This window comes from Coturnix japonica, chromosome 2, assembly GCF_001577835.2.
Source record: "Coturnix japonica isolate 7356 chromosome 2, Coturnix japonica 2.1, whole genome shotgun sequence".
Classification (NCBI taxonomy): Eukaryota; Metazoa; Chordata; class Aves; order Galliformes; family Phasianidae; genus Coturnix; species Coturnix japonica.
Window position 1 is genome coordinate 119,454,458 of NC_029517.1, and position 59,713 is coordinate 119,514,170.

Sequence of the window (59,713 nt, forward strand, 5' to 3'; positions counted from 1 at the left end):
AAATAAAGGAGAGAGAGAGAATAAATCAGCTTTCCAAGATCCATGTTTTTGAAGCAACCTTCCCCGAGTCACAAAAGCAGGGCTAATGTGTTTAATCCCTACAGTTGTAATAATTCTAAGACATAAAAATCTTCTGTTCTGTGCATCTCCTCAGGCTTGGACTATCTTCTTTCTCCTTTCAGGTCTCTTTAGTAGCCCAGTGGGTTCCAGTGACTGGTTTGTGCCATTAAAGACACATGCAAATTTATGGCCTAGCTTTGACTGCTTTTAACATTATTTTTTGCCCTGACAGTAGAAAAAGGAAAGACTCTCCCACACGAGAATTTCTCTCTGAATGGATCCACCTCTGGTCCCAAAGGTGAGTGCATTGTACAGAGCAGGCAGGGACACCAATGGCTTCCCAGCAAACAGCAACAGGCCAGATCCATGTGGAGCCCTACATGCTGAGAGGCCTTTCCAGAAAAGCTGCATTTTCTGCTCCAGGTCTTTATCCTAGAACATCACCATCTCTTTCTGCCACTTAACCAGAGAAGCCACCAGAAAGAAACACCTAACTTTAAAAACAAAGAGGAGAACCAGAGGAAACAGTGTCTACAGTCCCCATTTATGGCCTAAATTTAGTAAATCTTCCACAATGCTAGAATTAGGTATTCTCCACAGTAACGACCACTTCACTAAGGAATGTTTCATACTGTTGATCAAATGCCTTTTCAAATGTAATTTACTGTGAAAGCAAAGTACTAATTTACTTTCCATGGCATTTGTCAAACAGTCCTTTCTCTTTCTCTCTTAGGTGCCTGCAGTGATGAGCTCCAGAGCTCATCTGTTAATAATGCTGGCTTATATCTAGTTCCTCAGCACTCCTTTTGCTTCATACTAGAAAAATTAAATCTCACTGTAAATGAGCAACCTTGAATCCTTTCCAAAAGGGAGAAATCTTAGTTACAAAGTGCCATAATCTGGCATAAAACCTGTGTTGTCTGAGCCAGCCTGTCAGGGAAAAGGCAGCTCCTACCTCTGTTCCACCAGCTGACTTGCCAACACCTCAGCACTGCTCATTTAAGTAAGTCAACAGCAGAGCAGCCTGAAAGAGAACAAGCTTTAAAATTCCCTTTTTAACCCTGTGTCAATAGTATTTGACCCCATGAGAAAATCCAGCCCAGCACAACTTAGCATGAGAGATACTGTCAAACAGGTTCACGGCTCCTTTTTGCCCTTCTTTCCACGTACGCCACCAGAGAAAACAGTGTCACAATTCCACAAACTTGTGTTAAAAACCTTGAAAAAAATTAAATTAAAAGAAAAATGAAAAACAAACAAACAAAGAAACAAACAAAAACCTTTGTCATGTAACACACCTATTTCTTATTTATCAGCAAGAACAATAGCAGGTGTGTGGATGTAGAAACCAATATATCCTGTATTTCAAACACCCCATTGGCAAAAACTTTTGACCTGTACTGGACCTTCACAGCGCTAACCTGACAGATTTCTGATGGATTTTGAGCAGTTACAGTTTGCAAGAGAGAGAACTAAGTTATGAAGACCCCGAGCTTCAGGGCTAATGAAGCATTTCCAAAAGATGAAGATGGACACTAATGTCATAGGCAGAAAAACTAACCTCCTTTTTAACATCCTTACTTCTATTTAAATTTTTATTAACTGGTCAGAGCTCCTTAGATTCTAAAGGCATCACATTTTAATGGTGTCTGCATTACTTGTTTGATGGTTTACAAGTGGCTGCTGCCTTTGAGATGGATCTAGATACATCCTTTGCTCTCAATTAAAATAAAACTCAAAACTCAGTACAGCCCAGTGCTGAGACACGGTCTGACTAGTAACCCCTCAGCTGACAATATGCAGTACAAAGCAGCTGGAATAACAATAAAACAAAACAGCAGTTGTCTGCTGGGCAACCATAAACCAGGAGATTACATCTGTACAGAGTGAGTATTGAATATGTTGATTGTAGACAAGACAGCTAAGTTGGTACAAAAGAATACAAGTGGAGTCACGATGAATACGCATAGCTATTTTATCCGCAGATAAATGCATTGCATATACCCTCCCCAAGAGGGAAACAGAAAAAAATAAAGTGCCAGATGATTTGCACGTGTAAAAAAGCACTGGTGAACACAAGTTATTCTAATGTAAACCTAGCCCCAGTGTTGACTTAGTGAGCAAGCTTCAACAGTCACATATCTTGCTTGCTACACAAAGACTGAGGGAGTGGAGTGAGGGTCATGAAGCCCAGAATTGTGCTTCAGAGGGCACAGTGGTTATAGGGAAAAGCAGGAGTGCATCACACAGAAATAAGCTGGTTTGCAGTCACAAGCAGGCAGCTGAGCTGAGCCAACTGGCCAGCTGATGGTGAAGGGTTGTGGGATGTTGTATTAGGCGGCTCGAAGCTTCCCCTGCTCGGTAATGTATATGTATGAGACTGAAATAGGAGCCCTATATAAGGGGCTCACGCAGTTGAATAAACAACATTCTACAGCTCACCATATTGGTGTAATCAGCGTGTACCTTGGTCAGGGGGCCGTCAGAAGCACATTCTCAATGAGGGACGTAGTTCTTAAGGTTACCTTGCACAAGGCAACAGTGGGATGAGCAGCATGTACAGAATAACAGATTTTTTGGCAGACAAAGGAGGAGCACGTGAGATGAGCAAGTGACAATCACATTGTCTATTTCTTGGAGTGCTGGGTTTGTAGTAGAATAAATGTTTTTTGTTCTGCCCAAGGACTCACATGGGTATCTTCTCATTTCTCAGGTTTGTGATGTACAAGAAGGAACCTGAGACCAATACCACTTGCCTCAGTGAACACAGACCTATTCTTGAAACAAGTGCTCATTTTGCGTACCTAGAGAAACTCAGTGAGAATGCGCACAATGAATGTGACCAAATGGTGTTTTGTAATTATATGAAGTAGTAGACAATTAGGAACTTGAAGGGAAACCGTACATTGATTTCATTCACTAAAGTAACCTAGTCCTTCCCAGCCTGGAACGGAGGGGGAAGAAAATAATAGGTATTAGTGGATTTATGGAAGCCAGGGTTATTTCTTTGACAGAGGAGAAACACGTGGGTGCAAATATAGTACACTGACTTCATTGGCCTTACTTCCATTTACTTTGTTGATGAAGGATGTCGAAAGGCAGAGACAAGGGTTTATAAAACGCAGGTTTTTGCTTTCAGAGGTTACAACAGAAGCAGACTGGAGCACTTCTGGGCTGCCCTTATGACTGCAAGGGGCCAAGAGGGGCCTCCCATGTGTCAGACCTTACCTTTGGCTAATGCTACATGGGGAAAGTAATTTCTCTGATAACTCAGTGATGCACTTACTGAAGCTGCTTGTTTGGGTTACTGGAGACACTGAACACTGCTGGTAGTCAGTTAATTTTGTTTATCTAGAATCTGATTGTGTTTCCATATAAATCAAGTAATACTGCTCTGACATTAATATGATGGGATTTTTAATATTCCTTCAGAATGAATCTAAATAAACAACGTGACATATAGTTACTGCTTGCTATTTATGTTTCTTTTGCTTTTCTTAGAGAAAAACAATATTCAAAAAGTCCAAGTTGTGCAGTGATGGCTCTTTAGAATCTTCAACTCTGCTTCAGTAATTACAGAAGTTATATTGATTGATATTAATGGAATGTTTTTAGAGTGTGAAAAAAAATCTGTAAACAGCAGAAGACCGAGGCATTTGAAGCAGCTAAAGGCAACATATTTCAGAGTCTTAGTAGAAGTTCAGCCTTTTAAAAGTCATTTTTAAAGGTTTATTCTCTGAATTTTTTCAGCTGGATGCTGGCTTGTTTTCTGTCTTTCAAATGGTTATTTATTTCTCTGCCTGGTTTCTTGAAGCACCAGCATATGAACATCTGAATTCCAGTAGGCTCATGTATATCAATGGCTCCAGTTACTAATTTCCCTAAGCAGCGCAGCCACTTGTAACCCACTGCCATATGGCTCGTTTCTCTCCTCAGCTTCTGTGCACACTTTCATACATATAAACACACATGATACTTGGTTTATTTAAAATAAACCCTCCTCTTTCTGTGAATGTTTTTCTCAGTTGGCAGCATTCACACATCCTGTTTTCTCTCTGGTATTTTAATAGGGGTGGGGGGAAGAAAAAAAAAACAAAACAGTGGGACCCAACAACAACGTGGAGGCAGAGGAAGGGTCTGGAGGGTGAGATGGATGAGGAGCACTGAGGCCACTGGGGTTGGCCAACCCAGAGCAGAGGAGCTGAGGGGAGGCCTGATGGCGGCTGCAGCTCCTCGAAGGGAGTGGAGGGCAGCGTTGAGCTCTGCTCTGTGTGACAGCGACAGGGAATGGATGGAGCTGTGTGAAGGGAGGGGGGTGGGGATGAGGGACAGGGTCTGCACCAGAGGGTGGTAGGCATTCAGAAGTGGTAGGATGTAAGCAGTTCTGCTCCCCTTGCATTAACAGGATGCTTCTAAAGCATCATAAAGTACTTATCTCTAGTTTCCATAGGTTTCAAGAAATTTAGTTCACTTAATGAAGATTAAATAACTGATTGAAAAACAAATACTAATGAGAGGTGCTCATTGCCACCAGTTCTGAATTAATGTTCTCATATTTAAAGGTCTGTGAGTAATTCCAAATTATGGGAGTTATTAACTCATAGTTGAAAACACATCAATTTGTTATGGTGTAAACCACATTTGATATAGAAACGTATGTCAGAGAATCTTCTTAGATCTTGCTCCAATGCAAGTCCATCCCACAGGGCCCATCCTTCAGGAGCAGTGTGCTCTAGCACAGGTCCTCATAGGTAGCAGCTCCCCCAGCCCTCCTGCCTCACCATGGGTTCCTCCATGGAAGGAAATTCAGGAGTTATAGTGGTAATAACAGCCATTAATGAAACAAAGCACAGCAAATTGAAAAAAATATATATATAAGCTTCAGTTTTATCTGCTACTCTCTCAGCATCTACTGTTTCATTAATGAAGAGCCACTTTGTCACATAAGAGAAGTACAGACCAAACCCTTCCTACTCTTCGCTCTCCGCCCTTGGGTTGAGGACAGATGTGCAAAGCAGTTCAGTTTAGAAACATCTATCTAGATATTTGGGTCTTATATGCGCCAAAGGATTAGAGAATGCAATGTGCACTTTAAGACAATGATACAAATCAACACTCTCCAGAAACTACCCCCATAAATTTGTACGTTGGCAGATATAAGACATGGAAGAAGAAAAACAACAACATAATAACAATACCTTTAAAAAACAATACAGGAGTTTGCAAAGAACAAGGAGTGCAGCAGTGCATGTATTGGCAACATACATGACCCTGCAGTGCTGACAATCCCCAGAAATCTGTCTCAACAGAAAACTCCTTAACATAATCAGCATTATTTTAAGGAACCGCTTATTTCTATTTCTCTACTTTGTTTCAATAACACAGGAAATAAACAAATCCTTTAAAACAACTTAAAAACTTTTATTATTAAATTTGATATTTTTTTTTTCATTTAAATTTGTAGAAGTATACATGATACATTCCAAATACGCAGCCAACCAAGTGAAATACTTGTGAAAGTACACTGAAATAAAGAATGCAAGTTTTTAATAGTCCAATACATTCTAAACAGATTGTGATTGGGACATCTCAGAAAGCACTGTCCTCAAATGTAGGATTTTATTTCTTGAAATTTTACAAAAACAATGAAGAATGGTTCTCAGAAAACTGTGTCTTAAATATCCCCATTCTCTACTTTGTATATGCCTACAATAATATGCTAAACAAATAAGCCTTAAAATTAATTGAACACAGAAATGGAAATGCTGATAGAAAACGTCTCCCTGTGGCTTGCAGCCATTTAATTATAGCAGCTTGCTGTGCAACAGCATGCAAGGTTCCTCAAGGCAATGAATCTTTTAAATAATACTATGTCCTTAACTCTCAGAGAAAGTGAAATAAAAGAGACTGACATATCCTGTCTGAGAACACCAAAATCATGAACACACAAGCAACATGGAACATGAGATGAACTTCTCCCCATGTTCAGTTGTTCCCATAAGAACAATGACTCCCCTGAAACTGACATGTTAGGGAAGCATGTTTTTAGTCATTACATATTATAACAGTCTGCAAAGAGCTGATTATTCTACTTGGCTTTGTTTCAGCTATTTCAGAAGACAACAGAAGTTTGTTTCCAGATATATATGTTACAGCAAGGAGGAATTTCATAAAGACCAGAAATTCTCATCCATAGTCAGGTTACTATTTAATGTTCATATAAATCTCAATGTACTTTATGCTGGAAAGTAATCAGCTGCATGGACTGCTACATATTTCTACCATGTCTGTTCAGCATTGTTACTCAACATGAAATTTAGCTGCAAAAGTTATGTAAAAGTCATACATTCACTGAGGCTTTTTAACAAGTATTTCCAAGACAGTTTAAACAAAAATGCATGAGAAGTGAAGGTTTGCAGATGGAATCTGTTTTAACACACCCAGGTAACAAAAAATCTTTTCACAAATGGATATACAAAATAACAGTGACATAAAGTGGAGAAAAATCAGGCTCCTTGGAAAGCTGAACTTGGAGCTTCTTAATATCCCTCTTGAACTTCACACCATATCATTTAATCATTTGATACAAAACTACAGAGTTTATGCGCAAGCGAAAACAATCAAAATCAATCTGGTAGTCTGTAATAACAAAGGACATTTTCTTCTCAATATATTCTTGCAGAGGTCAAAAATAGTATTAACAAAGATGCAAAGTACTAGGATGTGTTTGACTCAGTACTCTGGTACCACAGAACATTGCAGCTTTTGTGACAGCACAAAATCTACTCATCAGGCATCCTTTGCTATAGAGTTTTATGTAAACTATGAGAATAAAAATGAAGAGGAAGTTGTCAAAACTGACCTTTTTTGGTTTAATTCTATTGACACTATCACTTTAAAATAAGAAAGAAATATTCAAGAACAGTTTTTCAACAAAATGATCCACTCCTGCTTGGTAACAAGCAACTTCAAAGCATCCTCATCATCTGTGCACTCTTATATTGGACACATACCACATCTGGACTTGTGCACTGGGTACAGAGTAGTCAAGAAATTCTGTTATTTATGGTGATATCTAAGGCAGCAGCAGAACCTTTGAATTTCCCATCTCAGGTTACAACACAGGTGCATTTTCTGTTAGCTAATAGCAAATTAGTCACTTAAGCACATCTTGAAATGAAAATGAGACATTGGTACGAATCAAAGTCTTACTGCATTCTTAATCATATCAACATCAGCTACGCATTCACTCCTATTCAGTTTTAAGAAAATTTCACTGGCATTTATTCCAGCATCTCTTAAAATGTGAATAGATTCCATTACAAGCACGAGTCAGTCACAGAATTTTACACTATCAATTTGGATATACAATAAAATATTTCCACTTGAGTTAAACTGTTTTTTGGCCAACAGTCTGTGCATTTGGATATTTTTTTTTAAGCACACGCAGTTCCTTACACTGCACGCTATATGCTTGTAGCATGAGTCTGTATTTTCTTTATCTGATGACTTTTTTTCAGAGGTAAAACTATCAGTTAAAATCAGAAGTGAACTCTCAAATTTCAGAAGTCTGGCAAGCAGTCACTGGAAAAAGAAATGCATAAATCTATTCACTTCTGCAAACTGCAGTCTCTAGAAAGCTGCTCGCACACAAGGCATTTTTATTCGCCTCCAAAAAAGCTCATTTCAGCAACAGTGAAGCTGAAATCCTCTCACTGACTTACAGGTAAGTTCTAATGAAAAAACCTGATTCCCCTGTAAAATATCTCCTTGTTAAACTTCAGCAAAATGTACCAAACTCCTCAGATCACTTACCTGGCCATTTCTTTAACATATAAACATAAACTACAGCAAAATATACTAATTAATTTCCAGCATTCACCTTTATCAAAAACAAGGTTTTTGTTGTGAGAACAAATAATCTTTCATTTGTAGCTTGAAAGCCTAAGATTGGATTGCTGGCTTCCAGAGTTGCTACCAGCTGCTTTGCAACCTGTCCTACTTGTCTTCCTTCCTTCCTGTTGTAGAGAACTGTGGTCAGAGGAGTTGGCTGGCGATAGATGAAAATTCGCCGCAAGCACTCGCAAAGAGCAGCATAGGAATAGTCTGGGGCACAAGCCATGAACTTCTTGTCTTGTTTTGATGCTTGAACATAACCTGCATAGCCCAGAAAGACAGAGAGAAATAGAAATGTAATATACTGACCTCAATAACAGTTTAAATAGCTGTCAAAATCAAGCTTAGCTTCAAAAATAATAGGCGATTACCAGGGAATTTTTGAATTCGCAACTAAAACAGGATTAGTAACACACAAGTGGTTTCTCTGCAGCCGAGCAGTGCTTGCACAGTAACCTTCTTCCAAATCTTTGCCCTGCACATCCAGTCAGTTTAGGGTCTCAAAATGATCCATGCAACAGAGACCCTCCTTCAACAAACTGCAGTAAGAAGAAGCAGGACCAAGCGCTGCTCCTTCAAAGTGTAGTAGATGCTTAGAATTTATCTGTAATCAGCTAAAGGTCTTTTCAAACATTACTCCCTTTCCAAGAGAAAGCTGACACAACAGACATCTGGAGCAAAACATACTTGGTCTTTTAGGTTTCCCTTTGGTTCCTTCCTTAAGTTTCAGTCCAAAACTTGGATTGAAAAAATAAAGTTAAAAAATATATATATATAACTTATTTTCTTTGTATTATTAATTAAAAATGAATTCCAAAAGTTGAAACAAATAAAGCAGAAAAGAGCACTAATATTATTATTTTGGCCAATACAATCAATACAGTAATATTGGAAATTTAACATAGAAAATATTCATTTCTAGAATTAGCTCTTGCAAAGCAGTTCAAAACTTGGTTGTAGAAAAACAAGCTGATAGTTTACATCATCTTCAGCATATAAAAGGCAAACTAGGTTAGCACAAAGTCTAGTTGGAAAATTCAATATAATAATGAGAAATGACTGTAAGTAGGGCTAAAGAATAATTTTTTTTTAATCACCACAGGTAAAAAAGCTCAAATATATAATTATTTTCAAAACAATAGAAAAACATCATTAGAACATTACTTAAAAGTCAGCATAGAAACTTGAAACAAGCAATAATATGAAAAAAAAAACCCTAAACCTTAGTCCTTATCATCTGTTTTCCAGTACAATGAAATTTGAAACAAGTAAACAAAGAATAAACTGTGAAATTAATCTCTTCTGTTAAAAAACAAAACCATTTAGAGCTTAATATGGCCTTAAGTGAAAATAACAAGCTACTTTAAAAAGTCATTCATATACAAAACGTAATAGATTGCAAAAACCCAGAACAAATCCAATTATCCAATTAAACTGCTTATCTTCCCTTTAGTTTTAGATGCAGGCTAACAGTGATGTGGTCAAAAAATGCATTTAGAGGATGGAGGGAATTAACTGACACACTCATGACATTATTAAAAGAACAGGTTGAGACCACACCTGGAGAAGATGAAGACAGAAATTGTTACAGCAGACAAATTCTACACTGATTAATTTAAAAGAAATTTGATTGTCTCCATTACTTAATAGGTACAGCACAGGGCCAGGATGAATATTTTGCTTACTCTGATACAGCAATTATTATTCTTGTATGCATATATTTTAAGTATTTTCTGCTTTTGAGCTAATTCCAACAATTGCTTCCAACAATGGCTATAACAAAATTCCTAGGCCTGAGTGCAAGGATACAGCAGTAACTGAGCGTGCTTCATAGTCATGTTGTTCTGTATTTATGGCACACTGTAATCTCAAAGTTCAGGGGCTTCTTGAACCCGAGCTGGCACAGCATTGCTCTCAATTGATTTTTCCTTTAATAATTGTGGTTTTTTTTTTTAATTTATGATTTTCCCATCCACAAAGTTTCATGGCAGAAGGTTTCTTAGCATAAAGATCCTTTACGTGAAATAGTTCTTTTAGTTTCTTTTGAACCTGCTGTGCGCCAACATAATTTGACATTCCTAACTCTTATAACAGAACAAACACTGAACAATCATTTCCAATTGTTCCAACTTATCACCAAAGACAATGACAAGGGAAAATTCTGATGACCACTTACCATAAGCACATACAATACTAGACCTGTCATCAAGGAACAGCTACTGTTTCCCTGATTATTTCTGTGTCCAAGGTGCCAACTGTGCTTTTACAAATCCTTAAATCTCAATCATTTATCCAAGGAAAAGGAACTCTCCTTTATTACTGTGCAGGACAGCGCTTGCATCCTGTACATGGTCTGAATAGTCTCATTTTCCCCAAACACCTCTGATGTTCTACTCTTTCTAAAATTAAGCTAGCATTTTGTTATGTGACAGAATTACAGTAACTTTCAATTCAAATTTAATTGAGTGAAATATCAACACAAGCCATACAGAGTATTCAAACAGGATGTCTCAGAGGAGTATGACCCATATGGCAACTTCCTACCTAAAGCATTAAATGTTGCAATGTGTTCCCACATGTTCTGCGGCTGATCAGAGTGAGGCTGCCAGAGAAGAGCATCAACATCATGCCTCAGGCAGAAGCAAGGCATTTCTTTGGGATCCACGACGACTGAGAAAAGATACTGATTGCTTCCAAGATTAATCTGAAAACAAAGAAAAACAAAATATTTATTCAAAGCACGAATAGCAGATTCTGTCACACCTGCTGCCAGAGTTACTTGTTCAACAGCTTCATGTTTGCCAGTTGATAAAATGTTTCAACACATTACGCTGATCAACAGTTCAATACACCACGGGTGGCTAACAAGATTTCAAATACATGTAGTTGTTGCTTGGGATAACAATTAAGGTAACACATCCATAACACAAGCAAATAGGGTAAGCGATTTTGTGTAGAAATGCCCTTCTAGGATGGAGGACCCTAATCCACAACTTTTGATTCTCTCTGTTTAATAACAACTGTTTTTCTGCATTGCAAAGAAAGAAGGAAATACTGGCTCTATGCAAAAAAAGAAAAAAGGATTAGTTGGAATACTAAAATTATGAAAAGTCAACACTTTTCTATTTGCTCACAACCAAATAATGACTACATTTCAAATCAGCACCCCATTTGTCAAACATATCTGGATTGCCAAAAAGCAATGTTCACAAGGAATGATCACAAGAAAGGCAAGACAAGCATAGCAACCCATCCATTACCTTCAAACTCAATACTACAATTAGTGAATAAAGGACGAAACAACAATTCCTTCTCTGTGAAACAAATAACCCTTAAGGACAACTGCTTATCAAAAGTAGGTTTGGAAAACTGATATACAGGATGAATACCACAGCAATCCAACTTCCCAGCCTAGATTCCAAAATATTCTCTTACATGTACAGAAACAGACTATCAATAAGGACACACTTTGCATTCAACATCGCTAATTTTATTAATTAACAAAAGAAACGTATCGAGGTTTTAGAATTTGTCATCATGAAAGAGTAATGCTAGTTTTTAAGGATACTGAGCTTGCTGCAATAACTGATTTTGCATGTGAAAACAAAAGGTCTGCACAGCACTGGTGTGTTGAACTTTCTACAGTCTCATAATGTAGCGAGCACACATCTTTTCAGATATAGAAATTGAGGAAGGTTACCTAAAACCTCTGTCTGTATGATGCATCCTCAACACTTTTTCTACAGTTTTATGAAGGGAAATTAGGATTCAGAATGTTATTCTGTACCCATGACATTTTACGTACAACAGAGGATGTTGTTCTAAATGTACTTTAAATGAAGCAAGGTAGCGATGAGTTGCAACACCAGTGCTTATGGAGACATCCTGAATAAAACCTTAGCAGAGATATCTTGAAAAAATAAATGAACGGAAAAAAAATCAACTTAATCTGCAGTTTTCTCAGATGATTATTTTGTTTCTTCCTTTCAGCAACAGACCAGATCAAGTCCTAACTGAACTGCAGTGACGTAGTAACTTAGCAAAAAAACAAACAAACAAAAAAAAACCCGCAACTTTCTAGTATGAAAAGTTACTGAGAAAAATACAAGCTATGGAATGAGTAAGAATTCTATGCTCCTGAAAATGAATCCTTTTTATCATTATTCTGGCATAGCATTGCTTTTTCAAACATCTTGTTTGTGAAAACATATCTATATCTGTATCTATCTATATCTGTATATCTAAAGTCATGATAAAAGCAGCCTCTTTTTTATATCAAAATGATACTGAAAGTAATGCTTCCTATTTTACAGTGACAGCCTATGATGTCAGAGGTGGATGTTGATGGTACAGCAGTAAAGGCTGAACCTTCCCATCAATATCCCCTTACATGTTGTTGCTGTGTGACAGATGGCAGCAGAGGGGCATTCTGACACAATGGTATCGGCTGCAGAAGTGTGTATAAAGCAAAGATGTATCTCTGAATTCCTCCAGGCAGAAAAAATTGAACCCAGTGGCATTCATCAAAGCTCACTGAACATTTATGGAGACCAAACAGTGAATGTGAGCACACTGAGACAGTGTATGGCGTGTTTCACTCATCATATATTTAGTTCTAAGGATTTGCACAGATTTGTTCTGATAAAAGTATTCCCTTTTCACATCAGAAAATAAATATTTTAAAGTATTTCAGTAATAAATTGCAGCACTTACTACATGAGTAACCTTCAAGGTATTGCCATCAAATCTGCACAAACTTGCGCCATCTTCAAGAAAAGCATCACATTCTTCTAATTCTTGTGCATTACAAGGTGGGTTTTCTTTTTCAGGATCCGGATTCTGAAGCAAAAGGACAATTAAGTACACATAAAATCCAAGTGTCTCTCTTTCTCTCTCCCCATATGTATGTATTTATATATGTATTTAACAAAGGGCACAAATATACACTTTCTTATTAATTATGAATTACTGTTGCTCCTTGAACAACAAAAAAATGACACCATTTTGGCAGTTAGTATAGTCTGGAAGTTGAGGCCAAACAACATATAAAGAAAGATTAGACAGGGCACTAATGTTCATCTGACATGGAGCTCTTGAATTCATGTGGTCATTTCTGCATCCATTCAGTTGATCAGTAAGAACTTTTATTTTGAATCAGTCTACAAAGTAAAAGGAGCTCAGCACAGGGGTTATTTCTGTGCATTTGTTTCCTTGCATGTAGATACTGTGACGACCTAAGTTTAAAGAAAACTGACAGAAAGAAATGACAAAGATCCTTAAATGACTGAAAACATGAATGGCATCATATATTGCAGGCTAACGTGCAAGACTTAAAATAGGGCAATATGTCACATTGGAGGATAAACGCTGGGGTTCAACTCTCCTCTGCCAAACATTATGATTTACTGTGTTGATCAAGAAGCTTCAGAAAGAAAAGCTTCCAGGTAAACATCATTATCACAAACACTTGAGATGACTGAAAATAATCCATGCTTTTAAATAGCACAAATCAAGATCCAGAGGGAGTCACAGTTCAGAAGTTTTAGATGAGATGCCAATTCTTAATTAAACCAAAATGTAAAGTATCAAACAAACAGCAGTTCAAAATTATATTTTAAGTAAAGACTTTCTCTATAACCACATGCCAGAAGGTTCATGAGTCATGCCTTTACAACAAGAAAAAGCTTAGCGACGCGTGTCATTGACACTCAGTGTAAGACAAGACAAGCACAGCATCTCTAGAAAGACAGCATAAAATTGTTGCTAATCTACTGATAAACAAGAAACAGACATCTTTAAAAATTACTTCAATTAACTGTTTTTAAATTGGCTCATAACAATTGGTGGGTTTAAAATCTGTTTTAATCAGACTTCTTTATTTTGGTGCAGAGACACTATTATGCATGCTAAATTCAGCCCCCTATGATCATATTACAGTTCAAAATACAGTCATAACACTTGTGCCATTAGATTGTTAACAATCTCAGACAAAAATGAATGTAGTCTAGGATTCTGAAGAGTAAATGAACAGAATGTAATTTGGGTTTTATTTTCAACTTCTTACCATTACTTCAGAAGTCAGATGCATCAAAGATTCACTTATTTCAGCGCACTGGGAAGAATCCATAATGAATTCCCCTCTTGTGTCACCAACTATTAGCTCTGGCCACCGTGGTCCCTCATTTTTCTTAATTAGAAAAATTTCCAAGCTAAAATGCAAACAAAAGGCAACAAGTGATACATGAATCTTTTTTCAGATGACAGTCAAAAAAAGCTCTGAATGTAAATTTGAGAACTGAATTGTTACTGAGATCCATACAGAATCACAGAATGACCCGGGTTGGAAGTGGCCTCAAGGATCATGAAGCTCCAACCCCCTGCCTAGCAGGGCCACCAAACATACACATTTACTAGATCACGTTGCCCAGGGCCCCATCCAACCTGGCCTTAAACACCTCCAAGGACGGGGCATCCACAACCTCCCTGGGCAGCCTGTTCCAGGGCCTAACCACTCTCCTGTTAAAGAACTTCCCTCCAAAATCCAACCTAAATCTTCTCTCTTTCAACTTAAAACTATTCCCCCTTGTCCTACTATTATCGACCCTTTCAAAAGAGTTTACTTCCCTCCTGGTTTTAGGTTCCCCTCAGGTACTGGAAGGCTGCAATGAGGTCACCCTGCAGCCTTCTTTTCTCCAGGCTGAACAAGCCCAGCTCCCTCAGCCTGTCCTCATAGGGGAGGTGCTCCAGCCCCCTGATCATCTTCATGGCCCTCCCTCTGGACCCTTTCAGTCGTTCTTGTACTGAGGGCTCCACACCTGGACACAGTCCTCCAGATGGGGCCTCACAAGAGCCGAGTAGAGAGGGACAATCACCTCCCTATTCCTTCTGGCCACCCCTCTCCTAATGGAGCCCAGAGACAATTCAAATTCAGCTTATAAAAACTAAACCATACTAACTGAATCTATTCATTAAAAAAAAAAAAAAAAAGAAAGAAAAAATACAGACAAACCCAGAGGAAGGACAAGCAATATTTCAAAGCCAAATAAAACACATAAAACATACATGTGCTTGTGGAAAGCCTTGAATTTCCCACTTTGATACCAGGACATTACAAAAGACAGTTATACATAACACATTTTTTTGCTAAGATTTTTTTAGTTTGAAAAGCCGGTTCTTTGTCATTGTATGAAACAGCTTGTCATGTAACTTCACAAGTAACTAACTATAAGAAGGAATTACTTTTATAATGAACTACAGAAACAGAACTGAGACAGAACTGCAGAGGCCAGAGAGCAATTTTCAGCACAGGAGGTAAATGCTTGAAAGGACAAGCTCAGTGTCTAGCAATAGATAATTCAATTCCTAGGAGCCCTAGAAGCCAGCTATGATATACACTTTGAAATCAATTCCTAGCAATAGTACATCTTAAAATCATGTACAACACCTTTTGTTCTCTTTAATTATCCAGGTGCAGCTTTCATGGTCCACAGATGAATATAATTTTCCTTCCATCAAAGCAGGCTGGTCTTTCAGTGCAACACGTATGTTGTCAGGGGAAAAGTGTACTTTTATGTCATCCTTAGTGATGTCCGTAGGAATGTGAACTGTTATTGTCAGATCATCTCCAGTCTGTTGCCAGTAATAGAGAGGGTCTACAATTGAAAACACACAACAAAATAGCACCTACATTAAAAATGTCCTAGATTCTACAGCACGTAATGCTGGGTGAGACAGAACTGAGACCTGGGAAAGAATGGCGATTAATTTCTACTGCAAACAATTTTCTTAAAATACATCCTGATTATTAGACAGAAACTTTTTTAAACAATCAAATTAATTTGTGTCACTCATCTGGAAAACAACTTCTGTTAATGTCTGTACTCAAATATGCTGATGGAGTTATCCAGTGGATGTTAGATACTAACCTACAGTTATTACAGCCTTATGAAATTGATATCCAAAATGTATTTCAGTACATTGAGGTATTAATGATCAATGACTCAGTTAAACAGACACCAGTAGCACGACAGTTATGACAAGCTACTCCATACTCAGGGGTGTAAGCTATTCAGAAATATGAACATATTTCCCTCATCTATTTTGCCAGAAGTTACACTGACAATTACAGAAATGGTTTTAGAAGACCAAATAGTCTTCATTTGCTTCACTTGACGTAGATGAAATAGAACTGCCTTCCAAGAAGTAACAACTGAATTTTGCTTCTGGGTCTACAATCTGCCTGATGCCTATCTTGATTATTAAGCTGCCTTTCTATGAGAAATACTTAAACAGAGGACAGCAAAAAAGCTGTTTAAAGGCTAGAGGACGTGTTCAGTCAGAAGTGGATGAGGACGCTGAATTTGTTAAGCCTGAAGAAAGAAGGTTGAGGGGTCACCTCACTGCCCTCTGCAACTTCCAGAGATTGGCAGGTGGAGAGGAGCTCATCCAGCATCAGGACTGACGGGAATGCCTTAAAGCTGCACTAAAAATTAGAAAGAGGTTTTTAGACATGGGAACAGGCTTCCTAGAGAGGTGGCTGCTGCCCCATGGCTGCCCATACTTAAGAAACACTTCAGTAACACTCTTAGTGTGTTTTAACTTTGGATTGGCCCCAAAGTATCCCTGACAGTTGGACTTGGAGATTTTAGTAGGTGTTTTCCAACCGAAACTATTCTGTTCCATAAAGGCTATGACAGCATGACTGAGCGGTGAAAACATGGTCATAGAAAACACAGCTACAGGTGTATTCATTTTCTTTTAAATTCAGAGGAGAATTGAAGTTTGGATGGACTCATTTTCTGAAATGCTTTAGAAGCTCTCCATATTGTCACAGTACAATATTTGGCTGACCATGTCAGCAGCTGAAGCTGCTTACCTTTGACACAGACTTTATCTGGTCTTTTTTTATGCTGAATTGGAATTTGATCGAATTAAACTTTCTTTTTATTTTTTTTTTTTTTTTTTTTTTTTTTCTTCTTTCTTTTCCTTTGCATTACCTTCTAGACTACTTTATTAGCAATAAAGCATGAATAGGGCAGAACAGGAAGGAGCAAAGGAAAAAGCCAAAATAACAGTGAGTAATATAACCAGCTTAATCATAGTATCATAGTCTCGTGTGGGTTGGAAGGGACGTTAGAGTTTAGCCTTTTCTTGAAGTCATTTTTTTTTTCTAAGACTTCTTTCTTAATGAAGATCTTTACAAGATTCTCATTCATAAAAAAACCAAACAAATGATTTTTTATTGCTGTTTGAAAAGTAAGTGTATTTTACACCCCAGGGAGATCTCCCTGCTGAACAGCACCTTGGGGGAGCTTCACTCCCAACTGTTTGGGTGCCATATCCCTTATTTTATCTAGGAAGACTAACTTCTCCATCTGAGTACTTCAGCTAAATGCTTGAATTTAGGCAGCCTAAACTTTGAGTAAACAACTCAACCGTTAGCAAATAATCAGTATGGTTCTCTTGGCAAAATGCCATTATCCTTGTGTCAAAGAAATTCTTTATGTTCCTTCTATGCCAAAATGTTTCCCCTATAGGCTTATGCACAATACAACTTTCCAGGAAGAAAACAAACACAATGAAGTCCACCTGCCCATGAAAAAAATAAATAAATAGATCAGGAAAAAAACAAACAAACAAACAAAAAAAAAAACCCAGACATTTAAGGCAGATATTAAGACTAACATTTACTAGGATTTCCAAACAAGCTCTTTTCTTATCCAAAACAGTGAGTAATCTATCATAACCTGTCAAATAGGTTTTACCTTTCTTTTCATTTGTTGTTTTATCATCATTTTCTTCTAAAATTTCTTCCTCTTCTGGTACAAATTTGAATGGTTTGTAGGAAATAATCATTAGACCATCTCCACTTGGTTCTACTGCTGCATAGTGAGGGACTGATTTTCCTTGTAAAACTCTCCTTTTGCTGATTTCATACCTATGTTCATCTATAAAATGAAGAAAAAAATAAGAACCTCATTACACTTAAAAATGCTAAGCAATCCTACAAATTAAATAACAGTAGCTTAGAAGGAAATCTCTTTTTCAGTGACTTTATTATACATGTAGGTCCCAAATTAATTTAACACTGTCCTTTTTTCTTACGATGTCTTCTTTAATTACAGCTAGCTCAGCAATTCACAAAACTTCTCCGTAGAAACAGGCCTTCCAAATATTTTTAGAGCTGATATGAGAGCTTGAGAAACAACAACATAGCTTCTGATAACACTTCACCCATAGTGGAAAATGCCTGCTTTCACTTTTGAAGATCTGTGTTTTACAAAAGCTGAAAGGTCCTAGTTGTCAGCTATTGACATCAAGGACTGTGCCTTATCCTACTGTGCTCCCAAACATATGAGTACCGATGACTTAAAACATGGTGAAGTGAGAGGTTCTGGAGTTTGCTGTCCTTTAATTAAAACCTAACTGGACTTGAAGCCCTCAGTATTTGATCAACTTTTTATAACAACAGATTGTACAAAAAGATTTTTAGCAGTTAACTATCAACATGATAAAATTCTGACAGGCGATAATATTATCTCTAATAATTGTTTGACTTTTCACACATATCTTTAATCTCTTTACTAAAAGAATTTGCTCTACTTGTGAGTACAACTTTACTTGTAACAGAAAAAACAACAACTCAATACCAGGAATTTATTAGCAGAGACACTAAACAAGACAAGATCATGATGGTAAAATTCTTCTATACCACTCTAGTACTCCAAAGTGTCGTGGTTCACCTCAGTGTTTATGTCACAGTGCAATACAGACAACAATGGATAAACCATTGTTTAAAATTTGGGTGCCCTTAACAAGTTATCTTACATGCTAAAAATTAGTTTAGAAATAGAGAAAGGAGCAAGAACCAGTCTACAGTGTAATTCTGGTCCTTGTTCAGTTCTGCTTCTGGTTCAGTTAAAGTCCTGTCCACTTTTCTAAGTATAAGCACTTCTATTAGTAGAATAAGTATAGCCATTCTAATCCAAGACAGAGCAAGATTTCATCTATACAATTATTAGACTCCAGATGGGGAACCTGCATCAACAGATGACCTCAGATTAGATGGATGACCAAATCAAGTATGACTACATTGTACTGGGAAATTAAATTCTTATACAATGTTTTGAAAAGTACGAGAGATATTAATTAGAAATAGTTTTCAACTTAGATTTTAATAGACAGAGCTAAATGGGAATTTATTATTCATCCCATAATGTCGTATTATTCCTAGCTTGTTTTCTAATCGCCTTAACTATACACATGCAGAAATTGACTCCTTCCTGTCCTCCAAATGTTTGTCATACTGCAGGTCTACAAGTGAGAACTTGAATTTAAAGTGTGATGAGGGTTTTGTTGGGATGCAAACATCAGAAATTGAGGAACAATCAACATCCAAAACAATTAATGAAAGCATAATAGCTGTTTTTCTTTTGCAGTTTTTGTTTTTTTTTGTTTGTTTGTTTTGTTTTTTTTGTTTGTTTGGTTTTAGTTTTTTTCCCCTTACCTACTAATAACATAAATATAAAACACTTACCCGCTTTGTTCATCTCTACAAATGTAACCCATTCCAAAGTAATATGAAATCCACTTCCTTTTGTGTCCAATTCATCTTTTTCTACCCTGAGCAGTAGCACAGCTATTGAATGTTTATCAGATTTTACAAATGAAACACTGTGTACTATAACGAATGGACTGCCTAGTTCTTCACTAAACACAGTCTGGAAGGCAAAATGGTAGAAAAAGGTTAGTCAGTTAAAACTCAAAAATTAGTGAAAGCTTCAGAGAACATTAAATCAATTAATTAAATATGCTCGCCACAAATCACATTAACTTTTGGTTAGCCCTGAAGTGGTCACACAGTTGGTGTGTGACCTGAAGTTCTCTTCTAGCAGAACTATTCTATGTATTTCTAGCAGTTCCTTCCTTAGCTATCAAGAAAGTGTCCTTTTTATTACTGTTTATATGATAGAATCATTAAAATGGTCCACTAGATCAAGCACAAAACTCTACAAAAATATCTGCACTACAGAACAGGGTAACTGGCTTCCTTTTGACTGAACTTTCAAATTGTACAGGGGAAGGAGTTATTCCACCATGTAGAAATCCTCCACTTCCAGGTATATGTTTGACTTCCTGCCAATATTAAAAGCTCCTTGGCTGTGTATAAAACTATCCTCTAATTAAAAAGTTGCATGAAAAATGTGGTACTTTAATATCAAATTCATCCTTCAGAAATAAAGAGAAACAACAGACCAAAACTTATAGCAGCTGAAGCAGAAATGTACCATAACTACATTTGTTTTGTAGAACTAATAGCATTATTGCTATGGAAACACCACTGCTCCGTGGATATCAGAAACGCTCCTTCTCAAGATGGTTTAAAGTAAGTGATTTTGTAACCTATTTAATGAGAAACGTGCTTCAGTTACAACCACAAAGTTAAATAAAAAATACTAAGCACCAATAATTCTCCAGAGCTAAGTGTACAGCATGAAAAATTTCTCTCCCAGAGAGGTGGAAATATTACAATTTAGATTATACCTACTCTGCATAAAGCCCTCGGGGCTACTTATAAAAGGTTTTTAATCATCAGTTTTCTTTAATTTTTATTTTATTCACCATGGACACACTTTTAAGACAGGTCAAATTAAAATGATGAACATTTCAAATGCAATTACATCAGCACAAGTGATCTAGAAACCCTCTAACAAAATGAAAAGTAGCATTTAGCTTGACAATAATTTCAGGCATTTTAAAACGTACTTATTATTCCATGGGTCAGAAGAAATAATGTGATAGTGGAAGGAAAACTTAGGCTGACCCATAAGAATAGAGAAGGGAAAGGGAAAATGGTTCTTATTATAAGTTCAGCTTGACAGGTGTGCAGTCACCTATTTAGAAACACTCGCTCTCTTCAGACAGATTCTTTTCCCGTAAAAAGGCTGTTTGCTGTTTCCATTCAACCATTTGAATTTTACAGATTTTTTTCTTTCACTTCAAGAAATAATTCACATGATCTTTATGTTTGGACACAGCCCAATATCAACCACAGAGTTAAGATTGAAAGCTTCGTTTTTCATAACATTATATGCATGCAATTCTCCTATTAAGTGCAGGAGTAAGAATTATTTGGTAAATATACAATTCTTAATGTGCTATTTTAAGACTTACCTCCCATTTTTCCGATGCACTGTTTCCACGCTTGCCTGACTTAATTAAATATAGTCTTCCTGTTCCATCAGAAATGGTAACCCATGTGGAAGATGAGAAGTACATTGAGGCACAAAGGCGATCATCATAAGCTGTCAAATCTGTAGGTAGCCTGAAAACTTCTCTTGGTTTTTGGAGAGCAGTGTCCTGTAAGCAGAGTCACTTTATGAAGTACTAATCAATTTCAGCATTGCAGAAAAATGAACAACAAACTTCAACAGCAATTCACCAGTCAGCTCATGTAATTGAGCCTATTAGGAAAAATGTAGGTAGCCAAGCATCACTTCCACATATGAGGAAGAGGTGGTAGAATTTCAGTATTCAGTCTGTTTACTGAAAACTTAAGTGTTTTATAATTGGTATTTCAACACCATTTTTTTCCCTTCAAATTCACAGCACTAATTTACATTTTGCATTTAAAAGTTTTTTACTTCTTTTTTCCTAACATTCCCATAGAATTTATCACTCACCTCACAGTTTTAATCCCACTAAGAACCTGGAGACCTTAAATGAAATAAAAGCCATAGAAATGTACAAAAAAAAGTTAATTTACACTGACTTCTAAACTAAAACAAACTTTAACCCTCTTTCTTACTCAACTTGTGCACACATATACAACACAGAAAGACCACATTCGTGCATACAAGCATGACATAGACTTGAGACTATCGTATTAGAGACGATTTCAAATCTATCGTATTTTCCAAATGGTATTAAAATCAGATATGCATCTAGAACATGTTCAAAGTAAGGCAAGCTAAACTGGATTTGGGTAAGTACCATTTTAATAAGCATCACTGAAAAAGACCAGATGACAAACAGATAGCCTGACTGTCTTCTGGATCTACTTGAATTTGTATTAGAGATTACTTTTCTCTACGACTCTGAAATCTGCAATAGAAAAGATGCAAATTAGATTTATAATTTCTAGTAGCATTCAGGATCACTCTGTAGATTCAGTTGCATCACTACAACCCTTCAGTTATTCACCTAATTTAGAACACATTCAGAAAGATTGAATGAAAGAATTATAAACAAAGGAAGAAAAAAAACCACACTCTACACCCAAGCATTTCCGACATCCTCATTTTCTGCTTGAATTTCTTAAGGTTTTACTGAAAGGCAGTATTTTCTGATATTTCTTACCATTCCATGGTAAGAAGTGACTGATGCGAATGGGAAAAAAGAACGAAAATTGCGGAAAGAAAAAGCTTCAGCCCCAGAACTACAAATTACAGGCATATTCTATGCAACACCATAGAAGACCACACTTCTGACAGCCTTCAAGTGAATCATAACAGTAAGCTTCAAATAGTTATTGATGTAATTGTGTTTTAAAGAACTATCAACTGTCGATCATTTAATCTTCTAAAGCCCTCATTACACTTATCAACACTGAAGTGGAGTGACAGGAGTCAACAATTCTGAAAACTTTAATTAAAAAAGTCTTCACATCACAAAGCCTCCCAGCTCAAAGGAAAGAAAGAAAATGCTCTTCTAATCTTCCTTTTGCTGCTCACTAGTATTAAGTAAGTCTGCAGATAACACAAAAATGGGAGGAACTGTCAACACTTGAAAGTAAAGAGAACTTGTAGAGAGCTGCTGACAAATTAGAAGGCTGGGCAATCATCACCTATATGAAGCTGAACAAGAGGAAGTGCCAAATTCTGTGCCTGGAACAGGGCAAACCTGACTTTGTACAGGCTGGGGAATGAGAAGCAGGAGAGCAGCCCCACAGCAAGGGATATGAGAGTTCTGGTTGATTGAAGCTGAATACAAGTCAGCAGTGTGCCCTGGCAGCCAAAAGGACCAACCATGCCCTGGGGTACATCAGGCCCAGCACTGCCAGCCAGGCAAGGGAAGGGATTGTTCCACTCTGCTATGTGCTGGTGTAACAGGCTATAGAGTATTCAAATTAGCTGATAACTATACAATTCTGGACTTCTTTTCATTACTGATAGATGAAAGTATATTTGATTCAGAAGGATTGAGTCAAATTATCATGAAAACAAAAAACACTCCATACCTATTGGCAAAAAACTGTAAGTACACCTTTATTACTCAATAGGGTACACGTCAAAATGATCAATGAATTAATTTCATTCTAAATTACACATTCAGAGCTAAGAAGACATTGTGATAGCTGTAAAATTGCCATGGGTAAGCCTTCTGTTCCTTTATGAGTAAGGACTACAACAGTATATACCAGAAACACAGTACTCATGCAGCCATGTTTGCTCTGCTCTCCAGAAGAAACAAATGGGTCTGCAGTGGAATCAGTGCACCCAGGCATTCAAATGCCTCAAAAAACACAACTGTGTAAGACAGTCAATTTTATCAGTATAAAAGCAGAGAACTGCCATGTTTTTCTGACTTGGTCTAGCTTATTCTCTATTACAAATTTGCCCAGGGCTGCAAGTGCTTTTTGCCTCCAACCTGCCATATACAGATTAAACTATTAGTCTACGCATGTTTTCATTTATAATTCTAAATCACACAGCTTTTCTCTCCTATCTGCAATGGTTGGATTTTCAAATCAGCAAACATCAAACAAAATAGCTAAGAAACTTCTGGCAACTGGAAAAGAAGTATCTGCTCTTTTCTTCAGCTTGTCACCATATGTTTATCCTCCCCATGAAGGAATAACACGTAGTATTAATACAATGCAATACTAGTGAAATTAAAAATGTCAGAAGGTTTCACTTAAAATCCTTTCATCCCCACTAGTAAACCCCATTTTTGTCAATCTACCTTTCTTCCTGGCAGTAGTTTCCCCTCCAGTTTTGCATCTGGATTCTCCTTGACATGTTTTCTACCTTATCTGTCCTCACCTATTCAAATTCAATTCTTTTAAAAATAAGTTTATGCTTACCAGAGTCACTGACAAGTTCATAACCCTTCCAAATTGGTCAATGTAGTAGACACTGTCCTGGTACCAGGAGTCAAGGTGGAGATAATTATACATGCCAAAAGCACGCATGTGGTCAAGGGTATATTGATCATCACGAAGTTTCACTTCTGCGACAGCTAGAAGATGAAAAGAGAGAGAAATTATTTGAACAATATTTCTAAATATAGTTGAATAAGTTAGTGCTTACACTGATGATTTTAAAACAATTCATCTATCTGTAGCCCATAGGCCTAGTTTATCTGAAGCAAAATATGTGTATGTAGTTAAACAACAAACAATATCACTATGAACATGGAAAGCAGGTCCTGCATGCTGAAAGTCACCACAGTCACTCACCACAGTAACATAACAACCATTACCATTTATAGTGCCATACGCTGACTTCCCAACAACTGTTGATGTCTCTTTACTTTGTCAATTAGCCTCACAAAAATGGAAGCACACAAGCAAGAACTTTGTAAAATCTACTTTTAAGTCTACCTAGGAAGACCACAAATCATTCCTGATACATACGCTGTATTAAAGAAAACAAACTAATTCTGCTTAACCATAAATCTAAGCAAACTGTGGACAAAAGAAATATCCTTCTAACTATGTGAATTTCATAATCTGAAACTCTGAATCATGCTATCAACAACTGCAAAGCAAACAATAAAGACACTATTAGTACATGGTCATTACTGAAAAAGTATGTTCCTAGGTTGCCCAGAGGGTTGGTGGATGCCCTGACCTTGGAGACATTGGTTGGATGTGGTTCTGAGCTCCAGGTGCCCCTGCTCATTGCAAGGGAGTTGGACTAGATGACCTTTACGCATCCCTTCCAACTCAGACAATTCTATGATTTTAAGGTCACATTAGTTTTTCTAATCACCATTTTACAACTTCCACGTTTTTCTTTTTCTGTTCAAAACACAACAAAGGAATCTTCACACCACGTTCACTGGAACCATTCACAACTCTATCTAGAAGTCCTCATCTTGGACTCTTTACACCCTTCTTTAGCTTATATTTAAAACCTACTGAAAAAGCAGTATTTTATTCTACTTATTGCAATGATCGCTTCAAGCCATAGTATGTTTTCCAAAACAATCAGTGTCACTGAACAGTTATCATGACATATATCCCCTATCAGATAATCTGACCCCATTAGAGATACTGGCTATTAACAGGAGCTGTAGAAAACTATGCAAGACATACTGTCTGATTAATTAAGAAAAAATATTCCAGTCATACTGTATAAAATGTTTGTAAAATGATAGCATAATTAGCAATTAGTCTCCTAATCATTGTTGATATTTGCAAACCAAGAGCATTAATTCCACTCAAATCAACTCATTATTCATATTCACCATAGTGGAGAGATTGCAGCATCTCTGCAATTAATAATTACTCTTTCCTAAGCTGTGGCTCAAAGAAAGAAGCTAGCTAATAAAAAAAAGGGTGAAGAAAACATACCTGCCATAATGGTGAAAGATGCCTCCTGTTCCCATTTCTACTTTAACTAATTAGAATATTTCACAGTAAATTACATCGTAAAAGAAATTAAAAAGTTGTGTTACGAAAATGGGTTTAAAAGCTGTTTGGACAAACAGTCTTTACCACAGACACGAACCAAATCCCTGTCCTTGAGTTTTCCAGCTGGTAGTTCTGACAAGCTCTGCATAATAAGGAGTTGGTAAAAAGAGATCCAAATTTCTTAAGATGAATTATGCAATTAACTCTTCGTAAATAGAAGTCAGAAATGATACCATATGTGATTTTAAACCTGGAAAGCAAACAAATGTGCACTGTACTTCCATGCAACACTTCAAATACGGTTATCAGCAGCTTACAGAATACATCCTGTATACACATCTCTCTGCCAATAAATTATTAGATTAATTGAGGATCACTCTGTGATCAACTGAAATCTGCGCACAAATGCCAACTGCTATCACATACCATGTGCTCACATAGTTTATAGGACATTTTATACTATGATGGAGGTACATTCCCTCCTTTCTGCAACCTTCCCAGTTCAAGTTTTCTTGTCAGTCCATGGAAAAAATGCAAAAAATCAATAGAGGGTAGATTTGGCAAAACAGAAGCTAATATAATGAGGAAAAAAAAAAAAAGAAATAGTAAATCAGAAAATCACCTTATTCACATAAGGGTTTTTTTTTTTTTCCTTTTTTTTAAAAAAAGTAACTGAATCTAGGACAGACTAATTCAGTAGCTCCAACTTTTTGGGTCCAACTAACAAGCAGCAATTTACAACAGCTTCTCCTACAGAGTAATACACGGTCTTATTCCAGTTTCTGATAAGCAAATCTGCACTACAGAAAGCCAAGAACATTAATTCATACTCTGTCATACCAGTAAAGGGAAGGAATGTATATATAACTTAAATGTCAGCTTTCAGTATTATTAACCGACAACTGCAGTGAGGTGTGGTATTTCAGACTGGCAATAGAAAATTGTCACTTGTCTCTACTTGTATGTCTTCAGCTCTGTGATTGAAAAAAATCATTTGACTCAAAATATTTCCCAGCTAATTAGGCCAAGATTCTCACTAATACCAAGTCTACTTAAAAGCTAAAGGCACATGCTCAAAGCAATTCGTAAGAATCAATGAAAGGAACAGTCTGTGATTCTATGATCAGTAGAATTTGGAAAAAAAAAAAAAAGAGAGGAAAATGTATGAAATAAAAACTTTGCATTTTCATATGGTTTACTGAACACATCACAATGAGTTCAAAATACTGTAAGATATGTAAACTAATTTTATCAACACATTATTTTGGGGTACCCCACGTTATGTACCTCTATATCATAGTTTGTTTTGCAATGCCACCCAGTGGAAGGAATTTAGTATTTCATGTACACTTTTTCCTAGTGAAAGACAGGCCATTGTTTCACTCCCAAGTATCAGTGGTCAGCACACATAGATCCTTCTGTCTTGGAATCAGTTTTCTCTTTAGAAGCATGTTTTCACTGTTAATGGCAGCATCATTTTGTTGCTACCCAAAAGCACAAGAGTTTCTTAGTCTACTGCAGCAGATGTTAATAGACCGAATGGAAAAGTTTACTTCTAACAAGTGCAGAGCTTGCTGAAAACAAGCATGTTTTGCCTACAGATACCATTACACAAAGTATTTCTGCTGGATCAAATTACTAACACAGATATGAACATAAATGGCATATATTGAACTCAAGCGTACCTAAAAATCAATCAAGACCCAAAAACTGGTGAGGGATTTGTGAGAATATCACTGTCAAAAAAGCTTGTAGGGTGACTTGTGCCTGCTGTAGGAACCATCTTCATTAACAACAGGTAATACCTACACACCATCTTTTTCCTTCTCGAGAAATTAAAGTACAACACAAGAACAGTTACATAAGGCCTAAGACCTAAACCTAAATTATTTAAGAAGTTCACTATGAACTTGTTCTCCAACACCAAATCCAATAAATAAATAGAAAGCCATTTGAAATTTCTTTCTGCTTCAGTTGGACATTTGACCAGCAAATTCATGGCAACTGCATTTTGACAGCTGCAGGCAAATTAGCACTGAATACTAAGCTTTGCACGGTAGTCAGAAAACAAAGACACTGTAGTCCACATCACATTGTTATAGTAAGAAGACCAAGAAAAGAGCACAGATACTCACTGAATTTCTATCACAAGGGTTACTGTAAATACTACAACAAATTCCCAAATGGACTAGAGGTGTTAGAAGCCCCATAATTCAAACACTTTAATGAACATAGTGAGTCCTCATCAATTTAAAACAGGTATGTAATACATACACCTGAGAACCACAAAGCATCCTTGATCGTCTCATACACAACACACCACATTAAGAACAACACCATGACAAAGAGCAGTGTTACACTACATAACAAAAAGTTGCTCACTGCACTTCCCAGTGGTATCACCTCATTTTCATTCACACATCCTTCAATACACAACTCACACACAGCATCCCTTTCTGCTCTGCTATTAAAATAATGGACTGAGCACAGATCTGTAGCAACACACAGCAGGTATCCCGACATCAGGTATATGGTTCGGTGCATATACAGAGACCAGCCTGCCCTTTGGTTCTTCACAGAATCACAGAATTGTAGGGGTTGGAAGGGACCTCTAGAGATCATCGAGTCCAACCCCCCTGCCAAAGCAGGCTCCCTACACCATGTCACACAGGTAGGCATCCAGGCGGGTCTTGAATATCTCCAGAGAAGGAGACTCCACCACCTCCCTGAGCAGCCTGTTCCAGTGCTCCGTCACCCTCACCGTAAAGAAGTTCTTCCGCACATTTGTGCAGAACTTCCTATGCTGTACTTTCATCCCATTACCCCTAGTCCTATCCCCACGCACTGCTGAAAAGAGACCAGACTCACCACTATGGCTCCCACACCTCAAGTATTTATAAACCTGGATCAAGTCCCCTCTCAGTCTTCTTTTTTCAAGGCTAAACAGACCCAGTTCCCTAAGTCTCTCCTCATAGGGGAGATGCTCCAGGCCCTTCACCATCTTAGTGGCCCTCCGCTGGACTCTTTCCAAAAATCCCTGTCTTTTTTTGTACTGGGGAGCCCAGAACTGGACACAATATTCCAGATGAGGCCTCACCAGGGCAGAGTAGAGGGGGAGGATCACCTCCTTCGACCTGCTGGACACGCTCTTTTTAATACACCCCAGTATGCCATTGGCTTTTTTGGCTACAAGGGCACACTGCTGGCTCATGGTCAATCTGTCGTCCACCAGGACGCCGAGGTCCCTCTCAGCAGAGCTCCTCTCCAGCAGGTCTTCCCCCAGCCTGTACTGGTGCATGCAATTATTTCTACCCAGGTGCAAAGACTCCACACTTGCTTATACAAAGGCTACTTCATGCACATTGCAACTGACCTGTCACACACCAACAAAGCCAGAACGCTGACAGCAGATGTGGCACAGAGACAGACATACACCCCATGCAACTCTGCAACTCTGTAGCACAGCGCTCCGAGCACAGCAGGGCCGAGCCGCGGAATAGCCCCAAATCCCACCCCCGCTGCTCACCCGCGTCCAGCTGCAGCTGGTAGCAGGCCAGCGGCTCCAGGGACAGCTTGTAGCCCTCGAACTTGGGGTCCAGGAGCAGCCGCTTGGCCTCCAGCGAGCAGTGCGCGGCGCCCTCCATGCCGGACGCGGGCAGAGCGCGACACCGCCGCGCAGCAGCACGGGAAGAGCCGGCCGCACGCTGGGAGCGGTAGTTCGGGGCCGAGCGCTGCCACCAGCCGGCAGCCACCAGCCGTGCCGGGCCGAGACTGCATTTCCCGGCGGCGCCCGCGCTCGATAAGACGGAGCGGGGTGAGGTGTGAGCCGCGGGTCGGCGCCGCCTCCTGCTGCCGGGACTGGCGGCGTTGTGCGGCTGAGAGCGGCGCTCGGCACGGCTGGGCTCGTCTTTCCGACAGCGCTGCATGTGTGCGTAGCTCCGCGCCCGGTTCTTTTATCACAGCGCTCCCGGTGCTGCTCGTCTCGGTCAGCCTGTGTTCTGCTCCGTGCGGGTCGGTGGAAAACTGAGATTTGCAAAATGAACAAAGATGCCCAGATGAGAGCCACCATTAACCAAAAGCTGATAGAAACAGGAGAGCGAGAGCGGTAAGTCTGTGTTGGAACAGGCCCTCGGCATCCTCAAACGTGAAGGATGCCTGGGTCAGTTTAACTCTGTGTTCCTCGAATGTCTGAATGTGAAGATACCCTGTTGTTCTGTATTACATAAAACTTTATGGAAACGTTACCTTCTGAAGAATTTAATTATAATGTTACCCTTTAAGGGAGAAGGTCTGATTAAAATAATGGATAGGGAGTAGCTGTCCTGAAACTATGATCTCTTTCCATCCATTATGTTATGTTGGAGAACTCTTGCCCTGTACACGCTTTCCCTGTGTGGTACAGCAGCTGATTTTCAGCCTTTTGTTGTCTGCTCGGTCTACTTGCACTGTGTACAGATATCATTGGCCTGCTTTTAACTTTCCAGTCCTCCTCCTTTAAGTGTAGTTGTAATGCTGTGTCCCAATAGCAGCATTTCCTTTGTTGTTCTATACCTGTGTAAGAAGGAGACATTTTCCTATGCCATGACACAGCCCTGTACCTACTGGAACCTTTTGCAGGCTGGCATGTTTCTGTGTTCTCTGTTGACTGCAACCACTGCCTTGGAGACTGCACAGAGCTACAGCAAAGCATGCCATTGCTTGAGATGGTGCCGGGTCCTATTTGACTGTAGAGTTTAAAGCTGTGTTACAATCCAGCTTCATCAGAGACAAAGCACTCTGATTTCTTGAGTTACGAAATACCCAGAAGCAGTGAAGGTTACCTGTATTATTACTCTGCTTTCTCTCAGAAGCTTGTATTCCCTCTGTGCAGTTCACAGAGTGTATATATTTATACATACCCAGTGCAGCATCTTTTGGCACTTCATCTATTCTGAAAAGCAGAATTTTGCGAGAGTAATTCACAGAATTGTAGGGGTTGGAAGGGACCTCTAGAGATCATTGAGTCCAACCCCCCTGCCAAAGCAGGTTCCCTACACCACGTTGCACAGGTAGGTGTCCAGGCAGGTCTTGAATATCTCCAGAGAAGGAGACTCCACCACCTCCCTGGGCAGCCTGTTCCAGTGGTTTCAGGATGGTACATGATAAGCTGGCTTACAAGCTCATAGGAGAAACGGTGGATATGTTACTTTAATAACAACAAGCTTAACTCTCATACTGAAGCATATTTGATTTTGTTAGGGATGTTTGCTGTTCTTAACAAGTTTGTTTATTGCCTTAAACAGCCTTAAAGATTTGCTGAGAGCCAAGTTAATTGAATGCGGATGGAAGGATCAGCTGAAGGCACACTGCAAAGGTAATGGTGCTCAAATAACTAGCATCCTTTGTGGGCAACTGTGGCTGTGGCCAAATAAAGGTTCTAGATTTAGGCTTTACTGCCTAGCAGTAAATTTAAATGATGCTTACGAGAGAGGAAACTATCCCTGGTAGTTGGTTTCACATGCAAGAAAGCACCTTGCCATCCTTGGGGAGAAAAGAAAAGCATCTTGAAGCTTTCTTCTGATTTGAATTTTATTAAGCTCCCGATAAAAGTATTGGAAAATTTACCCTAAATGTTCACAACCATACAGCTTTTTGTTTAAAGGGAGATGAGTTCTGTGCTGCAGGTGGATAAAAGCGGGAGAAAGGAAAAGGGAGAATATACAGAAGGACTTAGAAAATGAGAACTGTGTCATCTCTGTATGGGAGAGAAGAGTATATCTGTATTAGTTTTGAACAATTATGAAAATAAGATAATCTACCTAAATGAGAAAAAACAAGCTAATGAACCATGAAGTACCAGAAAACTGTTTTTAATTACTGCAATTTACTGACCTGTAAATTTTGTTTTAAAAATAGTATTTAAGCCTCCAAGAGCATTACTAAAGTAACATATGTAAATAACATGCATTTAGCTTTTGCTTTAATTTTTATTTGTTCTTTCAACTAAGTAATTATTGTGCTGTGTTTGCTAAATGGGTTTCATGGGTGGATTTGCAAAGGAGGCTGAAATGATGAATGCTTGCAGTTTTCTGCCTGATGCCACTGCCAGAGATTACCCATTTCAACAGTACAGATAATGAAAGGAATGTTTGTCTGTATACTTCATAATCTGCTGTCGCAAAGTTAGATGAAGTTGTTGGGTTTACATTAATACTTAGAACTGTAACAGAATTTGCTGAGAAGACAAAAGTTTGGTTATCCCTACAAAGAGCATGAAAACCTCCAACAGAAAGGTCAGAGGGTTTGTAGGGATTTTTTCTTTTTCTTTTTTTTTTTTCCTTTGGTTGTTTTTACTGCAGTTCAATCTAGAAAGTCCTGCATTTTGGTCACAACAGCTCCAGGCAACCCTACAGGCCTGGGGAAGAGTGGCTGAAAGGCTGCCAGATGGACAGCAACCTTGGTGTGCTGATGGACAGTCAGCTGAATATGAGCCAGCAGTGTGCCCAAGTGGCCAAGAATGCCAATGGCATCCTGGCTTGTATCAGGAATGGTGTGGTGAGCAGGACTAAGGAAGTCATCCTGCCCCTGTACTTGGTACTGCTGAGGCCTCACCTTGAGTACTGTGTTCAGTTTTGGGCACCTCAGTACAGAAAGGACACTGAGGTGCTGGTGCAGGTCCAAAGAAGGGCAACAAGGCTTGTGAAGGGCATGGAGAATATACACTATGAGGAGAGACTGAGGGAACTGGGGCTGTTTAGTTTGGGGAAAAGGAGGCTGAGGGGAGACCTGATTGCTCTCTTCCAGTATCTGAAAGGTGCTTACAGTGAGGGCTGGACTCTTTTCACTGGTGACAGGACAAGGGGAAATGGCCTCATGTTGCACCAGGTAAGTTTAGGTTGGATATCAGGAAAAACTTCTTTACAGAAAGGCTTGTTAAGCACTGGAATAGGCTCACCAGGGTGGTGCTTGAGTCACCATCCCTGGACGTATTTAAAACCATCTGGATGTGGTGCTCAGGGACATGATTTAGCAGAGGGTTGTTAGAGTTAGGGTGCTATGCTTAGGTTGTGGTTGGACTTGATGATCTTGAAGGTCTTTTCTAACCAGAGTAATTCTATGATTCTGTGATAGAACCATAGAATGACTTGGGTTGGAAGGGACCTTTAAATATCATCTAGTTCCAACTGTCTTGCCATGGGCAGGGTGCTTTTCACTACATCATGTTGTGCAGAGTCCCTGATAGTGGGCATCTCCTGGGAGGCAGAATCCACAGCGTCTTGCCATTGTGAACAAGGGATGGTAATTGAGCAATCCAATCACATAATGTCAGTTGAGAAAATATATTTGGTACCTTGGTGACTAGGACTCTCCAGTTCTGCATTCTGATGTACCATTAAAATTTGCTTTAAACAAGATTTATTGTAGTTTTATGCTTTTGAATTGAGACATCTTTTCATCTTTGACTTTTTCAATTTTTTCAGTAGCCTCCTATACAGTATAAGTAAAGAATTTATTTAAATGCCAGTATGTATTAAGCATATAGGATATCATAAGCATAGTTTTTATTTTGATGCAGATTTATATCTTTTTCAAAATTGCTTTTTATCTTTGCTGGAGTCTATAGAAATATATTGCTTAAAATACTTAGAATTAATTGTAAACAATTGCTGCCTCAGTGAAGTAGAAATCTTTTTCCAATTCCATCTCTTTCTCTTCAGAAACATTGTTTATATAGCAAGGAGATGAACAGACCAGCTTGCAGACTACTAAACTTTCTAGTAATATGCACAATTAGTAATGTTTGGATAATGTTAGACTTACTAACATTTGATTTTAAGCTACAGGTACATCAATAATTGTAGGTTTTCATCCTTGAGCTTATGTTATGAATTAGAGATTAAATCCACTTTTCAATGCTGTAGAAAGTGAGTTAATAACCTAATCTAGGTCAAGAGCTAGAGGCTTCCCTAATGATCTATGAGTGCCTGTTTTTTGTCTTAATCACACAAGTTTTGTCTTCTAATTAATGAGTTAAGACTTCAGTTATGTCTTTTGTCTTCCCCAGATGTCATTAAAGAAAAAGGATTGGAGCATGTTACTGTCGATGATTTGGTGGCAGAAATCACTCCCAAAGGTAGAGGTAAGAAAACACAAAAACAGGCATCATAATACAATAATAAATATACCTACCTGTACTGAAAGAATATTTTGAAAGCAGTACTATGAAACTGCCTATGTTGGTTACAAGAAAAAGTGTTAATATCTGAATATTAACTCTGAATAAAACATGTAAGTGTAAGTTAAGTAACAGCTATTCAGCATTTGTAATATTTCAGCTGTGTGTGTTTGTGTGTAGACTACTACAGACTGTTATTTAGACATGAGCTGTGTCCATCTTTATGGTTGATTTGATGCCTCCAGGAAAACACTGGGTATGAGGCAGATTTGTTTCAAAATTCCAGTTCTCTTTTAAATGGAATTCCTGGATTAATGGTACTAGCATAAAGAGAAATAGAAAGAACAAAGGACAGAGCATATAAATGCAGAACAGATGGAATCTTAAAATACTGTGGTCTTCTTTATATAGTTCATGAACTCTAATAAGCTTTGGTGTTAGTGGGAGAAACTTCATTCAGTCTTAAATAAAAAATAGGCCTTCAAATGATTTGCTGAAGATCCTCACTCTTATGTCATGGCTGAGATTGTTGCTTTTAATTACATGAAGGGAAGAAGTACCCAGGATTATCAAACCAGTTTTTGGTCATTATTTCCTGTTTACTGTTGAATAATTGTTTCCCTAAGACTTTTCCAGCTTTCTTGACTGTGGCGAGAAGAAACCTGGTTGATATTAGTGTGGTTTTCCTTTTGTCTTTTTTTTTTTTAAACTTTTTGCTTTCTTGTATTTTTCAGCCTTGGTACCAGACAGTGTGAAGAAAGAACTCTTACAAAGAATAAGAACGTTCCTCGCCCAGCATGCCAATCTTTAACTAAGATGGTTGTCTTGGATACAGCATTTCTGTTTCTGCATTATGTCAGTCATGTCAGGATTGGAATGCAAATTCCATGCTTAAGGATTGATTTTTTTTTTTTTCTAAGATGAGTTAAAATGTCATTGCACTGCATCAATTTCTTGGTGTTATTTTAATAAAAAATTCTGTGGACTTGTGTTTCTATGGTTCTTTATCGGTTCACTGTCATAGGGTGACACCTGTTTCAATTTTCACCTTTTAAAAGTCCTTGCAATAAATTTCAATTGATAAGGAAGTGTAGATGAGCATAAGGAGGATCTCCACAAGCTACTAACTTGGCCACGAGGGAAAGTTAATAGGTGAACATAAATCTAATTACTCCAAAGTGGAAGAACACTCCAAAAGGCATCACTGAGTTGTTCAGACAATTCTGCCTGCTCAGCAGGATGGCTGGCAGGAGTGGTTACCCGAGGAGCCCGGGAGGTGGCAGCCGCAGCCTGGGGATTGCCATGGGCTTTGCTGAATCCTTGTTCAGCCACATCTCCAGAGAAAATAATATGCTCTGTGACAGAGCTGGGTTTTTGTTTCACATGCTGGGTGTTTGAAGCCAGACAGCTGGGGCAGCAGCTGAACAAGTCCAGTTGGTAGTAAATAGCTGTGATGGAATGGCAGAGGTGTGATGATCGATGCCAGAGGGCAAGCGTATGAAATTACCTGCTCCAGCTGCAAATTAGTGAACAGCAGGGTGTGATGGATCTGCCTGTAACAGTACACCTTATGAGGCCAAGTTCTTGCTGAGACTGGAACTCAGCACAAGCCGAGGCTGGGGTCTGCCATGTAACATAGCTGCAACTTCTTAGGCTTTGGCTGGTACTGCAATGAACCCTGCCACTTAGAGCATACTTAATTTGTCTCTATGCTGCTGAATAATGGTGGGTACTAGAAAGAAGAATATTCTTTCTTCCACTTAAAGGTCCATACACAGTGGACCTTTTGCAAAATGATTATTTGCAATGAACATGTTCTGTTTGATTTCAAAATCTCAGTGTTTATTCTAAGCTCTTCATTGTAGGTTTAATTTACCCAGTGGCAACTGATAGAAGACAATGTTTCTTCACGTAATCCAGCATAACACATGCTGCTTAAGTGTCTTTTAACTGAATGGCAAGGATGTAAAATATCTTCCACATCCCTCCTTTTTTTGTTCTTTTGTTTTGTCCTTTCTTTTGTTTTTCCTGACATTCTTCAATATTTTCCACATGCCTTCAGAAGTCCTTTCTTGATTAATGGCTGCAATGTGCCTAGAACTTGCTCCAAAGCATCCACTGATTTCCTTCATTTTACGTCTCCAGCAATAAGAGAGAGCCAGACTTCATGTGTTTAAGTATCACACTGTGTAAGGCTTGTTGTCCAATTAATAAACGTTTGAGATTTCAGCTAGAACATGACAGTTCTCTAAACACATCAGTAACTTGCTTTAAGTGTTATGTCATTCTCTTTTATAGGCAGTTCATTCTTGGCACACAATAAAGACTGAACACATGGATTTTCACAAAATTGTGCTGACCAATCTGGACTCAAAGGCTGAACAAATAATTATTTTGCGTACTTCCAAATATAAATTGTAATGTTTTGCCCAGGCTGGCTTGGAATGTAGGAGCATTCAGAGAAAGCGAGAATTCTGGCTGACCAGTCACCCGTCAGCAGCTTGTCTGCATAGCACAGGCTGTGTTTGATATCAAAACTGAGAGCGGCACATTCTGCAGTGAGGTCTGCTCATCAGATCAGTGTAGTCCCTGTACACAAAGTAAAAGGCATGATTAACTACCTATACAGATCGAAAGAATACTGAAATGGACCGCTCAGATATCCTGATAAGTTTCTAAGAATGAGGTTAGGTTTGCATTACTATTGGCCAGAAGTTTCTTGAGAAATAAATTTGTTTAACTGTTGGTTTCATTATCAGATGCACAGGGACGGCTTTGTTTTGCCAGCTGCTGTCTGCACAATCCGTTCCTACTCATTTGGTTGAGGATTGAAAACAATTGGTAATATTCAAAATGCAGCCAGAAAAACATTGTCCTGTTATTTTTCTTATTGTTTTGGGGGTAATGTTTTTGCACACTGAAAAATAAGACTACATGTGCTGCTAAAAGTCCCATACCTACAACATATACAGATGTGTGTGTGGTCTGATTTTTAGGTGGCCCTGTGTGAGGCCAGGATCTGGACTCAATGGTCCTCACAGATCCCTTCCAACTCAGGGTATTCTATGATTCTAGAAACCTTTTTCCCCCAAAATTTCGGTATGCATAATGTCATGAAGTGTATCTGTTCCTTCAAAAAGTTTTTAGTAGACAGCACCCAGAAATAGACAGCTAAGAATGTGTCAGTTTAAGATTGATGGAAATTATCTCAGCTGTGGGTTTACACTACTTCTAGCTGACAGCCATATAGATAACTCTAGCAGCAGAACAGCTTAGTCTTCTTGCAGACAAGCCTGTAAGATATAAAATCAGTTTGTATGTTGGCACTGAAATAATGGGTCAGATAACAGCTAGAGTAAATTAGTATATCTCTGGCTGTTCACTGGACCAAATTCTATGTGACAGTAATTTGAATAGTCCTCCTGATGTCAATGGAAGACACTTTAAGAAAAGTTGGTTTATCCTCTCCTTTAGTCAGGCCCTAGGGGGACTGAAACAGTCTGAAAAAAAGTGAAGCACAGTGAAGTGAAATGTTTTTCAATTCTATATGTTTAATTTTGATGATAAAATACATTCAGGTGTAGTGATTGTGATACTTTACAGCTTGAGTTTTGACTTATTTTCTGATTGAATTTTCACTAGAGCAATGAAGGATGCCCAATGCTCTTACCTGCTGGCTTTCTTTGCAACTGAAATCAGAATTAAGTTCTAGTTGGCCTCTTCTTTTATTTTTAGCTATTCAGTTTCTGAAAGAAACAGCTGTGGCTGCAGAGCCAAACTTGTAATGACTGGAGCCCAAAATGAGGAAAACTTCATCTGTTTCCTTATAAATAATTTATGCTTCACTACTTTAGTGTAATGAATAGGTTAATCAGCAGTCTGCTTGGAATGAGAGGATCTAGTTCTTTAGATTTACCTTAAGATTAATCAAATGGTTTACTAACAGATCATTAAAAAACAAAACCAAAACAAACAAACAAAATCCCTAACTCTCTGAGAAATCCCTGATGATTCCTGTTTGTTAGTTACTAGCAGAGAGGTTATCCATTCTTTCAGTCATTGATCGAGTCAAGTATCAAGCTGCTGCTGATAAAATCTGCAGTTGGCGTGCCAGCTAGTAAGCACTGATGAGGGCAGAGCACCCTGTTCTGTTGGCTGGCTCTGTTCAAGCCTCTGTGTACAAATTCAGCTCTCTCTTTCTGGAAGAGCTGGTTTTGTTCAGTTACTCAAACTTTCTGGAAGTTCAGGAATGATCCCTGGAGCTGCCAACAGCAGCTCAGTTTCTTTCAGTTGAAGAACAAAAAACAGATTATATATACACTCTGTCTTTGCACTTATTCTCCATTACAGAATATGAGGTATCCCCAAAAATTGAAAGTTTAGAGCAGTTCACTGACTTGTATAAATGTATTCCACCTTTTAACTCATCTGGTATGGAAAAGCTGAGCAGCGCTTTAAGTGTGATTTTTCAGCGCTTATGAGGATCAACCTTTAATGAGGTTTCCACAAAATGCTACTTTTAGATAATTAGTTCTAAATATCCTCACATCTAGTTAACCTGTTTCTTAATTTCTCCACAAGCATTTTATTCTGAGATAAGTTTCTGCCCAAATCCTGGATCAGACTTCTCGTATTTGAGTAGTTCAGATTAGATTTCAAATTACCTGTTGACATATTTTTTTTTCGCAAGAGAGTATTTCAGCAAATAGCCAATGGGTGGAAAGAGACCTATTCTCCCTCTGTTGAGTAAAGATCAGAAAGAATATCTATGTCTAGTTTTTATCTCTCGACATGATAAAGGTGGCTTTAAATGCTTCCTCACTGCCATGAAATAAAGAAGAAAACTCGATGAAAACTGTATTTATTTCCTAATTTCCTATCTTTAATTGCTGGCTCCTCACAGTCACATTCAGAACTGGTCGGTGTTTCACCACCACCATCACAACTTGGATCTAGATATCCCCACACAAATTTAATCAAGAGAGTAAAGTTTTTCTGAAGCTCATATTTATTATAGTCAGATTTTGGGAGCTCAACACTTTCAACAGCCATGTAGGCTTAGCACATAGGCACTCAGGTCAGAACGTGAGCTTTGGTTTCTGATCTATGAACACAGGTATTTTATGCTGCACTGGTTTATTTTAACACGAGAAAACTGAGGATTCATGAATATTTTAAGTCTTTGTTGTTTTTGCTTTTCCTGCTAAACTCTTTCCTCAGGCCTAGAATGATTCTTCTTGGAAAGGGTCAATTTAATCTGGTAGAAGGCACAAACAGCACTTTCATGAAGAAAAATCCACATCACCACAGGATGTAATTGTTCTGCATTACAATGGATCTATTCCAGCGTATACAAAGTTTAAACTTCTCTCTTCCTTACTATCAAAGTAAAGTACATTTTGTTTCATTTCTTGTAAGTAGAAGAGAGACTCACAAGCTGCAACAGGCTTTCCAGAGAAGCTGTGCATACTCCATCCCTAGAGGCATTCCAGACCAGATGGATGGAGCCCTGGGAAGCCTGATTGATGAGAAGCAAGCTTGCCTATGGCAGGGAAAGGGATTTGAATTAGATGATCTTTAAGGTCTCTTTCAACCCAAGACATTCTGTGATCCTATAATTCAATGATCTTACCAATAGGTAGAAATTCTAATACCAAATATTGAAGTATGAATAGCTTCATGATCCACACCCACCAAAAGACCCACAAAACATTAGAATTAAAATCTTTTGTCTTTACAACAGAAGAAGGTCTTTTTTTTCCCAGCAAATTTTTAATCATCAGGATAAAGATGCACATTCCTTATTCTTTAGATTCTTTACAGTGCCGGATAAATCAACCAACCTTTTTCAGTCTGAGGAATGTATTCTTTAAAGATGGGGCTTCTGCTTGCAGAAAGGTCCTGATGTCTGGAAAGGCTCCAGTTTGAAGATCAGTGCCTAGAAGAGAGATGCCAAAAGGAATCAAAAACTGGGATCACTCTCAGGTGAGCAATTAAAACTGTCCAATTCAGCAGAAAATCAAGCTTCTAACTGTTCTGAGCTCTCTGAGCTCAGGAAGATTTGGGCAGCCATTGCAGCTCTTTTTTCTCTCTTGTACACTGTTTCCAAACAAAAATTAACCTTTTCATAGTTTTGACTATGATTTTATATATAACACATGCTTATTAAAAGTTTGTTGAATTTTCCCAACACAGACTCTTGCCAAAATATTAATTCCTTCTATCCAGCCTTAATGGACATGAAGGAAGGAATTTAAGGTATGCTGGCAAAGGCAGTGAAGAGCACAGCCTGGAAGACCTCTGAAAGAAAAGAGGCTTTCATGATTACTTGCCTATGTACTGTGTAACTATCGCTTTTATAGACAGAATGAAACTATCGAATGTAAATATGAGTGTGAGAATCAGGAAGGCATATCCCTAATATGTATAAAATTAAAGGAAAACATTCATTTCAATAAATTTCTTTCCAAACTTTATGTTTACTGCAGAAGTACTACATTTGATGTGGCAATGAAATACATAACAGTCAAGATCTCTTTGGGAAGACTAAAGGAACCAAAGAAATTCTCTTAGTTAAAAACTTAGAGCTAAGGTTAATGACATTTTTAACAGAGAAGTATTAATCCCTGAAAATATTTATTCTGGAAATGAGGTTATGTTTATATCTTTCTTGAGTTTGAAGTTGCATAATTACATTTTTACAAAGACAGTTATTTTTCATTCATGGACCAGTCAACAAAAATTAAGGCATTTTCTGGAGTTTTTCCCATGAGAGCAATAGGTCTGTTGTGCATTTAGGAAGATAGTGTGGGTGAGACATTCTGGTAGTCTGATATTAAGTGTGGGTGTTAATATGCATATTTTAAAATGTTTCGTTCTCAGTGTAGCTTATTCCCTATTGAATATATAGACTGTCATGATCAAAAACTGAATAAATTCTCTAAGGAAATGCTGGCTGTCCACCCAATCTGACCTCTCACAGCGTGCCATGCTGCTGATTTTGCTTTTATGTGTAAATGCAAGTTATGATTGCTTTCCAATTTCTACTTCTTCATATAGAAAGCTATTCTGAAAGACATAAATCTTTGCTGAATAGATTGTTTTATGTATAAAAACAGTATTGTATGTATTGAGTATTCTTTACTGAGTGCAGGCACAAAGGTGACAGGCCCCTGAGGGCACCAATGGGCCTAACCATCCTCATTAGGGCCTCCACAAGCCTCCTACCTATTGTCAGGTTCTTCTGTTGAAGCTGTTCCTCTCTGAGTATCAAAACTTAACATTTACTGGTGAAGGATGTGACCGAAAATAACTTCATTGTTTTACAACGTGGTTTAAAATAGATTGCAGCGGACACTGAATCCCATGTTTCCCCAGTCCCCTGTGATGCACTGGGATACTGGGTCATTCTTCTTTGGCCTAGTCTTGATCTACACCATGCAAAAGAAAAATCAGTAGATAAGCTTGAACAAAGTGCAGCAAAGGGTCACAAGTCTTATGTGAAGAGTGTCTGAAGAAAACTGGGTTTGTTTACTCTGGAGAAAAGGAGGTTCAGGGAAGACTTTATCAATTTCTGTAATGACCATAACGGAGGCTATTGTGAGGGGGAGGTCAGCCTCTCTTCCCAGATAACAGTTAGGATGAGAGGGAATGGCCTTAAGTTGTACCAGGGGGGATTTAGATTGAGTATTTGGAAACATTTTATCTCAGAAAGAGAGGAGAGGTACAGGCTGCCCAGGGAGGTGGTGGAGTCACTGTCTCTGGAGATGTTCTAGAAACAAGGAGACGTGGCACTGCGGGGCATGGGTTAGTGGGCATGGTAGTGATGGGTTGATATTTGGACAAGATGATCTTGGAGGTCTTTTTCAACCTTAATGATTCTGTGATTCTGTGTTTTGAAATCTTACAGGTATTAGCAAGCAGGAAAGTAGGAAAGACATCCAGCAGAAAGAGGAACTGAGCTGATTTACCAAACGACCCAAAGACTGGAAGAGGTGCAGTGCTTCCTCTAACAAGTGCACTCTGCTTTACCGTTTCCTTGCTTTGTTGGCATTTAAAGACGCTGTTATTTTGTACCTCGGTCTCCACATAAACTGTATAGTAGCGGTGATCTGGTTAGATGCCAACTAAATATCAATATCAAACTCCCCAGGGGCAGAGCAGTGGCCGCGACACGAGGATCGGGGCGGACAGGCTGCTGGAATCACTATGTCAGGGAGAAACTTGGCACCTTCCCCCGCGGGGCCGAGCGGCCACGTCAACCCACCCAACGGAGCGAGCCGGGCGGCGCTGGTTGGCGGGGCGAAAGGAAGTGGCGTGGCCGGAAGGGGCGGCCTCGTCGCCCGGGTGACAGGAGGCCGACATGGCGGCGCGGGAGGCTGCAGCGCAGCGCTGCGTGCCGAGCTTTGAATGAAGGGCGGCCGGAGGCTGCGGGAGTGGCCGCCTTGGCCCCTGGCGCTCCGCGCCTCCCGGAGAGCCCTACACGCCGGGGCAGGTGAGCGCGGGGAGCTTCCTTCGCCGCCGGGTGCCCGTTTCCGCCTCGGTGCCGGAGGGCCCGGCCTGGACGCCTTCCCGCTGCGGGGCCGGCCCTCTCGGTCCTTCCTAAATAACGCCTTCCAGCGCTCCGATGTCCCGGCTCCGGGGCAGTGCTGCCGCCGGGTCTCGTTTAGCGGTGTCTGCCCGGCTGGGCCTGGGGAACGCGGGGCCCACGGCTGCCCGTGCGGCTCCCTGTTGGTCAAGGGGCTGGAGCACCTCCCCTATGAGGACAGGCTGAGGGAGTTGGGTTTGTTCAGCCTAGAGAAGAGAAGGTTGCGGGGTGACCTCATTGCAGCCTTTCAGTACCTGAAGGGAAATTACACCCAGGAGGGGAGTAAACTCTTCGAAAGGGCTGACAATAGCAGGACACGGGGAAATGGTTTTAAGTTAAAAGAGGGAAGATTTAGGTTGGATGTTGGGGGGAAGTTCTTTAACAGGAGAGTGGTTAGGCCCTGGAACAGGCTGCCCAGGGAGGTTGTGGATGCCCTGTCCCTGGAGGTGTTTAAGGCCATGTTGGATGGGGCCCCGGGCAACCAGATCTAGTAAAGGTGTATGTTTGGTGGCCCTGCCAGGCAGGGGGGTTGGAACTACATGATCCTTGAGGTCCCTTCCAACCCGAGTCACTCTGTGATTCTGTGATTCGTTCTGTGATTCTGTTGGAGGCCGGGACCAACGTGAGGGTCGTGGGAGGTTTGGCAGCCCGTTAAAAGGAAAGGAAGCATCCTGTCAGGACTGCGGGGTTTAAATCGTTTGTTATTGGAACTGCAGTGCCTGGAGCTGCCTAGGCTGAAGTTTACCTTTATTTCTGCTGGCTAGCAACTCTCATAAAAAATAATGAGGAAGTTGTGTGGTATGGCTTTAAAGGGCTGCAAATCTCTGAAGGACACACAGAAGTAAATTGCTCCCACCTGAATTCTGCTGGATCCAGGAAAAGCTCAGCCCTGGTTTGGTCTGTGGACTACGGGGTCACTTCTGGTTGTGAGTTTGTGATGCCTCAGTTCAGCATCTGATGAGAAACAACGTGGCTGGTGCTTTATTCTTGTTGTGTATACACTGGGAATAGCAGTGAGCTGTGTGAAGGTTTCTTCAAGCTGTCCTGTCTTGTGTATCTCGATTGTAAATAGTTGGTGCTTGGAGAGGAAGGGTTGAAATGAGTGGTCTTACTATAGAGTTTTTATTGCTCTAGGAGTCGTAGATCTAACAAAGTTTAAGCTCATCACTGTTAAGAGTGTCTAGGAATAGTTTAGAAATGGCCAACACATCCTGGTTCTCTGTCTTAAATTAGAGAGACAAAACTTAGTTTTGGCATCTTCTGCAGCTCCTGGTAGTCTTGAAATATCTTCTTGGGCTTGAACACCTTGGATGATTGTCTCACTCCTATTAATCGTAGGCATATTAATCTTCTCTCCTAGCTTTCTCATAATTTCTAGTTTGGTGTGCTTGCACTGGAAGATAGAACATCAGTGTTAAGACTGCATTTTCTATAGGACAGCCATCTAACTGCACGTAGGCAGATAGAGGAGATATTTCCTGTTTGTTTTTTACCTTTGGGTTCTGCTTCTCTCTTTATTGCCATAGTAGCATGACTACAAGATTGGCTCACGTTGCCATATGGTCAGTCAGTTTATCACAATGAAAGGTAAAGTCAGTATTTTCCCTTCTGCCTCGGTGTTCCCAATATTATGTTTCTGTATAAAGCAATTAAAAAAATCTTGAGTTTGCATCTCCTTGTAAATCTACTTGGTCATCTCTGGGCTGATGTGGTGAGACTTTGTACAACATGGACTTTGAGAGATACTATCCTTGCCACTGGAACTGTCCTAATAATCATACTTGATTTTTACTGGTTGATTGTTCTAGTGAAAACATTGTGGTTCAGTGATGCTCTTGTGGTTTTGGTGATACACCTGTGAGCGCTCAAGGGCATGTTAGTCTTTTGTGTGAGGAAATGGTCGTGTTTTGCTTAAGGAGGGTGAAGCTTTTTTATGGTTACTCATGAAGTTATGCGGTTGGTGGGGGAAACATTCAGTTTCAGTGCAGTTATTTTTAATTTAGACTCTTTCCCTTGGTTAATTATCTTTATTATTGCGACTAAATGCTGCTGTTTCCAAGCTATCTTCATTCTAGACTTGCAGATGAGCTGATGTGAGAGAAAGTGCAACATATTCACAAAGCAGTGGTAACTGAAGGTAGAACTCCCATTCTGGCCATCTCAAAACCTGTTCTCACACTCCTCTATGAAAACAGAAGGCACAGCTGTTCGTGTTTTTTTGCTTTTCATAGGATTGTGTTTAGCCAATGTGTCAAAACAACCCACAGGTTGGACATGCCTGGTTTAAGTAGAATTTATGTGTGTGTAATTAGGTATAAAAGAGGAAGTGCTACTGCAGCCAACAAGGTGCTTGTTGTATAGTGATGGCTGATGGGGAAACTTGTTTATTGTGCTTTGGTTGCCTAATGGCTGGGCTGTGTGTGCCTTTTTAGCAGTAGAAGGCAGTATGAGCTGTGTGAGTCAAACTCCTGTTAAGCTGGAGAACTTCTACAGAACTGTTGCACTGACAGCTAATATTAGTTAGGATTCGTGATTTAAGTATTAGTATCTTTCAGTACAAAAAAAAGACAGGGATCTCTTGGAAAGAGTCCAGCAAAGGCCACTAAGATGGTGAAGGGCCTGGAACATCTCCCCTATGAGGAGAGACTTAGTGAACTGGGTCTGTTGAGCCTTGAAAAAAGAAGGCTGAGAGGGGATTTGATCCAGGTTTATAAATACCTGAGGTGTGGGAGCCATAGTGGTGAGGCTGGTCTCTTTTCAGTAGTGCATGGGGATAGGACTAGGGGTTGAAACTTCAGCATAGGAAGTTCCACACAAATGTGCAGAAGAACTTCTTTACAGTGAGGGTGACGGAGCACTGGAACAGGCTGCCCAGGGAGGTGGTGGAGTCTCCTTCTCTGGAGATATTCAAGACCCGCCTGGACACCTACCTGTGCGACGTGGTGTAGGGAACCTTCTTTGGCAGGGGGGTTGGACTCGATGATCTCTAGAGGTCCCTTCCAACCCCTACAATTCTGTGATTTTGTGATCTTTTTTAATTGGAGCTTAAAAGTTCAGTTGACATTAAGTCTAATAAACATTATACGTGAGAAGCAATCGTGATAATGGGAGGAGGAAAGCTCTATCCCATTTTACCAATGGGGAGGTGAGGTGTGAAATGCACAGAGCTGTGTCAGGCTGACAACTCAACCAGGTTTTCTGAATTTTAGTCTGGTGTTTTACCTCTGCCTCCATCTGTTAAGAAACGTTCCAGGATTCTTGCTGGAGTGCTGCCAGTCTGTGTTCTTTGTGCTGTACGTGGCTTTGTATCTTTCCAGTGCTGGAAGAAGGCTGACAACAGAAAGAGAATGAACACTCTTGTTTTACTTGATGAGTCTAATGTCATTGTATCAGACGTATTCAGTTTGCGCCAAGCTCAGAAAATACAAAGGTTCCTTTTACCTTTGTGTTTGTCTGTTGTGTCTGAATATGAAATGATTGCTCTTTTAATTTTAGGTAGTGCTGTCCTTAGAACAATAGTCCAAATGCTTTAAGTGCTATTTTACACCCAGATGCCTGAATATAATGCTACTTGTCCTAATCTGTGATCAACCAGTAGGTTTAAGATTTGTTTTACATAGCTTTTAACATATAGCTGTAGTTAACTCATGCTTACCACTTTGTATCTTAATTAGCCATATAAAAGCTAAATGCATTGATAAAAGGACTTTTTAAAGCTCAATGATATTACTGTGTCTAGTTATTCTTTTTGTTGCCAAAACTGGGAGTCTGACAACTTCCATTGTTGCAGCGTTGAAGTATATGGGGAAGCTACAATTAAAGTTCAGAGAAGAGGAAGGCAAATGGTACTTTCTGTCTTGGAGGGCTTGGTGCTGCCGTAGTTGAAGTGAAATGAAGCTCAAACATGAGGACAACACATGGTTGTGTCTCTCTCCCTCTTGTTCAGCACAACTGAAGATAGTGATGCTATCCTGCTGAACAAACACGTGGGTGATATTGGAAGTCTGTTGGTTCATGAGTAGAAACGCCCTAGGGAAAATGCACTGATTTGTGATGACTAATTCTTGTCAGCAGTCAACTTTCTCCTGAGCTACAGCTTGGTAGTACAGCCCATAATTTAGTGGTTACTTAGATGCTTCAGCCTTCAGTTCTACAGCAAAAGGGCCCATTTATTTGGTAGGAACCCTGTAAAATTTTTCCGTAGCAGTAATTCCTCTTCTGGGCTGTATGAGAAGTAATATTTCTAGTACCATATTACTACAGTGTTTAGTGCTAGTTAAAATACCTAGCAATTGAGCATCAATAAAATAAATCTAAGCTCTGTAAAGCTCACAAATACAATTATGTACATTTTAATAAAATCCTCAGGACAATATTGGAGCAGCCAATGATCCACCTTCCTGACTCTTCCTAACATAAAGCCTGGAATAATAAAAGTGATTTAAATGCCATAGCGTATTTGAAATCAAGCTGAACTTCCATGGAATGCTCATGGCCTGAGGAAAATGTCACAGGGCTGCCTTGTCTTCTCACCAGGAGGTATGTTAAACTTGCAAGAGAAAATGTTGTTACAAGTGTAGCTGTATGTAATTTAAAGCTATTTGTGAAGCCTAATCTCTTCTTTCTTGCTCTGAAACATTCAATTTTAAAAGAGAAAAAGAGAATCCTTATTTAAGCGATCCTTGGATATTATTCCAACTTGTTCTGCACCTGCTTGAAGGGATCTGTTAAAATAAATGCAGTATATTGAGTTTAAATTATCTAGATTATCAAAATGACACTTAAAAATAGCAGCCAGCATAAATGGTTCTAGCCAAAGATCAATTTTTGCTTGTCTGAGTCGCCCAGCATTATCTGGTTTGGCACAGGATCACTGATGTATTTAGGGGATTAATTTGTGCTGTAGTGCATGTGGGATGAACAGAATCCTTCACTTCTGATGAGCTTTTCAATGACAGTGGTAGCTAAAATAGAGAGTTTGGTCCAATTAAAATAACTGTAAATTTTAAGCCACCTCTTCTGAGTTTTCACTCAATGTTGTTTTCATAGGCAAGATTTGGTTAAGGAAGTATGAGCTTTTTACTGACCGTAATTCTTTTCTCCTTGTATTGTTAGTGTCTAAAGTACATTGGGTGTACAGTCACTGCCATTGATAGCAAGCACTTCTCCTTCAAATATATCTTCAGTTGTATCTTTAGCTATCATTGCCTGCAGTGTCCTTAAAGGCTGTGTTCATTATGTGCTTATATTATTTGTATAAGCCTTTTATACAAGCCTTTCAAGGCTTGTGAAGGGCTTGGAGACTATACCCTATGAGGAGAGGCTGAAGGAACTGGAGCTGTTTAGTCTGGGGAAAAGGGGGCTGAGGGGAGACCTCATTGCTCTCTTCCAATATCTGAAAGGTGCTTACAGTGAGGGCTGGTCTCTTCTCACTGGTGACAGGTGACAGGACAAGGGGAAATGGCCTCATGTTGCACCAGGGTTGGATATCAGGAAAAACTTCTTTACAGAAAGGCTTGTTAAGCACTGGAATAGGCTCGCCAGGTTGGTGGTTGAGTCACCATGCCTGGATGTGTTTAAAAGCCATTTGGATGTGGTGCTCAGGGGCATGATTTAATGGAGGGTTGTTAGAATTAGGGTGCTATGCTTAGGTTGGACTTGATGATCTTGAAGGTCTTTTCCAACCTGAGCAATTCTATGTTTCTATGAGGTGTCCAGATAGAAGACAGTCTCTGTTCCAGAAACAATTTTCCTTATTTGCCAGTAATGTACCTCCACAGAATGCTCCCTGTTTATTATCAGCTAAGGAAATGGGCTTTAAGGACTGTGTAAAGATGTATAATGTGCTACATCTAACTCTTTTTTTTTTCTTTTGCAGGAAGGGTTTCTCACCATGGCCATAACACAGTTTCGGCTCTTTAAAATCTGTACATGCCTGGCAGCTGTGCTTTCTTTTATTAAAAAGTTAATATGCAGGTAAACGTGTCTTAATTTGATTACCTTTTTCTGTTTTAATGACAGATTCTTTCCCTTTTCCTTCTCCATAGTGCACACACCTCTTTTCCTAATTCTGATTTTGTTGCTAATTATGAAACAATTCAGACATAGAAAACAAGTCAAATTCATTCTTTAGTCTGCACATTCCTTTGGAACTCAAGAGTCTGCGTAGTGTAGTTGTGAGTCAGTGTGTTTTGGTTATATTAGCTCTAATGATTAATGTTTTCTGAATAGCTGTGACAGGGTTTAAAAGTTGCCTTTTAATGTGATTCTGTGTCAAATGAATAAAAATTGTCCTCCAACTTTTAAAAAGTATTCATTAAGTGGTATTTTGTTTCATAGTAGTTCAGTTAATGGCTGCATCCACCCAGTCATCGGTCAGTGGACTTTCTTTATAAATGTAGCTGATTCTCATCCTGCTTTGACAAGAAACAGTTTATTGAGACTTCTGGGTTCCTCTGCCTGTTAAAGATTCATTCGGATGTTTGGAGGACAGTGTTTAAAGTTCAAAAGACATTTTTTTTCTCCCTCTGTTTTTGTACTGAAATTGCCTTATTCCTTAGGACAGTAAGCAAAACCACTTAGTGTCCTTCTGAGTTGTAAGCTCACGAATACAGAAGTGCAGTGTCTTGAAGCATTAAAAAAAACACCAAGATTTATCATTATATAGGGTTCAACAGGAAGCTTTCATTCATTCCAGCTCTCTTGAAGTTTTAGAAAGATAATTTTAATGCTGCATACAACTTCATACATGTTAACTTTAGTCTTGTAATTTGAATTCCAAGGTAAATTAAGAATGCTGGCCTTTCAAGTTCTTAAAGATGTAAAAACACTGAGCTTCTACAGTATATTGACTTTACTGAGAGCGTGACTTGTTTATAAGCACAGCTGTTTAGTAGATGTAATGACAGTACTTTCTTCTTTTCCAATTTCTGAGTTATTATCGTAATTGAAATGAGCAGGTGAGGAAGTGTTTGGGCGTGAAAAATAACAATTAGTTGAAAGAATGAGACATTCAGAATGTTTACATAGGCAAGTAAGTGGATCAAGTTGTTTCAGTCCATCAACCACAGATATTTTTCCATTTTCATGTCAGCTGTGGAGCATAGTTCGGTAAATCCCGTTTTCTTGTAATGCACCCCTGCTTCTGAGTGTGCCTGATAGCAAATGTGATTGAATGAAATGTGCATTTTAATTAGGTGGATGTGAGCTAGTACCTATTTGGATTGAATATTTTGAGTTAGTTCTTAATTCTAGCAAGTGCTTGCGGAGATTCTTCATGTTTCTAGTCAGCATCAAACATGGATGCTGCTGAGTAGTAAGGGTAAACAAAACCAAGAAAGGCTGAAACATTTGACCTTCAGAGCACTGTTCAGTATCTTTCTAATGTTGTTTGGGAGGCAGCAGTTCCTATGAGCACAGCGTGCCTTTCCTGCAAGGGGCAATGTAGATATGTAGCCTTCTTCATTGCTGCTGTGTGTAGCATACTCTCTCCTAAGTTGTGAAACAGAAATTGCTTCTTCCCTCCTTCATCCTTGTCGGTGTTATCATTTTGGCTAGATTGGTGTTATAAACCACTAGTTGGAGCCACTAGCTTGACTTCTGCATCATTTCAGTAGGGAGCTGTATCAGCTGAAGTGCTGGCTTAGGAAGTGTGACAAGTGTACAGGTTTAAAGGAGGATGTTTCCAGATGTGAGTTTCCTATAGAGACATGAACAGAGTCAAGTCAGCCTAAGAATCAGAACTTCCTGGTGTGTTTGAGGGGTTTTTGTTTTTCCTCTCATCATGAGGGGTTTTTGTTTTTCCTCAGCAACTATTGGAAAAGATTAAAGCAGATCTCATATGTTTGCATACATAAAGGCAAAGAAAAATTGAACAGTCAAAATAATGCATTGCTGTTGACACAACGTTGTTGTTGCAGTAGTAGATTACCATTTGTGTGAAGACATCATTTTTAACAAGGACATCATCTAGAAATGATGTTTAAATTTGTTTGCCAAAGTAATATTTGTATTAGGAACCTGCTCGGGGATTGAATCTGTGTGCATACTACGTAGCATGTAATTTAGATTGTCTTGGTTAGTCATAGCTATTCTATTCTACATTTGTTTTGATTTCTTAACATAGGGGAGACTTTAAGGCTGCTAGATATCTGTAAGCTTCAGTCTTAAAGATGTGAAGCAATTATGAGGGCTGCTCTGAAAGTAATGCCTCTTATTTTATTATATTGGTCCACAATGTCAGAGGTGGGTGTTGGTTATACAGCAGTAGAGGCTGAACCTTCCCACCAATATCCCTTTAGATGTTGTTGCTGTGTGACAGATGGCAGCAGAGAGGCACTCTTGACAAAGTGGTGTCTGACATGGAAGTGTGTGTAGAGCAAAGGTGAGACACTGAATTCCCACACAAACAGAAGAAATGGCACCCACTGACATTCTTCAACACTTACTGAACGCTTATGGGGGCCAAAGAGTGGTTATGAGCTCAGTAAGGCAGTGTGTGATGCATTTCAGCAGTGACATCAGTGGCAGTGGGTCACCTCCCCTGGTGCAGATTTTTGTTAGTGTGGCATGCAGGGTCTTGTTCATTACTGATGACAAAGAACAGCTAATGATGGTGACTACATTGATAGTATTTTGTAGCTGAGAATTTGCTCTATTGGGTAGTGTTATCGTGCTCTTTGTTTCTGTTGTATTACTATAAAGATTTTCAAGAACTTTAGTAGATGAAATTATGCTGGGTTCCGCTTGAGAAAACCCTTGTATTTCAGCCTGTCTTTACTCCTAACCTATGTCAGCTTGAAATAGCAGTTACTAAATGGGCTAGAGTTAATTATATCAAGTGAAGATTAGATAATAGCATCTGATCTTTCTTATGGAAGATTCTGTTGAGCCTAAAGTAGGAAAAATGATAATCCTACCTAACTCACCAGTATACAGTAGAGCAATTGCATGCAATTCAGCTCTTCTAACATGATGGTGGAATGTTCTGTGTTGGTAAAAACTATGGGTATGATTTCCAAATGTTAGCTTCCCTGCAGGAGTAGCAATAATCACATCTTCACTCTTCCATGATAATCTTGTTATGGGAGTTTGCATTTTCAGGGTCTGAATTTCATTCTCTTGTGTTATAAGGTTTTAAAACGTAGCGAATTTCTGCTAGGAATATTTTAGGTTACTGTGATCCTTCAGTATTGCCATTAAGGAAATACCTGCATCTTTTATTAGCAATGCATTAGTGTTTGTTTTCAATTAAAATTATTTGATACAATTTGCTGGAAGAACACTCTTGAAGTAAATGTACTGAACAGAAGCTGTTGACTTGCATAATATTGTGCTATCTCTGTTTGGATTCTAAAGGAAAAAGTGTTTTAGAGGGGCTTAAAATGAAGCAACTCAAAAAGCAGTTTGTTAAACACTGATCAGTAGAAGTATTTCTCAACGGATTAAATGTGTTCCTTTTCAAACAGTCCAGAAACAAAGTGGAAGCAACTCTTAAAGAAATGTGAACATGACATTACACTTTGATATTCTTGTGAACATGGATTAGTTTAGGAATGAAATTCCTTTGTTTCGCAGTCTCTGACTAGCAGTTAATGGTGGGACAGTTTAAGCACTGAATATTTTAGCCATGGCTGCAGTAGTGCTGTTCTCAGACTCCCTTTTTTTTTTTTTTTTTTTTTAAACTTAGTGCTCATGTTTTCAGAGCTTGGAGGAATCCTACATTTGTCTTTCAGGTCTGGAAGAGGGCGAAAGTTAAGTGGAGACCAAATAACTTTGCCAACAACAGTGGATTATTCATCCGTTCCCAAACAGGTAATTGCTTCAGTGGTAGGTGACTTAATCACTTTAAGTGATTGTTTGTTATGCCAGTCCTACTGTCTCAGCAAGATATAATACTTGCAAATAATATTCTTACTTGCAAATAATATTAACTTTTGCTGTTCGCTTCTGCAGCCAGAAGTAGAAGACTGGTCTTCGTGGGATGAAGATGCACCTACCAGTGTGAAGATTGAAGGTGGCAATGGTAATGTGGCGGCTCAGCAAAATGCTGTGGAACAAATGGAACCTGATTATTTTAAAGATATGACACCAACTATAAGAAAAACTCAAAAAGTAGGTATAGAGCTTTCAACTGTACTTACAGAGGGCTTTAAGATAGGCTATAAGTAAATTGGCAGCCTACCTACATTGCTTCAGGCAAAACTGTGCCACCTTGTTGAAGTGAGGATCCTAATCTAACCCAGCCACTTAAAGTGCTGATTCTGACTCAAATGTGATTCTAGTTTGTGTTTATGTCTTTTGTTTTAATGCTCTTGGAAATTTATTAGGAACTTCATAGTCTGAGTGTTATGGGAAGTATAAAGGTGAAAACTCTCAACTTGCTTCTAGTTCGGAAAATAGAAGCACTGCACTAAGCTACCTTTCATAACTTCAGTTATTTCAAAGGAGATATTTTGTGTCCTGCTCGTACTGATGTTTGACATAGGAACTCTGCTGCTTCAGAAACCAGCAGTTGTTTTGCCGGATGTTGAGGCAAACGGTATTAGGGAGCTGGTATTTCAAAATAGTTTGCTCTTCAAAGATCAGATTTTGCTAGGGAAGCAGGACTGAAGGGTGTCTGCACAATAGCATCCATGCTATGAACCTTTTTATTTTGTTTCTGTGTTGAAATCTTCTAGTTAGATACATATGGGTCTTTCAGTGATCGAAAAACTTTTTGCGCCAGAACAAGCTGCCCAGAGTGGTTGTGCAGCCACCTTCGCTGGAGGTTTTTGTAACTCAGCTGCATAAACCTGAGCTGGTGATGCTTTGAACAGGATGATGGACTGGAGACCTTCTAGGTCCCTTCCAACTTTGATTCTCCTGAGTTTCTATGAACTGAGATGTCACTTACCAGCTTGTTTCATTTTGCCTATTTTAACTTTCTGCTGCTTCTAGAAGACATTGATCCCCAATTTCTTTTACTGTACGCACACTCATACCTATGGGTAAGTGTATGTCTTGAGGTCAAGACAGATCAGGGAAACATGGTCTTAGCAACCATGCTGCTTGTTAACATACTTTTCAGGAGGAGCATTATTGCTCGTTTTTCTGCCAAATTAGTACAGAGCTTTATCAGTTGATAGGATAGCAAGTTGCATTTTGAGTCTTGAAGCTTAGGTTGTCTGCACAGCAGTGCTGTTGATGAACCTGAGATAGCTTGTGTTCTCAAACAGTGTAGTTGTTCAGAGAGTGCTACGCTCAAACGTAGTATCTTACTTTGACCAATCATGGAAGTGGGGCTTCTCCAAGGAGTGTCTTATATAGTTAGTAGCTCATGAATACTGACGAGATGTGGCAACTGAATCTTGTTTTGTGCCCTTTCTGTGTTTTAATGCAGTCTTTTTTCATGTGACTTAAGAAAGAGCTAGTGGGGTGTCTTGTGCATTTTTTTTTCTCCTGCTTGCAAGTTGATTCAACTGTACAGCTTCCAGAACCTGAGCAGATTTGAGACAGCTTGGCCTTTATGGGCACAGGCCTGTGTGATCACCAGGGAATCTTTGACCTATCTCTTTTCTTTTTTTTTTTTTTCTTTTTGTTTTTCTCCAGATAGTTATTAAAAAACGAGAGCCTTTAACTTTTGGAGTTCCAGAAGGAAACACAGGATTCTCTAGCAGATTAGCAGCTACACAAGATATTCCTTTTATTCACCAGTCTGTAAGTGCACTCAAAAATAATAATCTGTTCTTTGACAGGTAAATGACTGTTCCTTAGGAGAAGGAATGGTCTGTCTAAGAATAGTCTGCATTGTGGGGAGCAAAAGGAATAGCTGTGGAATAAAATAAACTCTTTTTAAATTGAGTATTTGGTTCAAAGTAATGAGTGGTCGACCTAATTCAAATTCTAATTAACTTTCTCTTTTGTGAAGCTTAACAGATGAATGGTTAAAAATTAGGAAGCTTTCAAATGCCTGTTTACTAGCAAATGTTCTAAATCAATGGGCTGTACATTATTTGGACTTTACACAGTAAGTTCCTAGCAAAAAAGTAGGAGTCTTTTTTCTAGGAAGCCTCTGGGTTATCTTAGCTTTGTAATCTTGTACCCATTTTTAACCTTCTCCCTTTTCATTCTGTACAGTTTGTCTTTGGAAAGTCTTCTAGTTTTACTCCTTACCAGATAACATCTAGAGGGAGATGCTCACTTTCTTCTGCCTTCTTTAACAGTGTTTTGTTTAAGACATTGGACAAAAGATCCAGGCAGAAAGCAGTACAGAATGATCGTAGTGCCTTCTTGGACAGTCATAATGAAAATAATTCACGACAGGATTTTGTTGAAGAAAAACATCACTCAGAGGATGGTGGACAAACATGGATATACATGTTGGTTTGTCTATGCAACTTCCAGAAATTTTTAATGCCATCTGTTTAACTTCTTCCTAAAAATGCACTGTAGTGCTTCCTTCTTTCCGTTGATCACCAGTAAGAGAGTCTAAAGATTTATGCTAAAGATATGAAGGCAAAAAATAAGTTTTACAACAGGGAATAACACATAGGTGATAATATAAGGTATCTCAAATATTTCTGGAAGATTGAAGCATTATTAAAAATAAGTGTTTTTTCCACTTTTTTGTCCATGTTGCTAGAACTTCTCTTGTTCTGTTTCAGCCTGAACTGGGAGACTTGGATACTTGGCAAGAAAATACTAATGCCTGGGAAGAAGAGGAAGATGCTGCCTGGCAGGCAGAAGAAGTTCTTAGGTAACTGAAAATCATGTAGAACCACATAAACGTTTTTATGTTGAAGAATCAAGTGCAGTGTTTGTGATAATACTTCTGTAGTTCTGTGTGTCTCACAGAACTAATGTGACTAGCTCATCTGTTTTCTTTTTCTGTTTGCTTTTCCCTCTTAAGAAGTTGAAAGAGTACAAATGGTAACAAGATACAGATTGGATTTAAGCTAATTTCACACAATGATTTGAATTGGCAGTGAATTCTGTTAATCCGTTTTATTTCAAGCTTTAATATATAGTGATATAACAGTGAAAGTTATGTGATATCTGGATTATGGTTTTTTTGGGGTTGTTTTTCTTCCAAGGACTGCCTTTTCCTTTCAGGAACATCAGCAGGCACAGTAAGATCTTTAGTGTCAGAAGTGCAGTCCACTGAGGCTATGGTGGTGCACCAGACATAGTCAATGAAAGATAATAAAAAATCCTGCTTTCTTGGACTGGGAAATGAAATAACATTTGTTGTCTGTCGAGGCTGCATTGTATTTTAGTGAAATCTTGCTATGTTCTGTTTAAGATTTGTTTTTTAGGCTATAAGAACAAGTGATTAAGCTTTCCCAAGCACAGACTTGTCTTAGAGAATTTACCTAGTACTAATAATCTAGTATGTGCATGTGTCAGGGTATTTCTCGAATGATAAATTGTCTGCATAGTTGATTTTCATGAAATGGCCAAAGGTATTTTGTTTGCTGGTGGTCATGTTCATGCTCTAGAATACCGAGTGAGAGGGCCCACTTAAGGGGAAAACCTGCCTGCTATTCCCATGGAACTCTGTTTTTCAAATTTCTCATCTTATTTTTATTACTGAAAGGCTTCAGTTCAAGTTGTGAACTTTCAGACTTCCTACTCTGCCCCACTAAATTGTATCGAACTTCACTTGCTTTAGCAGGGAGGTTTACATGTCAAACATTTCAGGTATACGGAGCATGCTTAGAACTGTCTGTTTTGCATCTTTCTTGGCCTGCAGTGAATGGCTGCCTCAGTACAGCTCATGATGGTTGAGTTCATCCCACACTGCTCAGTGTGCAGAAGTGTCTTAGAGTGGAATCATTTTTGTATAGCAGTAGAGTGCTGCACAACCATGCCAAAATATGCTGAGGTGTGTTAATAGCAGGGAAAACTGTACCTCTGGCATTCTCTGTGGTGACTTGATACATGTGGCCATCACACAGAATCACAGAATTACCAGGCCATCTAGGCCTTAAAGGCCATCTAGTCCAACCCAATAAACAGACACACCAAAACTTGCTGAATTTCTTCATTTGGAGCCAAGTGAGTCAGTTATGGCTGTAGTTTGTCTTAGGCTTTCTATTGAGATGATCTCGAGAGGTAGTAACTTCATGTTGAAAACAAGTAGGAAGTTTGGAATAGAGATCGGTGAAATAGGGAGCAGTGGAAAGGTAATCACCCTGTGGTACACTGCATGTAGTTATTTTTGGTGACCTCCCGCAGAAGGTCTCCACTCATTTGAACTCAAGTCTAGTAAAATTACTCAGCCAGCAGAGGGCATGGTAACCTCATGCAGGAATCTGTGTAGCAATCTGTGTTGTACAGTTCATGGTGGTGGGGAAGAAGCATAATCTGCTGTGACTCCTTACTTTGCAACAGCAAATGCATAGAATTGCTTTGCATTTCATGTGGCTCTAATTTCACTGTATCTATGTGATTCTTCCCTTCTGACTGGGAGGTGTAGATCTTGATGTAAATTACTCGCTTCTTCCATGGCAGCAGGGCAGGTTATTAGAGAACAGGAGAACTTCTGGCAGTTAACTTAATAGCAATCCCCTTCCTTCTACCACTGTCAAACACAAAAATAGTAAGTAGTCTTTGTTACTGAAATATTTTGATGTTCTTCGTGCTCAGTTTGTCCATAACTGAAAATCTACCAAAGCAGGTTGTCTCGGTGCAGGGCAGCTTTAAGTTTTGTGTTTTACACAGTTGAATGGGTGTGTACAGCTAACAGATTTGAAAGTAAACTCCTTATCCCTGTATCTATTAGATTTCTTTATTCTCTTTCATTGAACTGTTCTTTATTCTTACTGAACCTTTATTAAGTTCATCCTTTCCCAATCAATGATGCTTTCATTCTTCATATTTTTATTTATTTTTTTTAATAATTAAGTCACACTGCAAGCAGCTTGGCCATTGTTTTCTCAAATAAAGAGGTTGTTGACTCCATGCCACTCAGTAATGTGTTGTAGCTGTGGAGGATGGAGGCAGGTTGTCAACTTCTCTTTTTCCTTTTTCTGTTCCTCACTCTTGGAAGGGAAGTAGAAATTGGAAACTGGTTTCTTTAGATGGATTCTCTGACCTGGCAACTTCCAATGTTTGCTGTACAGCATTATTTCTTATTCCTGCTATAAAATTATACACAACTGAAGACTTTCTTATTATTTTCTACTTCCTTAAAGGCTATTGTTTATATACGTATTGAACAATAGAGCACAATACAAATCCTGAGCATGTGAAAGGGAATATTAAGTAACCTCATCTGGTCACAAGGAACACATCTGTAGCAGCTGTGTATAAAAAAGATGGCTGCAGGTGCTTCTGCTGGCGAAAAGGCAGGGCACAAACTTCATGTTCTGGGTTGAATCGTGTTGATCTGAATTTGAAAAAAAATTGTTAATTTTATTATTAGACAGATCATCTGGATAGGGAGCTAGGAGATATGGTTTAGTGGTTTTCTGTAGGTATGGTAAAGGGAGGACGGTTGGACTAGATGATCTTGTAGGTCCTTTCCAACCTTGTGATTTCTTTCCAACCTATGGTTGGATGTCCTTTCCAACCTATGGTCTTCCTAATTAGTTCTAGTCTGATACGTGCACTAATTCACTTCATCTTTGAGAATCGTTGCTTTTAGATTGTGAAGTATTTTGAAGAAATACTACTGTCTAAGCATAGATTATCCTGAGAAAAGGACTTGAGTGTGACGAAGTACTGACTCTTCTGAGACTAACTACAGTTGGCTGAGGCTCTGTTCTTTATTAGTTACAATAATGTATTTATTGACTACGCTGAAAATTGGATTCCTTTTCTTCAGCAGTTCATTTTTTTTCTTTAATTACAGACAACAGAAGTTAGCAGAAAGGGAAAAAAGAGCAGCAGAACAACAACGAAAGAAAATGGAGAAAGAGGCTCAAAGGTTAATGAAAAAGGAACAGAACAAAATTGGTGTAAAACTCTCCTAACAGTAACCAGGCATCGGTGGAAGGATCCTGCCTCTACAACATGCATATTGGTATTAATTTAAGTATTTCCAGGACTTCAACACGCTGCTTGGTTTCAGAGCATTCTTCAGGTCATCTTGGAAGCCAGAATTCTCCCGAATTATCTTGAACTACTAATGGGTAGTTCTTCAAGGGGAAAAAAAAACACACACACAGAATCATGCCTTGATGGAATGAAATTTCCTACAGTAATTCTATTCCAGTACCCTTCTTTGCAGCAAACATGATTGAGCAAAACTGATTGAGAGACTTTCTTAATGAACAGCTCGAGCCTAGGGAAAAGAATGTAAATATTTCGTGGTGGGGAACCTACTGTATTGTCTGTGCTTACCCGAAACATGTAATTAAACAGTTTTAAAGAACCCTTTGCTTCCTACCTGATATGAGTGTCTGCTTTTTCCTTTCTCTTTATTTTTTACTAGAAGTATTTATAAGAAGAAAAACCTTGTTATGGATGACCCTACGCGTACTCCTGGTAGTGCGTGCTTTGGTGGAGGACAGGTTACAGATGAGCACTTAATTGGATTTCCCATCTCTTTGTCACTTGCAGCTTCCTGTGCTGCCGTGTCTACTGACAACACCACAGGCAGCAGCACTGCTGCACCACAGTAGTGCGTTCTGCTCATCTTGTTTCAAAGGCTGATATTGTGAGCTGAGGGGAGTGATTCATTTCATTTGTGTTGGAATTTTGCATTTCTAGCACACCGCTTTACTTCCTACTTTTAGTAAAAATATAGACTTCATACTCATTGCGTAGGTAGTGTAACTGGGGGGGGAAAAGTCTTCATATTAATAAAGCTAGTGTGGAAATTCTCGGTTCTGTTACCAGTGTTTCTCAGATTCCTTCTGCCTTGGCAGAGAGCTGAATGAATGCTGGGTAAAGATCAGAGCAGGGTTTGTACCAGTTGTGTTGGGAGCTGTGCAGCCTCTCCCTGAATGTAGCTGAATGCTTTCTCAGAACAGCACAAGGTGTTTCTAAAAGCTGGAAGCAACTTTTATATTGTTGTACTGTTAATTCTGGCTTTTAAACAGGACGTTTAACAAAGCAGTGCTGCTAAATGGGGCCTGCAGTAGCGTGGCTGGAAATCAAGCTATCAGAATTTTAAACATAAACGTGGAGAGATTTGTGCTGCTGAGGAATAGTGCAGTACTGTTTGTGTGAAATGCATGGACAAAGGACACCTATTAAATTTTGCTCTTTTGTCTTACCTACATGCTGCCCCATCATTCCTCCTCCCTTGTGGCTTACTGGTAACAGCCTTCCTCCCAAAAGCTGCAAAGCAATGCACAGCACCATCAGGCCTTATGAGACCTATTTGGTCTGGGTTGGGTTGCAGAGGAAACCTGCTTGCCTGTATGTGACAACGAGGGGGCAGAGAGAT

The 59,713-nt window shown here is 39.1% G+C and overlaps 3 protein-coding genes and 1 long non-coding RNA gene across 7 annotated transcripts; 2 read left to right on the forward strand and 2 right to left on the reverse strand.

Moving 5' to 3' along the window:
* Positions 1 to 5,465: 5,465 nt before the first annotated feature.
* On the reverse strand, positions 5,466 to 29,287 carry NUDCD1 (NudC domain containing 1). 2 transcript variants are annotated; one of them, XM_015856139.2, is made up of 10 exons: positions 29,121 to 29,287; positions 24,041 to 24,195; positions 21,130 to 21,315; positions 19,493 to 19,676; positions 17,721 to 17,903; positions 15,401 to 15,608; positions 14,021 to 14,165; positions 12,670 to 12,795; positions 10,501 to 10,660; positions 5,466 to 8,217 (listed from the first exon to the last, which is right to left on the reverse strand). In XM_015856139.2, exons 1-10 carry the CDS (start codon positions 29,236 to 29,238, stop codon positions 7,925 to 7,927), a joined length of 1,758 nt encoding a protein of 585 aa, XP_015711625.1. In that variant the 5' UTR covers positions 29,239 to 29,287; the 3' UTR covers positions 5,466 to 7,924. The 2 variants fall into 2 exon arrangements, with proteins under 2 accessions (XP_015711625.1, XP_015711626.1); XM_015856140.2 differs by lacking the exon at positions 29,121 to 29,287 and adding an exon at positions 28,968 to 29,064.
* A 132-nt stretch (positions 29,288 to 29,419) lies between these two features.
* ENY2 (ENY2 transcription and export complex 2 subunit) lies at positions 29,420 to 34,734 on the forward strand. Its single transcript, XM_015856141.2, has 4 exons — positions 29,420 to 29,699; positions 30,877 to 30,947; positions 33,639 to 33,713; positions 34,484 to 34,734. The coding sequence occupies exons 1-4, from the start codon at positions 29,632 to 29,634 to the stop codon at positions 34,558 to 34,560; spliced, it is 291 nt and encodes a 96-aa protein (XP_015711627.1). The 5' UTR covers positions 29,420 to 29,631; the 3' UTR covers positions 34,561 to 34,734.
* LOC107310440 lies at positions 34,652 to 41,999 on the reverse strand. Its single transcript, XR_001553598.2, has 3 exons — positions 41,826 to 41,999; positions 39,593 to 39,687; positions 34,652 to 36,338 (listed from the first exon to the last, which is right to left on the reverse strand). It is a non-coding gene; the product is annotated as an uncharacterized LOC107310440 (long non-coding RNA).
* Positions 42,000 to 42,077: 78 nt separating this feature from the next.
* Positions 42,078 to 58,712, forward strand: EBAG9 (estrogen receptor binding site associated antigen 9). 3 transcript variants are annotated; one of them, XM_015856116.2, is made up of 8 exons: positions 42,098 to 42,243; positions 46,705 to 46,875; positions 48,215 to 48,312; positions 52,071 to 52,149; positions 52,291 to 52,449; positions 53,926 to 54,033; positions 54,981 to 55,072; positions 58,172 to 58,712. In XM_015856116.2, exons 3-8 carry the CDS (start codon positions 48,230 to 48,232, stop codon positions 58,290 to 58,292), a joined length of 642 nt encoding a protein of 213 aa, XP_015711602.1. In that variant the 5' UTR covers positions 42,098 to 42,243; positions 46,705 to 46,875; positions 48,215 to 48,229; the 3' UTR covers positions 58,293 to 58,712. The 3 variants fall into 3 exon arrangements, with proteins under 3 accessions (XP_015711601.1, XP_015711603.1, XP_015711602.1); XM_015856115.2 differs by lacking the exon at positions 46,705 to 46,875 and having other exon boundaries at positions 42,078 to 42,243; XM_015856117.2 differs by lacking the exons at positions 46,705 to 46,875; positions 53,926 to 54,033 and having other exon boundaries at positions 42,095 to 42,243.
* Positions 58,713 to 59,713: the final 1,001 nt, after the last annotated feature.

Bases quoted from the DNA above. Each gene is read 5' to 3' on its own strand.
- NUDCD1 (XM_015856139.2), bottom strand. From the start codon at position 29,238: ATGGAGGGCGCCGCGCACTGCTCGCTGGAGGCCAAGCGGCTGCTCCTG. The intron at 19,677-21,129 runs GTAAGTCTTAAA...TTTGCCTTCCAG, and splicing joins GTGCATCGGAAAAATGGGAG to ACTGTGTTTAGTGAAGAACT. The intron at 8,218-10,500 runs GTAGGAAGTTGC...TGGGCTATGCAG, and splicing joins TGCAACATTTAATGCTTTAG to GTTATGTTCAAGCATCAAAA.
- ENY2 (XM_015856141.2), top strand. From the start codon at position 29,632: ATGAACAAAGATGCCCAGATGAGAGCCACCATTAACCAAAAGCTGATA. The intron at 29,700-30,876 runs GTAAGTCTGTGT...TGCCTTAAACAG, and splicing joins GAAACAGGAGAGCGAGAGCG to CCTTAAAGATTTGCTGAGAG. The intron at 33,714-34,483 runs GTAAGAAAACAC...TGTATTTTTCAG, and splicing joins AATCACTCCCAAAGGTAGAG to CCTTGGTACCAGACAGTGTG.
- EBAG9 (XM_015856115.2), top strand. From the start codon at position 48,230: ATGGCCATAACACAGTTTCGGCTCTTTAAAATCTGTACATGCCTGGCA. The intron at 48,313-52,070 runs GTAAACGTGTCT...TTTGTCTTTCAG, and splicing joins ATTAAAAAGTTAATATGCAG to GTCTGGAAGAGGGCGAAAGT. The intron at 52,150-52,290 runs GTAATTGCTTCA...TCGCTTCTGCAG, and splicing joins ATTCATCCGTTCCCAAACAG to CCAGAAGTAGAAGACTGGTC.